The 72,089-nt window shown below is 38.4% G+C and overlaps 1 pseudogene; it reads left to right on the top strand.

The window, feature by feature from the left end:
• The first annotated feature begins 22,918 nt into the window (after positions 1-22,918).
• On the top strand, positions 22,919-26,064 carry LOC123853245 (small ribosomal subunit protein eS7-like; annotated as a pseudogene).
• The last annotated feature ends 46,025 nt before the right edge of the window (positions 26,065-72,089 follow it).

Here is a 72,089-nt window from a genome sequence, read left to right as displayed (position 1 = left end):
ATTAAACAATATGCACCTATACTTCCAAAGTAAAGGAGGGAAATGGCATAAATATAGGATTAATCTGCAAATAGGCAGTGGTCAACTTGACCAATATGAATGATAATGATAATAATGACTCATTTCCCTGGTGTTAAAGCATTATGTTCATCAAACGACCAATACTTAAAATACTGGTAAGGCAAACATTGCTTACGTTTTACAGATTATAAAATTGAAGCTTGGAGAGAGTAAATTAAATCAGAATGGATGCATATGTTCTGATTCCTACATGGTACCTTTACATATCCTCAGTTCTCAAGTGTCTTGTTTTCTCTGAAGCTTGAGTTTATCTGGTATTTGTACTTTTCTGTCCATGTGCAGTGTGTCTGTGACACTTTTTTATGTCTCTGAAGCCAATGGGAATAGTAAATATGGTTTATTCTTCATGCTAATCTGGCTAGATTACCCTGTGGAGCATTGGGCTGATGCTGACCAACCACTGTTAATTGTTCCAAGAAACAGTATTTATAGCTCAGCCTGCATTACTAGGAAATAAAATGGCAATCACCTCTTTAGGATAGTGGTCTTCCAAACGTTCCAGAGTTTCCAAATGTCAAAAATGATGTCACATTTACACACCATATGGGCAAATCAGAGAAATGCAGAATTGCCTCTCAGTCTTTCAAAGTATTTATATACAGTCAAGGTAAACATCCAGTTTGGATCATTAGAAAGTCTGTATATACTTTTGACCTGAGTCACATAACAAGTTATTTCTTCTGAAGAGCAAAAGAAGTGAATAGTTACAAGAAGCTGACTGTTCGTTTGACGCTCTGGTGCTGCAGCTGAGCCCTTTCAAGTTTGCATATGTTGATACCCATTATCATCAAGAACAGAGAATGTATGATGTACTGTGACCAGTCCAAGGAGTTTCTATGGCTGTCTCTTGCCTTTAAAGAGTAAGACATATGGGACATTGCTTGTCAGAAAGCATTCCCCTTTCTCATCTGTCTTCCTTTTGTCCTCATGCTCCCTTCCCCCTTTAGTGCCTCAACTTCCCACTCTTTCATTACTAGTGAAAACAATGTGTTGGATTATGCAGAACCAAGAGTCTGTCTCAGTTACTCACATACACAAGCCTTCAAAGACCTAGAGAAGCAGTATCCTATCAAAAAATGTCTGGCACATTTTATGGTTTGCAGAAATAGAGGGATATATGCAAGGATGTGGACTCACTTTTGGCAATATTTGTTGGAAATCTCCCCTACCAATATGATTGCTGTGTCAAGATGAAGGTAGAACAGGAGGAAAAGCAGCTAGAATAAGTTATCATCAAATAAAGGAATGAAAGGACACGGTTTTAAGAAGCAATAAGGGACAGACACCAGAGGAATTTATGTTAGAGCCTTTGCAGAGAGAGTAATTAATACATTGCATATGGAATCAACCCATTGAGGGATGCAATGGAAGTAATTAGTATGAAGTTTTAATAAAGGAGTTAGACATGTATTTAGAGGAAAGAGAATGCTGTGATGTACAATTAATAACTCTGAGGCTGGGACGAAGCATATAGGACATGGGCTTTCTGGCTGCTTTTCCCTATTCCCCCATCAGCCAGTCAGCTAAGAATGTGCCTTAGTGAACACTTTCTACAGCAGGCTCCCAGGAGTGTCTTGTCTGTGGAAATCAGGGAAATCTAAAAACAGCTCTGTTCTGTTTCAGAAAGGTAAATGAACCTTTTATGGAAAGCAGAGGTGTGAAAGGCTTTAGACAAACTCATTACAAGCTCCAGCACACACTTAGTGAACGGAATTGTGACTTAGAACCTCATACTGTCCAGTGTCCCTAGGGGCCAGGAATAACAGATAAAGTACAAAGACAGTGCATTCAATTAAATACTGTAAATGAATGGCAGCATGGCTCTTCCTGCACTCTCTTCCTTATTCTACCCCTGCCCAAAGGAATACAGGAAGCCAAGAGCAAAAATTGGGGCCCTCATCCAAAAACATTTGTATACATGGCCTCCTGTTTTTGGACAAACAACCTCTATCATCCCAGCAAGAATTTCCAATGAATGAATGAGACAAATACAATCTGTGACTGGCAGTCAACTCTAGTTCATCCATGTACCCAACATGTGACTTCTTAAGTAAAAATGTAGCCCATTAACTACATTTTATCTATGAATTACCCATTGAGCAAAACAAACTCTGCTTTGGGCCTAATCGCTTGCATGAAGTTAGGTTGAAGACATGTATAGAGAAAAGGCATTGAGAAAAAAACTAAGAAAGTCTTGAAAGGGTTAGAGAAAAAGAGAACCACATAAAGAATCTCATCCCTTACCCCAGAGACATTCCATGATGGTACCTGATACCCCAAGGTTTGCCATCTGTTATTTTGGCAATTAAAGGCTCTTACGGTGGTTGGATCCCACACTGAAATGTGGTTACCAATAAAAATAGGTAAACATTAATTGATGTTTACCACATTTACAGCTCTATGCTCTTACTGCTCATTCAGTATCTCATTTAATTGCCATGACAGTCCAAGAAGATAGGTATTGATAAGAGCATTTTATAAATGACAAAACTGTCTGAAACCACTCAACCGGAAAGTGGCACAACCAGTGTTTTAACTCAGCTCTTCCTGATGCCAAGGCCATGGCAATTTACCCCAGCGCTCTCTGAGAGCAAGAGCCCATGGAATCAAATTATAAAATGAGGACTTAGCAGAAGCAAAAATGCAAGAAGGGGCTATAGTGGCTGAATGGCAAAAAGGAAGACAAGACTTACTTTCACTTTTTTTTTCTTTACTTTTTTTATTTCACAATGGGAGTGAGCGGCCCTATCTATGTCTGCTTTGTTAATGGCACTGGAAAGCCAGACAAGTTGTGATTTGGCCAAATACAGTATATAGCATTTCTTTTCCTTTGGGGTGAAAGGTTATAATATTGGTTGCATCTTTTATGAAACAAACAAAAAGTCTAGTGTTCTAGTGTTCCAAAAAATATTGGAAAGACAATTCATTGTCCTTTTCCCCGCCTTTCTGTGTCCTTTCTCTGTGAGTGTCATTTTAAGTAATGTGTCACCTGAGAGAAAGAGGGGACTCTAAGTCCCCTTAACTAATTATGTATAGGAAAAAGGGTACTTTACCCATTTGCAAGCCAAATATATAGGTATTCAGAAATGAAAAACAATGTTAAAAGAGTTGAAAACCATTAGATTCAGTAAGAAAGATGTTTTACTTGGATTAATAGAGGAGTGTATGGATTCTTCCAGAATCAGATTATGATAATGAATTATGTAGTTTTGGGAGACTAAAGATTAATTAGTGCAGAATGAAGGAAACCTGCATGAATATCCACCAAAGAAAGCTAGATTTTTATTTTATTCATTTATGCATTCATATCTTCATTCAACAAATGTTTATTGGACACCAGCTGTGCTGGTCACAATGTTTTGTGTTGTTGGTATAAATGCTGAACAATCAAACATTGTTTTGTCTTCATGGAGCATACATTTCATTGAGGTAGACAGATAATAGGAAAGTAAAATAAGTACAGTTAGTGATAAATGCTGTGATGAAAGTGACAGAAAATAAATAAAGGAGGTGGAGGAGTAGATGTGGTTACAGGAAAAGTTTGGGCAGGTAAAGCAATAGATCTGAAAGGAGAAAGGTATCAGATAAAGAAACAGGAAACTAAGGTTCCCGTTTTATAGGTGAATATATACAAAGGCCTTAGAATGGGAAAGAGCTGTTTCGCTCTAAGAAATGTTGAAAGCCATGGTGCCTGAGGGAGTGGGAGGCTAATGGTGCTGGAGAGACAGATGGCACCAGCATGGCTCTGTAGGAGACGAGTGATGTAGGGATCTCTTGATTGGAGACCATTCACCGACTGAGAATCAGAGAAAATGCAGAGAAGACAGTGAAGATTTACCACAGAATTCATCCAAGCTAGGTTGGTGGCTTGGCCTACAGGTATGGAATGAGATGAGAGAAATGGAGAGATTCAAAATAGATAATGGTGGGTGCCTGGGTGGCTCAGTTGGTTAAGTGACTGCCTTTGGCTCAGGTCATGATCCTGGAGTCCCGGAATCGAGTCTCGCATCGGGCTCCCTGCTCAGCGGGGAGTCTGCTTCTCCCTCTGACCCTCCCCCCTCTCATATGCTCTCTCTCTCTCTCATTCTCTCTTTCAAATAAATAAATAAAATCTTTAAAAAAAAAAGAAATGTACATATATAATAAAACTATGTTTTAAAGGGGATGACAAGGGTGCCTAGGTGGCTCAGTTGGTTAAGTGACTGCCTTTGGCTCAGGTCATGATCCTGGAGTCCCGGGATCGAGTCCCGCATCGGGCTCCCTGCTCGGCAGGGATTTTGCTTCTCCCTCTGACCCTCCCCCTTCTCATGTGCTCTCTCTCTCTCTCAAATAAATAAATAAATAATCTTTTAAAAAATAAAAAAAAAAAACAAAATAGGTGATGGTTTTGGAATTGAGGGATTACTCTAATGAACTGGATATTTTTTGAGGAACCAATAGACTGGAGTGTTTGGAGATTTTTTTTTCTTAACTTTGCTATTGTTTGTTTTGTTTTTGTTTTTGTTTTGTGCAGAAACACCATCCTCAGGACTAGGAATTTAAGAGGCAAACAAGGAAGGGGTAGCTGGGGTTAAGGAGTAGAGTGGTTTGTACGAGATCGGTGATTTTCTCTAGGACATCTGGATATGCTTTACTGCAGAAAAGTCAGAGGAGCAATCAGCGCTCAGTCATCATCTTCTCAGTTTTTACCAGTTTTAATATATTACCTGACTCTGACAGGATTGCTCTGACCTGCCTAAGTATAGCGCTTACAGGCCAGTAATATTTGAGACCCAGCTGTGGGGAGATGGGAAAGCGCAGAGAAATAACGACGTGAGAAGAAACAAAGTGACTTCCATTCCCAGTACGTGTCTGAGACTGATCTTAGAGCTCTGTTAAGTGAACAGACTTTGATAATAGATGAGAAGAAACAGGTAAAGCTGTTAAATACCTGAAAGAAGTCTCACAGCAATTAGGCGGAGGGGCATCAGAAACAGGAATCGGGAGGATAATTTCCCCCAAGTCAAGGAACTCATAATGTTGCCGAGGACCATCCCCTTCGTTGACTGGGAGAGAGAGGGCTTAGTCTGGGGATTGTTTAATCTGCCATCTGTAAAAAGTGCCATTTTTACTCCTATATCTGTTCATTCAATAAATATGATTTTACTGAGCCCCTTCCATGCTCCAGGCTGCTCTCCCTAAGAAGCAGTAAATTAGGTTGGCTTCTTTTTGGTTTGGAAACAAGCAAACAAGGCAGACAGTTCCTCACCACGCAACTCCATGGGCCTGAGATTGCTGCATTGCCCACCTGCCCCCGACTGGTCTCAGCCTAATGCCCTCGTCTTTTCTGGTTGCTGTCTCATACGTTCAGTTCTGGGTCACATGAAGTGAACAAAGCAGGCACTGCCCTTGCCCTTATGGAACACTTATTCTGAGGGCACAGGGAGAGCATGGATTAGGAAACACGCTGCTATTAGTCAACTAAACACAAAACTAAAGGTAGAATTTCAAATACGATGGGTGTTGTTTTTAGAATTCGAAACTGCATTTAAATAACTTGTTTTTTTTCTCTAAAATTTTTGTAACACCTCCTTTTCTTGCCTGGCATGCTATAAAGTTAAGGTCAATAATTGCAGATATATTAACTCAAACATTTCAGAATGTTCTTCCTATTCCTACTTAGCCAAATGTAAGAGAATGCACTTCAACAAAACTTTGGATCTTCTGCTGTTTTTTTCTTTACCACAACATACTAGTCTCTCATTACTGTAATAGCAACGTCTGCAGAGGCTGAAAACTTCAAACGTGTGGTATTGACTCCCTGGGCCATGAAGTCTCAGCTCCTTGCTAACACCTCCAGCCATATCGTTGGTGTCATCTCGGGCTTCTGTCATCTTCCCAGGGACCCACAGAATGCAGAGCTCACCCTAGGACCTCCATGGAAGTCTGGTCTCCACCTCAAAAGTCAGGAGGCAGCAGTTTTGCGCCTCTGCTGAGCTGCAGGGAAACATGCTGATTGCTGCCAAGAAATAAAGGCAAATCAGTCACAGAGCTCTGCTGAGTGAGAGGAAAACCTCATGAAAGGCAGGTTACAAAGGCACATGAGGTGCTAACATTCACTTCGTTCTGCACTCTTGAAGAAGTAAGAAGGTGGTTTGGATTCTTTGGAAGGAAAGAGGGAAGCTGCGGATGAGTAGAGCCTGCAGTCATCCGCTCAGGGCAATGCCAGGGCCATCAGGAAGCCCCCCTGCCCATCACCCCCTCAAAAATCCTACCTAGGCTCCCCCTCGCACCTGGCCAGTGCCTCAGAGCCTAGAACTGTACCTGAACACTAACTGGTTCAAGAAAGAGAGGCTGGGGGGCTAGAGGCCTGACTTCCATGTTTTCCCTGCCACCTCTGTTGTAAGTTACAGCTCCCGGCCTGCTTCAGGTTGTAGAGTCAGCATGTTGCCTGTACCAACCACCCCCCCAACAGCTATTTCTTTCTCCAGTCATGGCTATTGGTTCCTGGAAAAATGGCCAGGCTCTTTTGTCTGAAGTGGGGAAAGGAGGCCACAAAGCTGAAGGAGCATGTTCACCTATCAAGCAGGGGAAATACTCTGAAGTGGGGTTAGTGGTTTGGAGTTGTATTGAAGTAGAATCACTCTGTTGAGCTTAAAGAGCACTTGATTGCCGTTAGTCTACAAATGCTTGAGGAGACCTCGATGATGATGAAGAAGAGGATCAATAGAATCGATTCCGTATATTTCAAGAAATATCTCGCCCCACCACAACTAAATCTCCTCTCTGTATTATGCTCAACAATTTAAAAGCTTAGTCATATTCAGAATGACTTTGTTATCACAAAAGAGTAATGTAGTTAGGCATGAAATGCCATACTTTTTTTTTTTAATGTCAGAAAGTAATAGATCCGATAATAATAGTCTTGAGAACTTTTTAAATTGCTCTCTCCAGATTTGTTGATAATTTCTGTCTCCCAAGATACTTTCTCCTTAAAGAGTTGCTATACATAGATTTGCATGAAAAGGGCCCCTTGACATATTCTTGGGACAGCAAAAAAGACGAGAGGTAAGAAGAGAGCATTATCCTTTCCAGCTGGAATGGGTAGCAAGGAGCACGTATGCAGTGAATGAATGGTAGCAGCTATGCAGAGTGGAGAAATAACACCACTACAAGAATCTGCCTTTTGCCCCTCATCAGGCTCTTTTGTGCTAAGCGCATTTCATCTTCAGAGCGTTTCTGTTTTAAAGTATCTATGCATGTTCCCTGGCTAGTAAGCAGCAGAAACAGGAAATGAATTCAGTCTTTGGACCTTTGGGAAAGAATAAGGCGTTGATGAGTGTGGGCTCTGCAACAGAAAGCTGCCCCTGGGATCTTGGACAGGAGGCGACCTGTGGATTTCCTCGTGGGGATTCTCCAGAACCAAAGTTCAGCTTTAAAAGGAACTTCCACTTTATTTAATATGAGTGTACGATTCTGCAGTGTACAAGGTTGAATTAACCTTTTCTTTCTGCACACAGAGCAGAGGTACTATGTGAGTAGTTTGAGCAAAGAAGGTAGAGATTTTGAGATTAACTCTGCAAAGGAGCCTAAAGTAGCCAGGGTTGGGCTCTTCTAGAAATCTTCCTTCTGATTTTCCTGCCTGATGCACATCCACAGTTTGCACTGAATGAAGCTAGAATCACTGCTTCACGCCAGGTAGTATTTGTTCATTTTTACTTGAGTCCTTTGCATCCAATGTTGTGTCTCTTACTTACTTTGCTACCCATTCCGCCCAAGCATTCCCTACATGGTCTTTGGAGACTCTGATCAGACTGGGAAAAGGTAAATTAATGCACTTTTCATCCAGAAATATCCTAATTGGGATGGAAGAAAAGGACCTTGAAGAATAACCCAACAGGACAGATTAAAGGATTGAAACTTAGACAGTTGTATACAGGTCTATCCCAAACCAGCAGCCTGATTTTTTCACATCTAGTTAGTTGGAATTAGTATAATGCAACAATTAAGAAACCTGCCCTCGAAGAAACATTAAAGGCTAAACAGATTTCTGTAATATGCATATAAATAAAAGAATTAAGCATAGTGCTTTATTCTTCTGTATTGGTCAGAAAATACACACATGCATACAAATTAACACACCAGAGATGTGTGCCATATTGAAAATAGGATTTCACTAATCAGTTTGTTCACCTTACATCTAGAACAGAAGCAAAAGTAAGTATCCCCTCCTTCCTTCTAGAATCTTTATTATCCAGATGTCTGTTCTACTTCTTGATCCCTCAGGAATCTATTTGTTAAGTCAGTTGCCATAATTGAAAACATCTGCAAACTTATTTTACATTAAAAATTTTAAAGAATAACAATGCAAAGTGCTCCTTTTTAAGTGGGCACCTGAGGTCTTAACACTTCTAAAGTAAAAAGTAGAAATCTCTATTAGGTACAAGAAAAAGAATGCTGGCCTGGGAACCAAGAGATATACTCCATTTCAAATTCTGCCTGGAGCCAGATCCATGAACTCGGGCAGGTAACTTAGTTTTCCCTGGGTGAAGAAAGAGGAAACTAAAGGAAATGATCTTTCAGATCTCTTCCAGGGGTGGAATTCTATCAATACATCTTTCCAAATCATAAACATTCTAGGCATCATGGTAAGACAGTAGAGATGATAATTTTCACTAATTAATATTCCTCAGAAATAACCCTACATGGAAAGTTATAAAGCCTTTAACATGTTTCTTTGCTCTGCTGTTTGTGCCTCTCTCCCTCCTGGTGTTCTCAATAAATAGATATATGACTTTCAATATTCTAATCACAAACACTTAGCTGCCAGATAAAGCTAGGTGTCCAGTAAATGCAGATTAATTTCTGTGTTATATGGAGATACGTGTGCCTTCTCCCTCTGAATGAGCTCAGTCTGAGAAATTCATTTAACCTTTAGCTTCAAGTTGATGAACCTGTGGTGACACTGTACTTTTCCCTTTCCACCGAATGGTTTATAATAACAATAAAATAAGGGGAAACATTGAAATTGACAAAGATTAATTTATTTTTACTCTCCCTGGTGAGAATCGAAAATGACAGTTGTCACTTTATAAAGCTGTAACTTCACTGCAATATAGAGACAGCCCGAGTCATCAATTGTGTCTTTTCTAGTGAGCAACTGAGTTGCAATGGAAGTTGAACATACACTATGGAACATAAACTGAGAATTCATTCTTGTATTTCACCTCGCAGAGCTCGGACTGAAAAATTTTGATACCAAAGCCAGATTCCTATTTTATAGGCAAAACACTGCACATCTTATCTCTATTCTGATACATATAATAGTTTCTTTGATTTGCCTCACATCATCTCCATCTTTTCGGATGAGGGTGAGAAAAGATGCTTTTACTTTAATTCTCCAGATCTATGCTGTTTATTAGCATTAGATATAGAAATAAACTGCTGAATTATTTTAGAATACCTGAACCTATTTCAGTGACTTCATTTATAGTAAACATATATGAACATTTTAAGAATACTACTTACCAAAAAAAGGAATGAAAAAAAAATTATTTGTCTTATCAATTTCATACATACATTGATATTTCAGAATCAATTAATAATTCAGAATAATGGACTTCCCCCCCCCCCCTTCTCAAAACTGATTGCTTGGTGATGTTTAAATACCTGCAAACTGGTTCCCGTGTAAGTCTGACGTTTTAAAGAGAATAGTTCCGGACTTATTTTCCAGCTAGGGACTTCAGGAAATTTATATACAACCCCATGTTTGACTGAAATCATGATTTCAATTCAGTGAAATAGTGTGAGAGTTTGCTTTGGCCTAATTGATATCAAATCATCTTTCATAGGCCTTCTCCTTACAAACCAATTGTTTTGACTTCATAAATGCACAGAGATATACTAAGAATGTTTGATGATTTATAATTTCTGTGGCAGTTCAGAAAAGTGATAACCACTACACAGGTAAAGAAAAATATTACAGAGCAATTATTCTACACAGAATATTCTTACAGAGACTTAAGAAAACTCTCTTCCTTGTGGTAATTTTCAACCTAATTCAAATGATCAGATCATTTGGAGGTGCTATAGGAGTTTCGAAGGCATATGGAACACTTTCTAAACTTAAGAAACTTCTCTAGTGTTCATGTTAATGTGCACACATAAGCATATGACACAGAAAACAATGAATTTGAGAATTTAACTTGGGGAATAGGAAGACTCCCTTCTAAAGCAGAGAATTAATCCCACCAATTAGTTAAAGTAAGAAATGATCATCCAGCAAACCATCCAGATAATACATAGACCACATAGCAAAGAGACGGGAGGAAAAAAATTTACTGGGATTTTTGAGCCCCATGTCTCAAATGTAAAATATACCAGCCATCTTAAGTTTTTATTATTATTATTATTATTACAAATGCAAAGGTGTTTAAATATGAAGATGCAAACTGAATTGGATGTCCAAACTGTTATAAATGAACATGAGATCTGCCATCCCAGAAGAGAGGAATGATCTACATTGTTATTATCCTGAAGAAGAAGGCAATTCATATAGCAGTGACAGTGCACTTAGCTCTGTACGGTGGGCAGACGATACCTGTCTCGGTTCAGTGGGCTTCCTGTCTAAATAAGACTGAAAGCAAAAGAGGACAAAGACAAAAACTAAATTCATCATCAGAGATATAGAGGTGATCTCATCCATTCCACTAATCCAGCTCTATATACCCAAAGGTATTACCAAGAAACCCTTATAGAAAGAAGGGATATCTTTTGTCCTCCCTCCCACAATCCAAAATATTCCCAGATTTAGTACTCCTTTCTATATTCCCTGGGATCTCATCCCAGTAATTGTGGCTCTTCAATTCCCTCCCTCTTCTCAACCTCATCTGTCACCAAACTCTGAAGATTGTTCCCAAATGCATACAACTTGCATGATCATCCAGCGTCTTTTCTAATTGGCAGATGTTCCTTCTGGGCTCATAGTGATTGGGGAATAGAATGAGCAGCCATCCTTAATGGGGGAAGGATGACACAGCCAAACAAGCCAGGTGAAACCACTTGTGTGATTAACGAGTGACAGATGTTCTGGCCCTATCAGTATCACATTCAGGAACCATTCTTCTTTACTTTGCTCCATGAGGTTTCTCTGCAGACTGTGAAATCTTTAAGTATGTAGAGGAGGGAAATGAGAGATCAACTCAGAGGAGATCATTGTTATTCATTCAACAAATCCTTTCGATAAATATTTACTGATCTCTGAGCTGGGTCTCTGAGGACAGAGAGGCATTTTATCAATGGAGTTAAGTATGTGGGAGGGCAGTGTAGAATAAAGGATCAAAGTGAACACAGGCATTAAGACAGAAGGTGCATATTTGAAGGAAAACTGGTGAACCAATTTAATTGGAGCAAACAGTTGCTATCTGGCCTCTATCTTAAAGTCCTATTTAAAGCCCTTTCAATGTTATACATGTGTATATGCATGTGTGTTCATATTACTATCAGTAAACATGCTTTCGTTAGGAAAACTGATTGTCCCTGGTAAATTTTTTTGTTTTTTTTAAGCTTACTCCCTTTTTCTTGATGGGCAACTCAGTCTATGAAGGGTATTAAATGAACAGGGGTAGTTAGGGTAGGGGGAGCAAGAGAAGTAAAATGATAAACATAAAGAGAGAGAGATTTCTGGAAAAGTACAGAAAGAGAATGGGGGAGTACAGGAACAGAAAGGGAGACATAATCCTCCACACAACACTTATTGAAGAATCCTCTTTTGTCGCTGACTTTGCTTGGCCTTCCTTTTTTCTCACTCAGTCATGGGTCAGTAGTAACTCCTCCAAGGCCAAAGGCCTTCTCTTTACCTCCTCATATAAAGTAGTTACCATGTCACTAACCAAGGCACCCATGCATGAAGAAATAACAACCACAAGGCAGGAAACAAAGGACCCCGATCCTGCTTTCGAAACTCTTGAAAATTATTTTCCTGCCGGTTGATCTAGAGTTCATTTTCCAGTGGCACTGCCCCAAAAGAAGGTTTAGGAAGCTGGGTCTTTATCATTTACACTTTATCCCTTATTCTCCATGTACTCCTACATTAATCCTGAGCCTACAACTTGAATGCTGACTCTGATTCTCAAGCTGCCTGAGCATTCGTCTAATAGGAAGTCTCCTGTAGGAGTCAATCTGCATCATTCCTGGCACATATTAGACATTCAAGAAGTGTCTGTTGAATATATGAGTGGGTTGGAGAAGAGATGACTCACCAACTATAGTCTGAGGGAGATCCAAAGGTAGAGAGCAAAGGAAATGAGAAGAGGCCATTTTATCATAATGACTCTGGTCAAAATTAGGGAGCTGGCAAAACTTATGTATAAGCCACTTATTTTCATAGTGACCCTTCTCCTCTCCTACTACAATTCCCAAACATCAAGTGGCCTCAGCCATACTGAGTAAGTAGCAAAACCAGTGTAAAGGAATAAATCTCAATTGCCTTGTGCAAAGAAGGTGTCATTGTTGTCTGTTGTTTATTTGTGTGACATGAGAGGTGTCCTCCTGCACTAAGAAGCCAGGGTTAAAATCCTGACTGTCAATTCTAGTCATGTAACCTCTCTGGCATTCAATTTCACCTTCTTCTTATGGTGATAATAATAACTATTTAATGGAGTTATTTTTATTAAATGACCTAATGATTTAGAAGCACGAAGAGTCATGTGTTGCACAAAGTAGCTTATTAAAAATATTAGCAAAAGCAGTAATGTAGATTCATTCAGTAGTTGTTAATTCACATCCTATGTTTTTCCTTTTCTTTCTTCTATTTTCCTTATGTTCTTCTCTTTCTTCGTCCTTGAAAAATTGGGAGTCCCCCTAGTACTTAGTAAAATGTCTTCTACTCTGAGTTCTCAGGATATATTTAAACAAAACTGAATGTGTAAGGGTGTGAATGAATGAGTGAGAAAGTGAATTAGTGCCTGATGGTAATGTCCTGTCTTCCTTTCCCCATCTACTCGGGAATCTGAAATCTTTTGAAGTATCACCAGTCTGACATATCCATCCAGGGCCACAAACTTTCCTGACTGTCGTTTCTTAAATGAATTATTCTATTTGGAAAGTAATGCATTACTTTTAATTCTGTATTTTGTTACATCACAGATAACACATTGCTCAATCCTCTATGGTCTTTAAAAAAAATAAAATAAACAGGTGATTCTGGTTCTGCTTTTTTGGGGATATAAAATTTCACCATTGAAGAACAGTTAGGTTTTTAATCAGATAGCTTCTTTGGTCACACAGATAGAAGGCCACTGAAAACCAAAAGACAATGTGGGCAATAAGCATTTAAACAAAGCTAACTACACAATGACTATTGTCAATGGAATTCAGCAAGCTTTGATGGTTAATATTAATTCCAATAGCATAGCTTTGTGAACAGGTAAGAGGCCCAAAGACCTTGAATGTTGGAAGAAGTATAGATCTTCAAAGTCATACACAGAAACCAAAAAAATAAAATAAAATAAAAAGAGTGGTATGCAAAGGAAACTAAATAATGTAAAAGCTTTGGTCTGAAAGAGGTTGGGGGGAACAACTGCAATCATTCTATTTGTAGAACTGCCATGGAGAGTATGTTTTGGATTTACTTAATGAGCAATGGGTTGCCTGCTCCAGTCTCCAGTTTTATTTTGGTTTGTTTTTGGTTTTTTGTTTGTTTTGTTTTGTTTTTAAGCTGAAGATAGCATCATAGTGTCAGATGTTAAGGACAAAGACAAAGTAGAATGATGGAGAGTTAAGATTTTGAGGGACATAACCCGAACAGTCCTGCATAAGTCCTTCATGGGAGGGTTTCTGGAAAAGGCAAAGGCTGGGTGCAGAGTTGAAAATGCAGACTGAAAGGAATAATTATGTGGATGTTCTATCTCAAAGGGAAGGATCAGTGATGCAAAGCAGTTGGCAATGGAAGTCTCTTTGCTTAATGTTTTGCTTGTTAGTCTTCCTAAAGAGCAGAGGACTCCAGCATTGGAGCAACTCCAGCACTGGAAGCAGCATCAGGACAATAATTAGAAACAAATGCAAATTTCTTATTATACTCAACCCAACTATCCCAGGAGAGTAAAAGGCCTATACTGTGGGGGATGGAATGGAGTCAGAAATACTTTCTGAGGAATATAATTTTTTTACTAAGATGTGTTTTTTTAAGTAGCATGTCATATATTTTTCTTTATGAATCAAACTGCGATCGGCTTCACATGAACCCTAAGAGAATTTCTGTTTTAACCAAGGAGGAAGAGAAACATACACCCCTAAACACACACACCCACAGCTAAATGCACAGCATTCTCAAACTCATCTACCTTCACACACCCAGGGACAACTCTGTTGTCTTGATAAGGAATCCCTGGGACAGTCCGTTCTGGAATATAGACCCTTGTGAGAAAATATTATTTTGTGATGTGACTTTTTTTCCTAACTGCACTCTCACCTAGATTAAAGCTTATGAAATTTGATTTTAATCTGGCTAAACAGCTCTACATGAGCTTAGGTACCAATGCTACATGTGAAAAAATGAGTGCTATGGGTTTTTAAAGAATTGGTGAGTTTTACTGTTTTAGTTTTTATCCAGGGAAGCACTGACCACATCTGATTTGCTTAGGCAGTTCTGTACTAAATACCTACTCACCCCTGATGAAAGAAGGTGTCAGGTTGGACACTGGGAAATCCAGATTAACACACTAGTTCCCTCAGGACCTCAGAGGATTCACAGTGGTCAAACAGAGACACTGGGTTGGGGAGAAGAGACTTAAAATCAGGACTCCACATGCTGGAATGAAGACCCACAGGAATATGAGAACTATTATTACCTGGGATATTAAAAAATAGGGTTATGGGTATTACACATTTGTAAATCTGAAACTGAGAACATTAAGAAAATTGCCAAGAGTTAAACAACCATGGATTTGCTCGTTCATATATACACTGAAAAATAGATGACAAATAATAACAATATATGGTAGTTACTATAGAAAGTTGTTAAAAGATAAAAGATGTGCAGTACCTGCCTTTGAGATGCAATTATCAGAACCAGCTCAAAGATAACAGAGCTGCAAGGGAGGTCCATCCACCAGAGTGCAAAAGGAAGACAGTCTTCTTGCGGTAGATAAAGCAGAAGACTTCAGAAGGGAAACACACTAGTGCTGGCATTTTCCAGATTAAAAAAAAAAAAAAAAGATGGAAACAGCTTTATAGTCAATGAAGATCTGTTTTTTGGACGCTCAGTCTCCCAATATGTATGAGGGAATCTTGGTGAAAATGCCTCCCATCGTGCAGCTCTCACCACACATCTGCATACTCCCATCGGACCCCTGGTCTAGATGCTGGCTGGCTGCTGACCTATCAAGGGGCTTCTGGGTCATTCTGATCCCGCTTGGGTTTTAGGAAGGCCCTACGCACCCACTTTGGGATAGGACTTTTACAGCCTACCTGCCTCACCTCCCTGGCAGCCAAACTGCTTTGAACCTGGTGAGTCTTGCGTGCTGTTGCCCCTCTTCTCCCTACCCCTGCACCAGCGACCGCACACCAGCCATAATAACAGGAGCAGCATCTTACCTGTGCCTCTGGGATGGAGAGTTTTCTATGACCTACCAGTGGCACTCCTGTGTGTGCTCCCGGAACTAGGGACTTTTGCGTCCCTTGCTTATGGGTGGGCCTGAAGCTTCCCCTCCCGGGAAAGCAAGGTCTGGAAGCCCGCAGATATTTCATGTGCCTCTCCTCAACACCACCACTAGTTCCTGCACTGCTGTTGGGACTTAACTCAATACTGGGCTCTGCACCAGGCTTGCTCCTGAGCCTATGGTGGAAACCCCTGGGAAAGATCTTGCAAGCGATTGTGGATTTTCCTTTGTTCAGGCACCCCCAGCAATACTTAACACTGACTTGCTAAGCCATACTTGGCCACTAAAAGTTCTTTAACTTTTTAGCTGATTCTTATCTGCTTGTTTTGTAGCCTGCAAGGAGCCCTCCTTCCCTCATAATGTGCCGTTAAGTGGGATAGATCACACATCCCACCTATATGTGGAGAGACTTCTTTCTCTTAATATTTTATATGATTAGGTTACGTGCCACCTCATGACTCTGATGAGCTTCAGAAAAAATATAATTTTGTAGTTTATCTGGATTTTATTCATTATTAGGATAGGAGTGATTTTTTTTTAAAGCTTCCCATATCTTGAGGAGAAGCAGAAGCCCACTTCAGAATATCAAAAGCAGAAAATTTACAGAACTAAAAGGAGAACAGACAAATGCAACACAAACATAAGGATTTTATCACACCTAACCAGTACCTGAGAAGACAAGCAGGTATCTATCTATCTATCTATCATCTATCTATCTATCCTACAGATAAACTATTAGATGTAATGAGTAAATTGAGCAATTAGGAAAGAACATATTTTTGAGATAGTATTTACAATACACCAAAATCATCAAGTACCTAGGAATAAAAATAAACTATTACTAAGAAAATAAGTGAAGAACTGAATGATAGGAAGGATATACCATATTGGACTGGTAGACTCAATATATATTGTGTCTCATAATTGAGCTTTAATTAAAGCTATGCTGTTCATGTTTCCAGCAGGTTGTTTTCAGGAAAATCAACAAACAATTTCTAAATTTCATGTGAAAATGCAAAATATCAAGAATACAAAAGACAATCTTGAGGGAAAAAAGCTGGAGAATGTTCGCTAACCAGATATCAAGAATTATTAAGGTAGCCTGGTATTAGTTCAAAGAGAATCACATAGCCTAATGGAACACAGTAAAGACTCCAGAAGCACATGCATAGAGTCACTTAATTTATTTTATAGATGCTACTGGAATGCAGAGAATTGGATGACATTTTAAAAAATATAAGAGATTGAATATGCAAACTGAACAATGATCAAACTATATATAAAAATAGAACTCTAACCCACAACCTAAAAAGCACCCAGCCTGGAAATCAAACCACCCTCTGCAGCAAAATGTCCAGGAAGTCAAACCACAACCCTGCGGTAATGGGCCCAAAATGGCCAGAACTTGATCAATAACTGACAGCTTCCCAAAGTTGGCCTCTGCTTCCAACTTAGGAACAACTGGAAAAAGCCAGATATGCTCTTCTAACTGATCACCATTTCTTGTTTTCTTGTCTCCAGCTTCTCCATACTGATAGCTTCTAATCAAGGCTTCAGTCCTTCCCCTTTTTCCACTATAAAGCTTTGCCTCTCTTCTGCCTGCCTTTGAGTCCCTGCCAAATGTAAGTGAGGTGGCTGACTCACTCACTTGCTATAGCAACCTCTGAATAGTCTTTGCTTGTTTATTTCTACAAATATTACAGGATCAACTGGATATCTGCATATGAAAACAATCAACCTAGATCCCCTTGCTTACAGCCTTTACAAAACTAAATTCCAAATAGATCACTGATAGCAAGCTAAAAGATAATAAAAACAATACAGTAATATTGGATAATAATCTTCCTGACCTTGTGGTAAGCAAATTCATTTTTTTAAGCTTTACACCAAAGAACCTAACACAAGAATAAAGTTGATAAGTTGAACCACACTAAATTTAAAAATGTCTAGTGATTAAAAAAATTCTTAAGAGATTAAAAATGCACAATAGGAGAAGACACTTGTACTGCCTATATCTGTCAAAAGACTACTATACAAAATGTGTTTTAAAACTCCTGTGAATCAAAAGAAGAAAGACAATGCAATGAAATTAGGCAACAGACACAAATAAAAATTTTACAAAAATATATGAAAAAGTGTTACACATCATAACCCATCAGAGAAATGCAAATTAAAACTAAAACGAGATACTAGTACACACTTAACACAATGGTTATAAAAAAAAAAACAATCTGACAATATCAAGTTTTGAAAAGGATCTAGAGCACCTGGAGCACTCATACAGACTGATAGGTACAAATCGGTACAATAATTTTCGAAAACTATTGGTAGTTATCAATAGCACTAAACATCTGTATAACCTGTGATCCAGAAATTTACTTCAAGCTATATACTCAACAGAAATAAGTGTAAATGCATGCCAAAAGACATGTAAATAAAGTCCATAGCAGTTCCATTCAGAATAATTAAAAACAGAAACTGGGGTAGCAGAACAAAGGGGCATCAATAGAAGAATGAATATCGTGGGATGTATTAATATAATGAAATAATATAAAGCAAGGAAAAATGACTAACAAATGATACATACAACATGTTTAAATCTCAAAAATAATATTAGTAAAAATAAGCCAAACACAGAAGAGTGCATACATATGATCTCATTTATATGAAGTTCAAGAACAGGAAAAACAAAAGCTAATCTAGAGCAATAAAAATGGAAAGCAAAATCATAATGAAGAAAGAGTGAGTATTGAAGGAGGTTTCTAGTGTGCTGAGAATCTTCATCTTGATATGAGTCCTAGTTACAAGGCAAATATATTTGAAAAAATTCATTGAGCTACACACTTAGGGTTTATTCTCTTTGCACATGCACCAATAAATCCCAAGAGAAAAGGCTTTGACAACTGGAAAATTTTTACAATGATGGCTTCAGGAGTCTGGTGACAACAGCAGAGTTGAGAGTTTAGCACAAGTCCCGTTATTAGTGGGCTTGTCACTACATTGGCGGCATGGGGAGTCCAACAGGATCAAGATCAAAAACTCTTCCTGTGCCATTACATGCCTACAGGGTTACTGTCTAGACTACTTTAGTTTTTGCCAACTTTTGTGAACATGGTTTTCCAGCATTCCCTTTGATTCTATAAGTTACTCGTATCTTTTCTGCATGAACTTGTTAGAGTTGATTTCTGTTCCTTGAAACCAGGAATCTCAATAAAAAAAAAAAAAAGTAACAATCTGAGGGGTGCCTGGGTGTCTCAGTTGGTTAAGTGTCTGACTCTTGATTTCAGCTCAGGTCGTGATCTCAGGGTCATGGGATCAAGCCCCCCCTTTTCCACCCCCCATCAGCTCTGCACTCAGCGGGAGTCTGCTTGTCCCTCTCCCTCTGCTCCTCCCCCGTTCTCTCTCTCTCTCTCTCACTCTTTCTCTCTCTCTGTCTCTCTAAAATAAAGAAATAAAGTCTTTAAAAAAATTTTTTTAAACGTAAAATATAAAATATTGCAAATTTCCAGCCCCAAAACATCAAACCGGCTAACCACAGAATATATGGTATAGGAGAGAGAAGGCCTCAATATTCCAGGCTGGAGAATTTGAAATACTTATTATTTGATAGTAAAATGGTATTTGAACCTCAACTTTTGTATATTGAAAGTTAGACCATGTATTTATCAAGCACAGCCCTAGCCTAGGAAAAAGAAGCAGTATATTGGAATACTTGCTAGCTTCAGAAAGAAACAAAGGTACAAGCTTAGCCGGATACTGGCCCTGTTGAAAGCAGTAAAAAAGGAAAATACATCATTGTTAACAGGAAACCTCTTGTATTGTAAGATCTAAAATTTCAAAAGCTGCCTTGACATCTTTGATCCTCACAGGGTCCCTAAGGCCTAAATATGAGCTCCCCTGCCCTAGTCAGATATGCCCCCCACTCAGTGGGAAAGGCTTCCCACTAAGCTACTTGCACTATCAGTTGGGCCAGCTGCACCCCACACAGTCCTCAATCTAATGGGTTTCACCTCCCTGCCAGCCCTCAAAATTATCCAGTGAAGCCAATCATATCCTCCCAGGGCTAGGGTACCAGGGGGCACCTCACCCTCTTGTTATTACAAAGCCTGCCTTCCACAGACCCTTATGATTCTCTCTGCTCTCAATTGCAACCCCTGTGTGGCCTTGCGTGGCAGGCAGTGTCCTCTTCTCCCAAACTGTGGGCATATGTGACTAATAAACTACCATCAATTTCATCTGTCTAGTGTCATGTGTTTTGCCATCTTACTATTTAGGGAGGGGAATGCCCTCCATCATCAATGTGGTGAGTAGGAATTGATCAGCAAACTTCTCTGCCTGCAGACTGAACCAAGTGGCTCAAAGTCTAGACATCTAATGTCCAGAAGGACTAGAAAAGCCCAGTTCTCTTCTTCCAGCTAAGGTCTGCGTAAAGAAGTCAGGCCGTAAATGACCTAACATAATATGGCACCATCCAAGCTTAATACAAAGACCTTTCCAAGCATTTCCTATTGGTATTCTATGACTACAAAGATGACAGGTGAACTCCTTAGAAGATGCAGCCTACCAGCATCTCTCCGTTGAATCTGTCATTGTGAATCACCTAACAGCAAAGGCCGTGCATGATACAGATGCTTTTAAAGTAAGGGCCTCAGAGATGGGCAGGACTTTGAAACCTTTTGCTTGGGAGACAAAGATCTTTGGACTCAAGTACTCTGATGAGACAAGATCTATGGCTCTAGCAAAAGACCAATTGTTTTTCAAAGCTAGTCATTCCCTCTGCTAGACAGTTTGGTGTAGAGATACAAAAGTTTGAAATGACTACAGCCAGTCCGCCATTATGGAAATAAACCTGACATTACAGAAGACAGAGCAACAGGACTAGAAGAAACTGGCTCCTAGGCATCTTTAGCTACTGAATCAAACAAATTCTGAAGCCAGCCTTATGGCCTTCATATATGTAGGGGACCATAAATCCTCTTTATTGTTTAAGTCAATTTGAGTTGTTGTTGTTGTTTTCTATAACCTGTTCTTAGTGATATAAGCATTCCAGTCAGGAAATCATAAAGCAATACTTTTCTAAACCACTAAAAAAGATGAGATTATAATTATTGGGATATTTCCAGACACCTTAAGATTTAAATTAGATGCCTGTACCTCTGAAATGATTAACTCTTAATGGCTTTCAAGGAAAGAAGGATTCACACTATGGGGTAGATAGAAAGGAAGAGACTCAGAGGCGGAAATGAACAATAATGGTGGGATAGCAGGGAAGATAGGGTGACAGTTAAGACCAGGTAGAAGTCAGAGGAATGGTACGTATGAGTGGCAAAAATAAGATAGAAACATTCAAAGTTGAGTTCACATAGACAGGAAAGACTTGTAGACACAAGCCAGGAGATGGACAAGAAATCTTTTTAAGAGCACCAAATGGATTCAGAATGGCATAGCTGTAAGTTATCCTTTAAGAATTCTGGTCAATGTTTCTAAATATTTATAGACTTTTATTAAAATATATTAACTAAGAGAGGGACTCTGATTCAGGAAGAACACAAAAATCAGAAAAGTTATTATCTATAATTATGTTTTTCAAAACTACGAAATAACCAGGCTTAAATTTGGTGCATTTCCATTCTCTTCTTTGTGACTGTTTTCCTATTTAGAAAAATTATTTTTGCTCCATTTCTTAAATATCCATAAGAACTCTTTTTGTATCTATAAAGTTCTATCATGAACTCAAGGAATCCTGTGTGTTCCACACAATCATACTGGTGGGCTTATTCAAATACAAAATGAATACATTTGTATACATTCCAAGGACTTCCTTGATAAATTTTGAGATGAGCCCAGAAAGGACACAGAAAGGCTAAAGGAAGGGAAACCCTATAAGTACTCATTATATAGAGCAAGGATTACCTGAAAGGGATGGGGGTGAGTACCCGGGCCACATTTCTGCTCATGGTCCCCACGGCTTCCCGTTACCTACAAATTAAAATTCAATTATGTGTACAGCATATTAGTCATATATTCCACCTACCTGACTAACCCAGTTTATGGCCTTCTTTTTTTAACTTTGCACGTCTACAAAGATGAAATGTGTACTTCCTATAATATATTGCTCCTCATTGTCTTAAAACAGAATGTTATTTTTGTTTGGAATGCATTTCTACCTACCTATTACTTATACACACTTATATGTAACAACTTTAGTAAAGCTTTTCTTGGCATATCCAGGCTGGTCTAAATATCCCAGTATTCCTCAATTATCTTTGTACACCACCACATTACAACACCATATTTTTTAATTTCAATACCTTGCTTGTGCCCCTGACCTATGGACAGGGAACATGTCTTATTTATCTTTATTCTCATGGTGCTTTGCACAAACTAGGCTCATAATACCTGTCGTGTGAATGAATGAATGATCCAGAAAGTCCAGCTTTATCAACCGATAGTAAAAATGTATTGATTATTTTTATGTTCACTATAAAATCCTTCTAAAACACAAATAATGTTCCTATTTAAATGCAGAAATTTAAATATCAGAATTCTTTTCTTAGTTTAATTTATGGCTTTAATTCCTGTTAAATATAAATGGTTTTTGAAAAGGTAACTCATATATCAGTTTCTAGGCTATCTTTCATTTATTGCAATAACAACTAAATTCACTCCCCTGGATGTACTTAGTCTTTCCTGATTCCCTTTGGTCCAAATATGTTGCTTGCGGGTGGGGGCGAGGATAGATATTTTGATTAGTTATAGTTTTTAATTTTCTGATAAACTGCTCTAAGTCTCTTAGTGATGATAGGAACAAGGGCACATATACTCCTGAAAGAAAAGGGGGGACTCCTACAAACGAGATTGAAGAAATTTTGGAAATAGAAATTTCAAAATTTCTTGTATACTGAAGGTCAATGTACCTGTGTGGAAAGGCTTCCTGATGGTAGGTTTCCCTACCCACAATAAATCATGGTATTTTAACTGACTCCCTAACTGATGGAAATAAGGAAATTCCATACAGAGAGACTTGCATGTGAGATATAATAAATATTCCAAATGAAATAATATCAGACTTTAAAAAACGACCCAAGTAACTCTCATTGAACCTTTGCACTTTGACTTCTGTTAATTTCTTTTGTTTACTTTCTAAGTGGAATAGACATAAAGTAAGACCCTTTGATAGGTTTCTATGCAGAGAATGGATGGTGATAGTATCACAAAGCCCTTACCAACAAGGCCACATTGCTTATCACAGCCAGATGAATTATTCACCATTTCAGCCTTCTTTCAACATTGGGATATGGAAAGAAGGTGAACTTTATAGTCAGCTTTGCACTCTGGGGTCAGCCAAGCACTTATCTTCAGAGCAGCAGAAGAACGTTAATTTTACAAGGTCCTCTACTCCATTCTTCTGGAATGGAAATCCAACCAAGACCTTATCAGCCCGAGATCAGCCTTGGAGCTATATGAGAATAAACTCAGGCAGGGAAAGGGATGGATTTTACTGCAGTGAATTTGCAGTTTCAGGTATGAAGCTGCCTTCAATTTGTGCATAAGTATCTTTTTTTTTTTTTAACCTTTTCATTGGGGCTTCCTATCTTTCTGCCACACCTCAGAAATACTGAATTCAAGGTTTCCTGTTTCTCTGACTCCATTACCCTAAAGTGCTAATAATCCCTTAGCCATTATACTTCCCCCAACTACAGGGTGTGCTTAAGGCCCAAGTATAACATTTGCTATATCTTTCATCTTCCTCTTTGCACGGTTTCCCCCATATAGGTCCCATTGTCTTCTTTGTCTTTGTTTTAAGCTCACCAGCTGCTCTCAGCAAGTAAAGAAGTAACTAATTTATAATGAAGTTAGACAATTAATAAGATTTTTTTATCCAGAAGGAATTTTTATTTAAGGAAGGCACAAAGCAGGAAGTAAACCAAGTAGGTTAGTTTCTTGGTAATTTTTTTTATTCACTCTTTCATTAATTACATTCATCCTACAAACATTAATTAAACACTTCCTATGTGCCATACTTGGCAAAGTGAAGCGAAAAACTCGGGCACTTTCCTTAAGGAATGTAACTTTTGGTGAAGACGCAAACATAATTATGATAAATGATTGTTTATCATAATAGAGTGACAAAGGGAACTATGGAGGCAGACTAGGGTATATGGACAACAACAGTCTTTCTACTAGGATTCTCCCACTTCTCTGGGTTGATGTTCTTCCTAAGGGTATAATGGTTCAGAGAGTGTTTGAGATAACAACTTCTAGACTCTCAGCAGCTTGTATGTCATCTGCTCTGAAACTGATCTTCCTCCCTGGTTTTCCTCTTCTGCCTACCTCCTCTCAGCAGCCAGTCTCTAAAAAAGGCTTACTAGGGCATATCACCTTCAGGTAGCAGAACCTACGTCTAGGACATCAAAGGAACAATTCAAAAATGATGGTTTCTGGCCCAAGAAAGTGAAAGATTCTGTTGACTAAGAAATCCTTTTACAAATCAGATGTTTTCAATGAGTTGCTTTCAACAAAATTGAAGGAGGGCTAACTGAATCCGTGGCATATAGAATATTAAAGATAATTTTTTTGTATAAAACTGTATCTTCGGGCGCCTGGGTGGCTCAGTTGGTTAAGCAACTGCCTTTGGCTCAGGTCATGATCCTGGAGTCCCGGGATCGAGTCCCGCATCGGGCTCCCTGCTCGGCGGGGAGTCTGCTTCTCCCTCTGACCCTCCTCCCTCTCATGCTCTCTGTCTCTCATTCTCTCTGTCTCAAATAATAAATAAAATCTGTAAAAAAAAAAAAAAACTATCTTCTTTATTTTGGTTACCTTAATATCAGAACAAAATAAACAACAACAACAAAAAAAAACCCAATACACATCCAAACCTTCGTCAAATATGGGAAAGGATAGGGCTTGAGGCCCTTGTATCCTGCGTCAGACATGCCAGGTCAATGTGTGTGTGTGTGTGTGCGTGTGTGTGTGTGTTGTTGTTGTTGTTTGTTTGCGTATAATTCATAAGGAAGTCAAAGAGCTGAAAGACACTTGTTTAACAAAAGTCTTTCCATTCAAATCTCCGTATGTACAAGAACAAGATTTATCATGCTTAATCTTTAAAACCAGAAAGAGAATTTTTGGTGAATTCTGCCTCATTCTAGACATGATTAATATTCATAACTAGCTGCATGAATTTAAAGTTAAAAGCAAGAGCCCTTTTATGTCGTTAAGAAATTAGTTCCAATAAATTTTACTTTTTCCATTTGAAATATTTATCAAAATGTAACAGTATTTATATCATTTTGACCAGTTGTATACTATAATGGATAATTATAATGATAACTCGGTCCAGAAAAACTTTTTAACACTTATAACCTGTGGTCACTTAGAACCTATGAAATTATTTTTTAAGGTACATTAAAATACTATTTATTTATTTACTTATTTACTTACTGTTTGCAAATAAGTATGAGAGAGTGATCAATAAAAGTTTTTTGAACATAAAACATTAAATTTAGATAATTTGCCTGTTGGACATGAAATGGAAATGTGAGTTCAGGGGAAAAAGAGCTTGTTACTTTACATAAAAATAGGATTCATCAGGAGAAAGGCTCAGAAGAGAGGAAATGAAAGTAGAAGAAAAGAGCAGTTTAGGGAGAGGACATGGCAAATACCAAAGTATGAATTCAAGACAAAGCTTTGCAAGTTGAGGGGACTGCAGGATATTCCCGAGTGATTCTTCCCTCTATCAGTGAGAGAGACTGAGTTCTCCTAAGACTTTGACCTCTTCCCAGAGTGCTCAGCCAGAAGTTCACGTTTAATTCAAGTCCAGTGATTTTGAAGGCTTGGCAAAAAGCCAGATGAGTTGTGTCTGGAATTTCTCAGATTCTCCTGGACTTGGAAGTAAATTCCAGAGTTCAGCTAAGAGAGCTAACTATCCCAGCAGCCAAGAAAATTAAAGTTAGTAGTGGTCAGAGAGATGTTACAATCCTGTTTCCATTCCTCATGTGAAATCTTTCCAGAAGATCCAAATGCAGCTAGTACATGAATTGGAGAAGCGTTAAGTGGGAAGCACATTGTCACTATTGCTCAGGGAAGAATTCTACCTCATATTTAAAAGACATAAAAAGAAAAGACAAAATGTTCCATGATGCAATTCTTCAAGACTTGGGTCTTCCAAGTAAAATTGTGGGTGAGCGAATTTGTGTAAATCAGGACAGCAGCTGGTTCCTAAAGATACATTTGGATAAAGCACAGCAGAACAATGTGGAAGTGAAGGCCAAAACTTTTTCTGGTTATATATAAAAAGCTCACGGGCAAGCTTGTGAATTTTTAACTGCCACAGTTTCAATTGTAAGCATAGATACCTACATAAAATCTGTATTTAAAAAGAAATGAAGAGGAGGAAAAGAAAGGACAGAAATCACTTGAAGAGATTTTAAATATCTGAAATGGAGAGGGTTCTAGCTTAGGTTAGAGATACTGAATTCATAGTGGCATCAGTCATCACAGGTACAGCTTTTTCTCCAAGAGCTCTAAGGTCCTGACAAGGAGGGTGGAAGCGTCGCATTAAGCAGCACTGAGGTTTTACAGCATTGGTTGGGAGGGAAAGGTGAGAGGAGAAGGACGTGGAGGTGACTGGCAAGAGAATGACCCAAATAGTAGACTTTGGGACCCAGGCTGCCTAGAGGCGGGACTAGAGGCAGAAGCTGTGGCTACAGCTGGGATGCACAGACTCGTGGGCCCTTGGTGGGTGGAGGGCACAGGCAGGTGTGACGGTGACGGTGATTACAGGCCAAGGAGCAGAAGTGGTGGAGAGACAGCTGGAGTAAGATGAGTGCAGCCAGCGAGTGATGTTTGGGAACCTGGACACTAGAGAGGGATTTAAAGCATCAGATAAAACCCAAGGCAGTTTGGGGGGGCGGGGAGCCTGGGTGGCTCAGTCATTAAGCGTCTGCCTTCAGCTCAGGTCATGGTCCCAGGGTCCTGGGATGGAGCTCCGCATAGGGCTCCCTGCTCAGCGGGAATCCTGCTTCTCCCACTCCCCCTGCTTGTGTTCCCTCTCTCGCTGTCTCTGTCTGTCAAATAAATAAATAAAATCTGTCAAATAAATAAATAAAATCTTTTAAGAAAAATAAGATAAAAACCAAGGGGGGAAATATTTTGGAAGCCTGTTGGGATGATGAGTCTGTTAATTTCTATTGTAAAGAAAGTGCAATTCTCTGCCTTGCCCTGACCACCCCCTCTAGAAAGCTGACATGTTGTCTCAGGATTTTATAAATGCCTCTTAGCTCTTTCTACATAATGTGAAGTCAAAAGCAAGAATCCCAGATTTGGGTTGTATCCACACAATAAAAAGTATGAAAAGGAAGAGAGTGAGAGTGAGAGCTAGGGAGGGGGCGGGGAAGGAGGGAGGGCAGGACAAGGAGAGAGGGTGAGGGGAAGGACAGAAGGAGGAAGGGGAGGGGGGCGAATGAATCTGAATCTAATTCTGTGGATTCCTTTATAGAAACTAAACTAGAGTTAAATAATTCTTTTTCAAGTCACCTTGACCTTATTATGGTCTTAAAATTAAATAGAAAGGAGTAATTTCAGTCCTCCTTTTAAAATGGGAGGCAATCACATTGACGAAAGGGCTGTCACTGAACCAACCAGCTTAGGTCTTTCTCCACCTTCCCATCCCTTGCAGTACACCCGTAAAGACAACCCTGGCATGTTTTATTGAGCATGTACTATGTGCCAGGCTCCAACAGTACCTAAGTACTTGGAGTTCTGAGGGTGACACTCTCTCATACCTATGTGATCTTTGTACCTGCATCTTCCTGTCCCTGGAATATACTTTCCCCGCTTTTCCTCCTGAAATATTCCTCGCCTTTTATCAAAACCCAACACATATCACATACTTGATGAGGCTTACTCTCTTAGGCAGATGAAGATGCATTTTCCTCTATTAAGTTCATTATTACTGCTATTGTAATATAGCTGTTAATATCATTTTTCTAGCCACAATATCATGTTTATCCCCAAAACCAAACATACTCTTAGGTGAATGGAAAATATTAAATGAATATTTGTTGAATTAGTGGTCTGATGCATAAATCAATTAATGAATGCATCTGCACCAATATATTCCAAACTCTTCTACACCAATAAATTACTGCACACAAAGGGAAAACTTTGGGCTCCAGTCATAATTTCCAGGCAAGTAATATCCTCTGTGTTTTAAGAAGCCCTTCCAAAGACACCCTGCATTATTTGTCTTATTATCTAGTATTGATAGTGACAATGGTTGTATTTGTACTGAGAATTTCAGGAGCCTTGATACCAGTGACACTGAGTATCAAATATAAGAAAAGGAACCACATGAAGAAGGTGGTTGGAATAAGCATATTAAATTGAGGCCACATAGCTCTGCTACGTACTGCAGAAGCTCTTATTCCTCCTTTCCTGCTGACTCCCACCTCTCTCACTTGTTAGGGCATTGTCTTCACAGTGTTCATAGAACCAACCAGATATTGTTGGAAATTACACTGTAAGTAAATTAGGTACAGGATAGTATAGGCTGATGAAGTACTATAATTTAATTTTATTGCATCCGTGGAAACAGTAAATAAATGCACAGCATAATATGCTGAGATAGTCTATTGATCTTTTCAGTCAATATTGGATGAAAATTCCTAACAAAACATAAAATTACAATACTGTTAGAAAAGATATTAGTTTCGGGCGCCTGGGTGGCTCAGTCATTAAGCGTCTGCCTTCGGCTCAGGTCATGATCCCAGGGTCCTGGGATCGAGTCCCACATTGGCCTCCCTGCTCTGCAGGAAGCCTGCTTCTCCCTCTCCCACTCCCCCTGCTTGTGTTCCTGCTCTCGCTATGTCTCTCTCTGTCAAAAAAATAAATAAAATCTTTAAAAAAAAAAAAAAGAAAGAAAAGATATTAGTTTCAGCTTTTAATACTACAAGGTAATTGTTTCATTTTACACACATCTACTATATATGTAGATGACCAAGAACTGAATTCATAGTTGATTCTATCACATGTAGTAATAATACATTTATCCCGAGGTTACTTATTGTTAGCTCCTAGAACTAGTGAGCCTAAGGGTAGGATAGGCTTGAATGTTTATGTTTAACCAAAAAGATGTCACAAAATCTGGGGACCCAAGGAAACCTCTAAGGTTTCCCTCAGAGTTAAAGTATTTCCTTCTAAGAGCCCACCTCCAATTTATAATCTTGATTATCTATTTAACACATTATACAAATATATGTGTGTGTGTGTATAGAAACACACACACATATGAATGAGTTGTGTGTTAGAGAGGATTTACATAATGATAAATTGATGGTTGCTTTCTTGAAGTAGAAGGCATGCTTCAGAAAATATGGTTAAAAACAAGCTGAAAAACAAGCAAATAACTACGGAGACTTTCAATACAGGGAACGTTGTTTCACCTACCTAAGCAGATGCTTTGGATGTTTTGGATTTTAGTCTGCCTGGGAAATAACTGATAATAATCCTCTTTTCATTGAGAATCAGAACTGTTTTTAAGTGAATAAAAATTTCACTGAAAATGTGTCATATCTAGAAATTGATATTAGTTTTCCTGTCTTGGTGAGTCTTTGACTATATTGAGATGATCTTTATGATTCAAAAACTTTTCAGTGAAATTCAACCAATACATATTATATGCCTACTATGTGCCAACGAGCATGATAGTCTCTTGAAGAAATGGAGGGATGATTGGCATGCAACTCCTATTATTATGGATTGAAAATGTTAGTGGGCCACTTCAATTTAACTGGGAGTGGCTGCTATGCCACTTTGGAGAACTTAAGTTATTACAGGTTTTAAACAGGGGGAGTCAGAAATACATCACAAGAATAAGTTGTGTCATTTCTGAAGTGTTAGGACTCTTTTTTTAATATCTCAAATAGAGGTTTTTGTTTTCTTTTTAATTGTAATTCCCTCTAAATGCTAATATTTCCCCCTAAGGATGTTATTATACATGGCACATCATTTAAAAATCTCAAACTTTTTTCAAGAAGAAATTTTATTAAAATAAGGCATTTAGCTAGGTAATTTTGAAAAGAATTATTGCTGTGGTTAAAAATTAAATGATCTCGAGACATTTTTCCCCCTCATTCTCCAATATTTCTTCTTCCTTTTTGACATCATTGCTTTAATGCTTCAGATATTAGAGAAAAAGGATGAGTCCTTCTATACATGAGGTGGGATTCTGAATCAAAAGTGAATATCAGAGGTATATTGGAAGCCTACACACTTTGTCTAATAGAATAAAATTTCCGTGTGGAATACCATATATATTCATTCTGGAACTTTCAGGCTCCTTAAATTCTATCATTGCAATAGAATTAAGCTCTCCTTGGTAACTCTCACTATCAAGGATGATAAAACGAGTGGATTAATCCTGGAGGAAGCAGGTCCATCAAATAGTAGCTAACTTTTTATTAGGGAAAAAAAAAAGGATGTCTATGACTATGAATAGTAAAATAAAGCTGATCTTTTTCTGTTTATTTTTCACACAAGTTTATTAGATACAGAGAGGATCAGAGATCTTAGAAATGCACTCCATGATGAGAAAGTGAGTACAAAATCAGGGAAAGGGAACCCTCTGAAATTGAAGTACATCAGAATCAATGTAATGCACCAGAAAATGAATGAATACAGTCATATCTGGAAACAACCTATGTGTCTACCCTCAGGAAATTTTTTAAATAAAATTTTAAGGAAATAGGAATTAGTTCTCTCCCCAATCCAATGAGGCTAACTGGGGTCAGGCTGAGGAAAACTATAATCTCTGTTTTTAGGTCTTAACTGATCTTGAAAAGGCAAATAAGTTTTGTTGATTGAAAATGCATTTAATTTAATAACAGAAACTTGTCAAGGCTTATTTAGCACCACCCAAGAAAGAGAAATATTTCTGAAATTCATCCAATTCTCTTTGCTCTATTTTTATGCCAATCAAACAGCATTCTGGTTATCAGTTTCGATGCCAAGATACCTTGAAAAGGTGTTCTGGTTAAATGACACGAAGTTACAGAACAAAATAGCTGTCTAGTGAGTGATTGCACCAGAACTAGTATAAATATGGCACTTGGGACTGGGCCGAGGTCTGTCATCACTCCGGGACCTCTTGGGTACAGGACCTCATGCCTATTTGTGTTTTCTTCCCTCTTCAACATGTTCTAGAGTTGTTATGAGAATAAAGTGTCTCAGGAAGAAAACCTCATTGCTAGCTACCTAATTATTGCTTCTGAAACTCAGATAAAATTTTTGGGTCAGAATTGAGAATGCCAAGGCCTACCCCTGATAATCAGTAAATCTAAGAGAATAAAGATAAACAGAAGACCATGGAAAAGCATTTGATAAATATTTGGGGAGACTTCCTATGTTGAGTGAACCACTATCCACATATGGAGACCAAAAAAAAATTTTTAAGCCGTTTGATTATAGCTTAAAGTATAGAAAAAAACAATCATCATCACTGAAACATAAACTCAATAGGCAGATTTGTAGTTGGCCTGGAAAATAGTTATGAAAACCTCTACTTTCCCCTGCCCAGGAGAGTGAGAAGTGGTTTTCTGTTGCCATTCCCCTCCTGGGAGGACCAAGCAGGAGACAAACAAAAGGTCCGCTTTGCCTGGCATAGACTGGGCTCCACACAACACCCCAAAGGAGTTTGTCAGGCATTGTGCTTAACTAAGAACCTTGAACTCCACCTGCCACTGCCTTGAGACCTCAGAACTGCACTGATTTAAAGAGGCATTCATTTTCATGCCTGATTTTCCTGATGCTCAGTTGTACTGTTTTATAGGTGAACGTGACTCCGGCTACTACTAACACTTGTACATTAATGACAATGTTAATAACTACACCGATACCAGTGACATTTGAAACATGCGTATCCTTTATACATTTCAAAGTATTTTTATTCTATATCACATGAATCCTCATGGTGAGTCTGGGCAAAGAAGATAATGATAGGCACCCCATTCGACAGATGAGAACACTGCAAATCAAAGGGCTTATTTGGGTTTTCAACAGCAGGTTAGAAGAGCCTGGAATAAGATCAGAGGACTCCAGTTTCTCCTTCAGAGGCATTTCCTGCTATTAGTCACAACCAGGCACTCTGAGTCACAGGAAATGCTTTCTTTGGGGCAAATGGAAGACAACTCTGGAGGCCTAGAAACAAGGCCTGAAGGGAACACACAAGTTTAGCTTTATGTCTGCCATCCTCCTCATTATTCTCCTTTGCCCTATAAGGCCCACGTATCCAGAGGAAAAAATAACAAATCAACATTATTTTTTTTAATAATTGGCATAAATCTTAATTCATCCCACGGATGTGGCTCTTCCACTGCTGCCTATCTGCAAGGGCCTGCCCCTCCACTGAGGCAGGCAGTTTAGCCATACCACACAGGCGGCTGAGCTGGGATGGGGGAAGGAAAACACAGGTAGTAACCATAGATCCCTACGAAAAAATCAAATCAAATAAAAAAGAAAGGTTAAGGTAGAAACGGAGATAGCACATGAATATACTTTTATTTCTCTCGATCTTCTAAGAGGAGACAATGAGAAGCTTTTAAGTGTTTTGGTAGAAAAATGCAGGGAAAATTTAAAAGACAAGAAAGAGGGGATGATGTTTAAACAGTACATTTTAAGTGCTTTCCTTTTGAAAATGTCTGAGAGAATTATTCCGTATGTGCAACCAAATATACAATTCCCTTGGACAGTCATTTTTTTTAATTACCTTAGCAGCCAATCATGAAAAAGAAACAGACTGTGGCTTTTTCATTCTAAACAGAAGAAAGCAAGCTTGGAGGACTTGAGAATGCAATGTAATTGGAGAGAAAAAATAACCACAATTAAAGAGGATGAAGGATTGAAGGGAAAGAGAAGGGCCTAGAAGAAGGGAGCTTAGCAAATAAAAATGTGGCAAAAATGACTGTGCCTAGCAAGAGGAGCATTGGTGGCTTCACCAGAAGCCCCTGAGAAGAGGACATTTTCTTAGTCGCTTTTGGATTCCCTCCTACTGCTACCGAAACACTTTGAATTTAATAGACAAAGGTTAAACGTATGGTTGGATGCTGACCTGAGGGTATCTTTCCTTCCGATGAATGAGATACTACCATTGCTCCTTGTCTGCTGAATTCCTAAAAATACAGGAATGTAAGACTTCAGAAGTAATTTAATTCCACTACACACCTTGTTTAATCAATTTTTTTCTGGCTGGGGCTTTTAGCAGAATGAAGGGGAGAGAGCCCAAGACTACAGAAAGGTGGTAAAGAGCTAAGTCTCAGCTCAGTCTGACTAGCTGTAGAACCTCTGTCAGGTGACTGACTCTGTCCGGGGTTCACTTCATTTAAATGTACAGGGAAGGAGCTACATTCTGTGTACATTTGTATTAGAGTCCCTGTCCTAATCACTCAAATGTTAGTGGAAAATAACCAAATACACGTTTTCAACTGCCTTGATAGCTGATTCAATGTGAAATATGTAGTTTTCGTAGTGATGGCTTTATTTTGAGTGCAGTGGAGATTACTACACAAGACAAACCACCCTCTTCATTCCTACCATTCATGAACTCATAGAGCAAAGTTGCAGTGGTTGAGGAAATACTGCTTCAGCCTTCATTACAAGCATGTATGAAGGATTTGATATAACTAATGATTAAATGGCAAGAGAGAGTTTCCCTTTTCTTTCTGACCTTATTCTCTGGAATACTGAAGATAAAATATATATAATCAGCCGAGAATATACTTGGTTTCCCTGATTACAAATAGGTTTGCCACTATTATTGTAGTTTTACAACTGAAAAATCTAAAACGATTGTCTGCCCTAGTGTTTAGGCTCTAGGCTCTTCAAACTAAGATGCGTTGTACTGATTTCTGCATCCACAGCATGTAGCCCTGTCTCTGGCACAGGAAATGGTACTCAAAATGTGTCTATGAAATTGCATGGTATGGGGTGATTAAGAAACAGTTGTTCAAGTAAAACATCTAAATACTCAAATTGTAAATATATTGACTAATGAATTACTGGGAAGTGAACACACACATATATCTGCCACCCAGGGTGAGAAATTATATATATTGTAGAAACCTTTCCCATCCCCCCTTCTTTCCTGTAGAGATTCATCACCTGACTTCTAACATGATAAAGTATTTCTACCTGCTTTTGAACTTTATATAAGTGCCATGTTACAAAATATACTTTTTCTTGTCTAGTTTTTTTCATTCATTGGCGTGTTTGCAATATTCACCCATGTTATTGCTTGGAGCTCTAATACAGTCATTTTCACTGTAGTATATTATACCACTTGTGAATGAAACACACTCTTTCTTCTAATCACTGCTGCTATTGATGGACATTTGAGTAGCTTCCAGGCTCTGGTTCCCATGAAAACTATTTCTGTGAATATCCTGATAACTTTCCTGTGGCGTATAATGGGAATTCATTCTGGCATGCGAATGCATTTCTGTTGGGTAGATACCTAGACATAGAAATGTGGCTTCATTTGGTAGGCATTTATTCAGGTTGGTAGATAATTATAGGTTGATTCCCAAACATAGTTGTTCAAGTCTGCACTCTCTAGAAGTATATTACAGTTCTAGCTGCCCCACATCCTCACCAACAGTGCATTGTTGTCTTTTCAACTGTAGCCATGGTGGCCAGTGTGTGATGGCATATCATTACGGCTTAATTTACTTTTCCTTCATTTCTAGTCATTGCAAATGCCTTTTGTTATCTTTGTTGGCCATTAAGATATGCTTTTTTGTGTGTGTGAGTTGCGTGTTTGAGTCTTTCACTGGTGTTTTGAATAGGTTGTCAGTCTTTTCCTTATTCATTATAAATTTATGTGTAAATAATTTATGTATTATGAATACCAGTTCTTTATTGAATATATGTATTATAGGGATCTTTGCCTACTCTGTGGCTTGCATTTCCACTTTATTAACTGTGTCTTTTAATAAAGAGAAGTTCTAAATTTTAATGTATGCAATCATTTTACTCATTTCTTGAAAAGGTTGTCTTTTCCTGTCTGTCCTGTGTTACTACCTTTTCATAAATCAGGTGTGAATTTGAATCTGAACTCTCTATCCCCATTCCAGTGGTCGACTTCTCTGATTTTATGCTGAGATCACATTATACTAAATAATGATTGCAGCTTTCTGAGAAGGCTTGATTATCTCATAGTGTAGAATCTTCATCTTAGTTCTATATTTCATCGTTAGAAATCTTGAGTCTTCTTGGCCCTTTGTATTTCTATACATACTTTTAAAAAAGTTTATCATTTTCCACACAAACTGCTAAAATTTTGTATTGTGATGGCCTAACTACAAATAGCATGGTTTGAAGATATTTTTTAATTGCTGTTCAGTGCTATTTAGAAAAACAATTGATTTTTGTAACTCTACTATGTATCCAACCTTTCTAATTTTACTTATTAATTGAAATAGTTGATCTGAAAATATGTGTGTATGTGTGTGTACAGTCAATTCTCATTATTCACAGAGTCCATATTTAGGAATTCACCTACTCACTGAAGTTTATTTGTAACACTGAAATGAATACTTGTGTCACATTCATGGTCACTTGTGAACAAGTGGAGAAAAATTTGAAACACCAGCACATACATTCCCAGATAAGATGGAACAAGACGATACTCTGCCTTCTTGTCTCATCTCTCGTACTATAAACAAGTGTCCTTTCTGCATCTATTAGGTGCCATGCTTTTTGCATTTTTGTGCTTTTTGGGGTGATTTTATTGTTTAAAATGGCCCTCAAGCTTACTGATAATAGGTGCTGAGTGTTACTAAGTATAATTAGACTGTGATGTGCCTTACAGAAAAGATACATGTCTTAAATAAGCTTTGTTAGGCATGAGTTATAGTGTTGTTGGGCATGAATTCAAAGTAATGAATCATGAATATGTCTTTATATTTGAGATATTTCTTTTCTACAAAGTATATGTATATATATTTTTAAATATTGTCTGACAATATTTGTGATTTAGTTAGCGTTTAAGTCCATTTATATTTAATGATTATGATTTATGATTAAATCATGATTTAATGATTGCTCATATTATGTGATTTAACTACAGGTTACTATTTATTTTCTATTTATATCACAGATGATTCTTTTTCCATTGGGTTAATCAGTTATTTTTATTACACCATTTTAACCTGTATTCATTTATTAATTGTAAGTACTTTTATTATTATCTTAGTGTCCTAGAGATTGCAGCATACATAATTGACTTCTACAAATCTACCTTAAACCAGAACTTTTACCACTTATCAGAAAATATAAGAATATTAAATGATCTTAACTCCATTTTTCCTTCTGCATTTTGTAGATTTTTTCATATATTTTAATCCTGCTTAAATTTTGTATCCTACACTACATTGTTGTTGCTTTAATCAGGGTTCAGTAAACTACAGCATATGAGCCAGAGCTAGGCTCCAGTTTGTTTTTCTATAGCATGGGAACAAAGAATATTTTTATATATTTTTTTTAATGTTTAATGAAAAGAAGGAAAAATATGCAACAGAGGCCATAAGTGGCCTGCAAAGCCTAAAATATTTGCCAGCTAACCCATGATGGAAAATTTTGCTGATCCATGCTCCAAACTACCAATACTAATTTGGAATAACCAGCAGGTTTACCTTTTCAGAGATTTTCTGTCCTTTTTACATTATCAGGTTCTGCCTTTGATCATCTCTTTCTGCCTGAAGAAGTCCCTTTAGCATATTCTTAGCACAGGTCTGTTGGCAATACATTTTCTCCTTTCTGGTAGATATTTTTGCTTCATAAAAATCCTAGCTTGTCAGTTACTTTCTTTCAGCTCTTGTCATCATTTCTTCTTTAAAGTCAGCTATATGTCTTATTATTGCTCTTTTGAGGGTAGTGGATTTATTTTCCTTCTGGCTGCTTTCACAATTTTTCTCTTTGTCTTTGGTTTTCTGATATTGTAATATGCTGTAGCTAGTATTTTCTTTTCTTTCTTTTTATTTATTCTGTTTGATATTCTGTTTGTAGCATTTCTTGAATCATCAATTTGATTTCTTGAAATAGTTTTGGAAAAATCTCAGCCAGATTTTCTATAAATATTGCTCCTAGCCTATTCTCTTTTTTTCTGGGACTCCAATTATTTATATGTTAGAGTATTTCACCAAGTTTCATATTCTTCTTATGATCTTTTAAATTTTCTATTCATCTTTTAAACTTCAGTATTTTCTAAAGATCAATCCTATAATTCTTTTTCTCCTATATCTAATCTGCTGCTAGGCTTATTTATTAAACTTTTAAGTTTTTATTTATTTTTTTTCATTCCTAGGATTTCCATATACATACATGTATGTATGTATGTATGTATGTATGTATGTATAGTCGAGTTCTCTGATAAAATTGTCTGTTTTTCAGATATAGAATTTTCCTTTTGGATCAAATGTGTAGCTTTTTTGTTTTCTGCAATACTTTTCTCTTTTTTTCTTGAATATTTTAAGCCTGCTTATTTTATAGTTCACGACCATTAACTCTATTGTGGATATCCTGTTAGTTTGTTTACAAAGGCTAGCTTCTCTTGGTTTTTAAATCATGTTATCTTATCTTTCATTTTCCTGACTATTTTTGATTGAATACTAGCCATGTATAGAGATACTTTGAGGTGAAGGTGTTATTTTCCACCAGAAAATATTTACATTTAATTCACATAAAAGGGAACTAGCAATTCTAAACAACTTCACTTTTATCAGAGACGAAGGTGATTTTAATCTGAGATTAAATTTTTGTGAGGCCAGTCTATTTCTGGCTGAAAAGTGGTCTCATCTCTCTGGGTTTCCTTTTCACAGATTTTGGGCTCAAAAATATATATATAAGTTCTCTGAAGGCTCCTAAACATTTTTAGTTTTATATTTGGTACAATTTTCTAGTTGTTTTCAGTGGGAAGGTCTTAATTATTATTATTATTATTATTATTATTATTATTATTATTAATCATCTATTCTGTCATTTTAGAAACAGAACTCCTATAAAGGCATTTTTAAAAATATGATCATCTAGGGGAACCTGGTTGGCTCAGTCAGTTAAGTGTCTGCCTTCAGCTCAGGTCATGATCCCAGGGTCCCGGGATCAAGCCCCGCATCGGGCTCCCTGCTCAGCAGGGTGTCTGCTTCTCCCTCCCTCTGCTGCTCCCCCTGCTCATGCTCTCTCCCTCTCTTGCTCCATCTCAACTAAATAAAAATAATAAAAATCTTCAAAAAATAAAATAAATAAAATAAAGAAATAAAAATAAAATATGATCATCTAATATTCCCAAAATGAATATCATAGAAAATGACTATCATAAAAAATAAAAAAAATTAGAATGCATATATAGTCTGGATTTTTTTTTAATATTTTATTTATTTATTTGACAGAGAGAGAGAGAACACAAGCAGGAGGAGTGACAGGCAGAGGGAGAAGCAGGCTTCCCATTGAGCAGGGAGCCCAACACGGGACTTGATTCCAGGGCCCTAGGATGATGACCTGAGTCGAAGGCAGTCATTTAACCAACTGAGCCACCCAGGCACCCCTAGTCTGGATTTTTAAAAGAGGGTACAAGCATATGGATACTTATCAGCCTATACTTTTGTCTCTTTGGTTATTATTCATATATATATATTACTGTACTTGCAAGATAAAGCATATGAACCAGTAAACCAGCCCCCTCTCCTGAAAAGTTATTCTATGAAAGGGATATTATTTTGATTTAACAATTTTAGGGAAGAAGGCTCAATTATGAGCTGATGCCAACTTCTTATAACATTAGAATTAATAAATAAGAGGAAAAAGAAAAGAAAAAAAGACTATTTTTGAATTTGGGACCCTAGCAAGAACTGATGTAAAGAGCTGTATAGCCCAGGTCATGAGATGTTTTGAGATTTAACTCAGCTCTGACACTTCACTGAAACAAGGCATTAAAGATGGCAGTCCAGTAGTGATCAAGATTTATCTAAGAGAGTTATTGTTCTCATAGCCAATAACATCCTCCTTAAGGAGGACATTTAGGAGATCAGAGGACCTCTACTGGTACTGTTACTTCCCTTTTTATACACTGCCTTCCCAGGAAATAAGCCACCTGAAAAAACTGCTTGTTATGAATATATGTAGTGTGCTAATTTGTGAGAGCAGTTCTTTATATTATTGAAGTAGAACTTCCTATGAGCTATGCATTAGTCCTGGCATTTACACTATGGTAAAGTAATACAGGGAGGTCAAGGGTTGTGAGTTCTGACTAAAGCAAATATCCCTAGTGGAACCCAGAGATACACAGGAAATCAGGATATTTACATGATATCAGATATGGAGACTGAGATTAGATCATAAGGGGAAAAATGAATGTAGAAGGATGTTTTAAATGTCTCTCACACCTTTTCCGTACCTGTTGGGTGTGATTCCCCAGATCTCATTTGTTTCATTCGTTCTATACCAGGTCATCCTTTTCTTCTTTCTCCGATCAATTCTCAGTCATCTGGAATAAGAATAAAAGCATAAATAGATGAAGAAACATTCACCAGATTCACTCAACTTCCCACATGTGATTCTAGCAAGTTTAAACACTCGTGTCTATTATGTTGATTTATTGATTTACAATATAGTTAAACAGATGATGCAGCATACCAACTATATCATCATGAAAGAGGAAACGACCTGTAGACTTGGTGTTTAACACTAAGATAAAGCGTGGTCAACAGCACTGTAGCTGGGTCTATAAAAGTGCAAAAAAACCAGACCACACCATGGTCAATACAAACAGAATAATACCATATTAAGGATAGTATTGGTTGTTAACTGCTATCACTAATGCTAATAGCAACAATTGGGATGAGCATTTTGCTAAAGTTCTAGACAAAGGATGAAGGTAGTGTGTTGTGTGGTTCAAGTATCTTCCATTTAGTAAGAAAGTACCATATTTAGCATGACAAACCATTCACACAAAAAATGTGTATGTTATAGAGTGGTAAGTGTTAAGTAATAAAAACTACTCAAACTGAGTATATAACCATTGAAAGACACTGAGTAGAAGGGTGGGAATAAAAATGGAATGGCTTCTTAAAACTGTTGAGTCAAGTTTTAGAAAACTATGATAGAGGACTTGGTACAATGGAGAGCAAAACTGATCAAGAAAAAATAAGCAATGGCTCAGTTTGAAGAGATATCAATAATGTTAAAGAATGACCAAAATTGTTTAGACAAAGAAAGGGAATGGAAATGTGTGATTGCTAATTTGTATGAGTTTGGTGGCAGGGGTGAGATTTGGATGACCAGCTGTGATTACTGTTATATAATATGAATATATGCATATATGCAGATAATGTGATATGTCTGTCAGAATTCTAATACACTTAATTCAATTTGGCAGATCATTTAAAATAGATATATAGATAGATCTAGATATAGATATATGTAGTAATCTTACTTGAATTTATAAGAAAGCCCTATTTTTATTAAAGCAATGCATCTGGTAGGCTGGTAGTCCCAGATTTCAAATCTATAGAAATTCTAGTGAAAATTGTTACACAGCGATATGGAGAGGATTCCTTACATTCGTAACTAATGGTGGCATAGCAGTCCATGTGGACTGTACCTTTTTTTTTCCTTACCTCCATGGTGAAATAAATTTACATAAAGATTTATAATAAATGGCATGGTTTTGTTTTTGTTTCTGTTTCATTACTTAATAATACATTTCAGTGAGTTCCTCTGCCTATCTCGTCGCGAGTCTTTTATATGTCCCATGAAATGTTCATGCCATTCCAATAACGGCAAAGCAGCTGTTGGAGGCACTTGATATTGCTCAAACAATGCTCCAGCGCGCTCTGTAATTTCATAAAAGTCAGTCAAGGGAGGGTGGAGCTCTTAGACGTGCATAATGGGAACTTCTCCTGTAAAGAAAAATGGGCACCATTGCTTTGCCATTTGCATATAGATTCCCCCCTACTGCTACCTGAGAAAATTAAGAGCTTCCACCCTATCAGTTTCTTAAACATGTTCTCGAGAATGTCCACATTTATGTCAGCACTTTTTCCACACCCTAATGATGCTTTTGCGAGGACTATGGCATCTATATGGCTTGTTACCAGCTTAATGAAAAGTTGCTTTAGGTGTCAAAATAAATCTGAGAATGTTCTACACTTTAGCTGACTGTAATATATCATCGTGGTCTGCTTAAGTAGTATAAACTGCAACATGATAAAGCAGCTAACAAAAACCTATGAGAACCAGTAGCTGGGATAATGGGCATTCAGTGTAAGGATAATATAGCAGCAACAAAAATTTCAATAACCAAAGGTTATATACCATACTTTTTAATGGAGTTCTTGGCTAACTGAGCTTTCTTCAACAGTAGACACCTGGGTAGGGTGATTCATTACATTCCTCTCACTTTCTTCCCACTTGGAATAGTATTAGTGAACAACTTCCTCCGGTCTTGAGATTTTTTTGTTTAAATTGTACTTTTTGGAAATTAGATTGAGTCTTAGCTGTACTTACAGGTAAAGATGCAAATTGGTTTATCCTAAAAACAGTAGACTCAATGATTTTGTGATTTTTTTAAGTGAAAATACTATTTCCTGTAAACTGAAAGACAGAGCTCTAAGACTGACAGGTGGACGCATCCCATGTCCACCCACATTCATTTGTTTGATGATTACTTGGTGACTTCTTTCTCTCAGACTGGGGTCTCACCATTTCTGAAACTCGCACTTGACATCATGGTACATGCTCTTTGTTAGGACTCTCCTTCATCATCACAACCTGCTGAAGTCCTACCCGTTTGTTTTCCCCATCCACTGCCTGTATTAAATGTCTTCATTTCTGTGAAAAATTCTCTGATAGCTTCAGCCAGAGTTTTTCCCTTCTCCACATGAATAACTGTGGAAGGAATATTACAGTGATTCTAGTCCTACTGTCACTAATCGGGTCAGAGTCTTCTCTCTGCTGTAGAGATCTTTTTAATCAGCACAATACTTGCAGTTGATTTGCTAATGGAAAGTTAAAGTACGGGATGAATTTTTTTTAAGGATATAGTCTTTACATTCTTTATTCTAACTTAAAACTGAGATACATAAAATAATTATTCAATCTTTTGGTATTTCCCAAGCCTTTAATTTGAATATAAATCTGGTTTTTGTAATCTAGTTATTTTTCTTGTATGAACTGTTCCCTAAAAAAATCATCTATGATTTTCATATTGAGGCTCTTTAAGGATTCATTTATTTAGTTTAGAGAGAGAAAGAGAGCACCGAGGGGAAGGGGCAGAGGGAGAGGGAGAGAATCCCTAGCGGATCCCCCACAGTCAGTGTGGAGCTGGACGCGGGGCTCAAACCCACGGCCCTGAGATCATAACCTGAGCCAAAACCAAGAGTCAGACGCTCAACTGACTGGGCCACCCAGGCTCCCCCATGTGGAGGCTCTTTAAAATGGAGCAACATCTTTTTTTTGTTTTTAAGATTTATTTATTTATTTGACAGGGAGAGACACAGCGAGAGAGGGAACACAAGCAGCGGGAGGGGGAGAGGGAGAAGCAGGCTCTCCACTGAGCAGGGAGCCCGATGCGGGACTCGATCCCAGGACCCTGGGATCATGACCTGACCCGAAGGCAGACGCTTAACAACTGAGCCACCCAGGCGCCCCTAAAATGGAGCAACATCTCATATACACTTGTGTAAAAATCTGAAGGAAAAGTATATATAGACTCTTACATTTTTTTCCTCAGATACTTATCATCGTCCTGCCTTGACTGAATTTGAAAGCAGCACTTATGTGGTGGCTCTTTTTGTGACCAACGAATTGACTTAATGATCCTTTCTAAGGCTTTGTATTAATGTCCTTTGCTGCATAACAAATGACCCCAAACTTAGCAGCTTAATACAACACACATTTATTACCTCACAGGTTTTGAAGGTCAGGACTCCTGGTATAACTTAGTTGGCTCCTCTGCTCAGAGGCTCACAAAGCTGCCTCAAGCCGTCAGCCAGACTAAATTCTCATCTGAGGCCAACTAGGGAAGAATCCTCACTGAAGCTTCTTCAGGTTGTTAGCTACATTTTTTCCTTGTGGCTTTGTGACTGAAGGTCCTGGCTTCTTACCAGCTGTTTGCTGGAGGAGCCTCCAAGTTACAGAGACTGCCTACAGCTCCCTGCCACATGGCTCTGTCCATAGGTTGTTTACAACATACCTCTTTGCTTCTTTAAGGCCAGCATAAGAATCTCTATCTCTAGCCTGCTAAGATGTAGTTTTGTATAATGTAATATAATCAAAGGAGAAACATGCCATCACCTTTGCCATATAACATAACATAATCAAAGGAGTGGCATCTCCTCATCCTTGTCATATTCTGTTAGTTAGAAGCAAGTCACACGTTCTACATTCGCTTAAGATGAGGGATTATATAAGAGTATGACTCATTGGGAGTCACCTTAGGGTTTGTCCATCACAAGCATTAAAACTAAATTACTTCTCTTAGAAATAATAACACTCTTTTTGTATTCATCTTTAGTCAGCTTATCTAATACATAATTAAATTATATAATTAGAATACCACATTAAATGACATAAGCTGATTTGGGAATAAACACAGCTGAGTCTTGGGAAGTACACAACTCAATTGATATAAGAGGAAGTTTTCAGTCTTTGTAGGACTCCATCAGTGTGTTTTACAGAAAGAATGGACATTGTCTATAAAGCCAGTGAATCCATGTAAATGGAGTAGTTCAGAGAATTTCAGTGAACTGGTTTGTAACCCACTTGAGGTTATGGCTCATGATTTTATGTGCACACACGTGAACACACACACACACACTGTACACCCTGTGCTTTGTATATAGCAAGTTCTCAATAAATAGGAACGAGGTAAAGGAAGCCGGTCATGCATTGCAATACAAGTGCCATACAAACGATTTAGAGGAGGTAATTGCAAATGCAAAATGATGAAAATTTTCTATTCTACAAATAAATCATAGCATATTGGAGCTAATAGAAGTATTATGTGATATCTATGCTAGTTCTCTCTTTTTATAAATCTGGAAACTTAGACCAAAAGAGATAACCGATGAATTGCTATTGCATGCCTATTTTATTTATAAATTCTCCATAATAAGGGGAGAGAGAGATATAAGCAAAGTGCTGGGAGATCATGATGAAACACATGCATGGTCAGGTTGAAAGCAGAGGTCTGCGGGAGTTTAAATGTACTGGAGATGGACCAAAAGAATTGGGATAGAGAAAGGGAGAAACATAAAGGAAAGCTTAGTCCTGTTGGAAGACACGGAATTTGCTAAGGCATGAAGACATGAAACTCTCATAGTTTATCAGAGAACATAAAGTGAACAATCTCAGTTCTAGAGAAAAGAATATTTTGAAGGAAATTGATATGTAAGGTCCAAGTGAAATTTTGAAGGGACTTAGACTCCATGCTAAATGGTAAAAATGATATTTTCTAATATATAGTCAGGATTCATAAGAAGTTTGTAGGTAAAAATAAGATCATGGGTGTTAAGAATACATTTACTGATATAGTATATGAAATGAATTGCAGAAGTATTATATGGCTGAAATATACTCCAAGCCTGGATATAGCCCTCATCTTGGATGACCAAAGTAGAAGTGTATGGGAAATCCAACTGGAATAAAACTCAGTGCCCAGAGTTCTTAAAGGAACATAACTGTGAATCCTCACAGGATAAAGACAATAATAGAAATGGGCAAAAAAAAAAAAAAAAAAAAAAAACACAAACAAAAGCACCTTCATTGACATTGTGGGCATGATTTGGACATCAGTCAGTGATGGTGACAGGTGATGAGAGTAGTATAATGGGAGATGGGCTTTCAAGAAAAGGTGTCAGGGAGAGGAGCCACTGGGTGAGTAACATCCAGGGAACAGTCATGTGGACCCAGGAGAATTTCTAGCTCACTTCTGGCTCTAGAAGAATGCCTGTAGGAGAATGAAAAGTTGCCACTTAAAGCTCAGAAAAAATGGTGTTCTCAAAAGAAAAGTTAATATTGTAGTGCAGTTGAAAAGTAGAAGCAATCCTAAAAATAGTTGAGAGATATAGGACATTTTCTGGGTAATGAAAGAGGAGATCCTGAGTGTATAGCACAGGGTTAAAAGTTGGGGCAGACAGATAAGATTAAAAAAATAACTATCAATTTCCAAGCTCATAACAGAATCAAAGTCCTCTCACTATATACAAACACCGTATCAAATAGTTATACGGTCTGTAGCTAAAGGTAAATGTCCATTGTCTCCTCACCACAAGACATACAGCTTGTTTAAACTTCAACTGGATGACATCATTAAACCAGCATTAGTTCATCATTATCATGTGTCTGAAAATGTGTTTTCTTGTTGTGGAATAAGCAAAGATACTAAGATATTTCATGTGGAAGTTCTACATACATGCTGCTCACTCAAACCGTCTCTACTTCATAAGCCCACCATATCTATGTGTAAATCCACACAATACCTGCTCAACAAAGATGGTATGAATTTCTTTCATGAGATATTGAAGCCATCTGATGACAGGGAGAACTCAATCCTACTGCCCTCTCCTCCACTTTAACTCTTTCCCCCTCCCAATTCAATGTACCCTTTCTGTACTTCCATTAAGCCTTCCTGTTCACCTTCACCTTTATCTGATGACCCCCCTTTAGTACTATGTTTCATCAATAATGCCCTGTTACTTGTTTCATTTTTCTTCCAAGTTGACTTCTCTCTGTCAAAGAACACACCAGATCAGTTCTCTCCCGTTCTAAAAAATTCCATCTTTAAACATATGATTTCTTTTGGCTCTACTTTACCTATTTTAATATTCAGTCATTCTTCCTAAAAGAGCTGTCCACACTTTATCATCATAAATTTACTTTGGTTTTCATCTAAAGTTGTTTCTCTCAGTGAGGTGGTCAGAAGCATTGTATTTGGAAAAATCTAAGCCTTCTCTCGAGAGTTCTCCATAATGCTTCATCATAAGGAAATGTTTTAATGATTTTCATCTACTTTCTGTAGATTGTTTTCTGTCCCATTGATAATCCCTTTGATTATAAATTTACATCACACAAATCTCCTTCTATCATCTCCAGAACATAGCAAGGCTGTGACCAAAGCTGTCTCAGGAAGCATTTTAAACTTAGAATGGATTAATATTGAATTTTAAAACTTTCATATGCTTTCCATATCTCATTGGTTGACCCCTTTATTCTCTAATAGACCTAAACGTAAGGCAACTCACATTTGTTTTATACAATTAGACAATTATTTGCCCATATCATGCCTTGACACCAGTGCATGGGAAGCTCCCACAAGAACAAAAGAGAACATTCTGTTAGACTTCTGAGGAAGTGAGAATGAGATTCTCAAACTATAGTCAAGGTCTTGCCATCTTCCAGTGCACCTCAGTAAATCACATTATAATAGTCTCTTCATTCATTTACTTGAATTAATTCTTCATAACCTTTGTTTTTTTGTTTACTGCTAGATCTCCAGTCTTCTAGACTAGCACCTAGAATATGTTAGGCACCTGATAAATATCTGTTGAATAATGGAATAAACAACAGATTTCTTGTCCTACACTCTATTTTCCCTCTTAACTTAATGGAGAGCCTTCAAAACTAAAATAATAACTCTCACTCATTCTGTTATACAGGTATTCCCACTTTTGAAAGCTCACATTTTGCTACTTCACTTTTATGAAAGACCTACATTAGAGCCTTTTCTTGCTAACCGAAAGAAATCTGAAAAGGATTTTCACTTTTACCCAAAAAAGGCAAAAAGCAAAAATAGCATTCAGCCTTTGTTTTGCAGGGAGCAGTTATTAGAGGCGGTATACACCTCAAGGAGCAATAGTGGCCCCACCAAGCTCCTTCCCCGGGAATTACGCTCAGCATCTCAACATCAACTGCCAGAGCTTTGAACTGTGTCTGTGAGCATCTGTGCTTTATCTCGACTGATTTTGTGCATCTGTTAGCAAGATGTGACCTAAGGTATCAGAAAAGCCTAAGAGAGGTTATTTTGGGGGCCTGGGAACCTCAACAACTTTTCCTATAAATTACTCTTAATTGCTTCTTCATTTGATGCTATTTTGGCTTATGAAAGTTTTCATAGGAATGCTCTACATCCGGATAGCAGGGGAAACCTGCAGTTTCATTTTCAGATTCTCCTTTTAATCAGGTTGGTTTGACACTTATTCTCTTTATGTTTCTGGTTGCTTTGTCATTTTCCAGGAGGGTACTTTCACAGAAACGGGGTCAACTTTCAGCCTCCCTGAAGCTACTTCTCAGGTTATGATACCCCTCGATCCTCACAACCATTGACTATCTTCTCTTTCATTGAAGAAAGTTAGGTATGGAGGTGCTAAAAGCTGTATAAATAATTAATGGCATGGAGACACTTGGATGCATAATTCAATTGTATTAGACAAATAGATCAGATACGTTAGAGCCACAGCACTGGCAATAGATGGGAGACTTCTTCAGCACTACTAAAATACAGGGCCCAGAGAGATACTGGTGTTACAAGTAGGATGAATTACTGCGACCAGCCGCGATATAATAACGGTATGAATTATTGAATTGGCATCTTCCTGAGACAGCTTTAGTCGCAGCCTTGTTATGTTCTGGAGATGATAGAAGGAGATTTGTGTGATGTAAATTTATAATCAAAGGGTGTTCAGGATGAAAGATGACCTCCAAGGTTATGAACCTGAGCAGGAGACTGCATCATCACATGAAAAAGGCACTGTAAAATATGAAGCATTCTTCAGTTAGTAGTTGAAAGCCAAAGAAGCTCTACTCCCTTGCAAATTTAACTCTAGGAAAGTTTCAGATAGGCAGAGATAGAATGTAGGATACCAAGATAATCATGTTTTCAGCAGCTGAGGTGAAAAAAGTAGATCTGGGCAAAATCAGCCTAAACATGTTTCCTGAAATTATGCCTGAGAAAGGCTTAGCAACTAATTAAAACATTTGGGCTCTGAATAGCACAGAGACCTATGGTTGTGCGTGCGCACACACACACACACACACACACAGACACACACACACACTCCACTTCCCTGGCAATTGGGTAATTGGGGTCCCATATATAGTTAGAATATTTTGTTAATGTCCAGGTTGTTTCATTATAGCTAGATCAGAGGGACGCCTTTATTTTGGAAAGTGATCTGAAAAATACGCTTCTGACCTGCTGACTGGCAGAATCTTTTTTCTTCTTCTGAGCTCAGCTAGCCGTGTAAGAGAAACCCAGACACACTGGGAGCACTTGCCTTTGCCACCACTGCTTGACATGCTGAGTGATGGAGATGGATCTGGGAGACAGAAGCTCCTTCCTGAAAACAAAGTAGCCTTTAAAAAGGGCTGTTAAACCGCTGTCTCATGTTTGATTATTCTGTCCTCAGTAAAGTCCTTTATTTTTTACTACTAAATGGTCATTTTTATGGATGACATTATTTTAGTCCAATGACTGTTTCAAGAAACAATAGGTCAAAAGCAGCAAAGTATAGACCAGAGCCAGGACTGTGGAGAAAATTACCCCAAATAATAGACCTTAGTCAGTTCAATCCACGAGAGCATCCTCCAGGATATTGTGTCAGATATTCAGGGAAAATTTAGGGAAAATCTCTTATAGACATGGTTTTAATTTAATGCAATGAAAAAGTAATGCATAGATTTATACCATGCAATAAGACATTTTTATGTCTATACATAATTTCAAATTACATATGAAAAATACAGTAACTCAAATTAATGCATTTCTAACATATGATCAATTGCATTGCATTTCCTGGCTGTTAAAATTGTGTTTTATAGCATCAATAACAAATGTAATAAAATGTATTTCCTTATTAGGTCCCTCATCTTTTTTTTTTTTTTTTTAAGAAAGGCAATAACCTAAAATTGTTATCTCCAAAGTTACTTTTTTTAAAAAAAAATGACTTAATTGTTCTTATATTGTGTATTAAAGAGAACAGACGGTATTGACAAAATTAATTCCCAAAAAACCCCACACAATTTTGCTCTTTTATTTTTTTCCAAGACAACAAAGATACATCAAAGACAACTGAAAAATAGTCTTGGGGAAGGGAATTACTATTACTTATAGAGTATCAGAATCAATAAAATAGTACCTCTTGGTTTATTGACCTGAAGATATTTAAATCACTGCTCTTTTATTTTTAAATAATTAATTATTTTCAGAATTTTATTTACTTAAATAGAAATTGTTTAAAACTTATACTCAAGGGCGCCTGGGTGGCTCAGTTGGTTAAGCGACTGCCTTCAGCTCAGGTCATGATCCCAGGGTCCTGGGATCGAGTCCCGCATCGGGCTCCCTGCTCTGCGGGGAGCCTGCTTCTCCCTCTCCCACTCCCCCTGCTTGTGTTCCCTCTCTCGCTGTGTCTCTCTCTGTCAAATAAATAAATAAAATCTTTAAAAAAAAAGAAAAAAAAAAACTTATACTCAAAAGAATGAGTATTTAGCTTGTCCGTATTGTGCCATCTCCAGTGTAGGTAAGGCGTTCCTTTCTGTAACTGTCAAGGAGGCTACCAGCTGTCCTTTCTTTCTCCCCCTTAGCTATTCTCCAGGCTAGTAACAAAGTATACTTTCTTACTTAGGAAGAGGGGAGATAATTCAATAAAATAACTCACAGAAGAGGCTACAGATTTCTCTCTCCTAACCAGTTGGGGAATTGATTTTGATTTAGATTGAGAGTCACACTAATTTTTTAATTTTGTTTTTGAGACACCGAATGCTTATTCTCTGCAACCCATAACTTGCTTTGTCATGTCATCTACTGGAATACACGATTGTGACGATCATGAAGTAGGTAAGCATCCACAAAAGCTTCTTTGTGCAAAAAATGCAAAACAAAAACATATATGGCAAGAGACACGGGATTAAGTATTGTATACTACAGTTCCCTAAACTTTAATTTTATAAATTTTTTAAAAGAAAATAAACCTGCCATTAAAGTGTGCCAAGATTGACTTGAAATGACCTTTCCTGGCCTGTACATGTATGGGGTTTTAGGGATGGCTGTCATCATAAGTATCAGTGTCCTGCACCCACCACAGGCAATGTCTTAATACCAAATACTGAAATCCCTGCCTTGTGGGGTATCAAATCCAATTAGCGGGGAAAAAATCTTACACATGAAAAGACAAATAACAATGCATGGTACTAGATGTTAAAAGTCATAATGAAGACCCAGGATAGGATTCATAATATAAAATTTGTTTTAAACTCTATTCACTGAAAAGCAATTTTCCTTTTCACTCTTATTTTTTGTTCCCAAATGTAGATTCATGTTTGGAGTATTTCCTTTTATTGGTGCATCGTTTTGAATTGCAGAGTTGTGTAAGGACACGTTTTCTCCATGCACTTATTAAGGGTGGATAACGTGCTCACCTCCTAGGAGCAAACATTTTCTAGATTCACTGGTTTCTGAGAAACCCATGGATGAGCCTGGCAATTGACATCTTTAAATTACTGATGACCTGTAGTATTAATCCTTTCACCTTGCTAAGGCATGCCTGGTCGGCCATGGTAATCAGGCTTTTTTTGCTCATCATAATCCCATTAACAAATTGAAAGATAGAACAAGAATTTTTTTACCAATCCCTCTGACAGGAAGCAGTGCAAAGGGGTTATAATTATGGATTATGTCTTTTATTATACATTGGAGCAAGCACACATTAGCCTAATTAAAAACACAGTGTGAATATTCAACTGCATCGAGCTGCAAATGTTTAAGGGCTGTCTGTAACAGCTGAAAATATATTTTGGTCTCATAGCAAACCTCGTCAAGTTGTATGGAAAACTGAGTTCAAGAACGGAGGATTGCACATTTTTGTGTTGGCAGATTTCCTGAGACCTCACCATGTAAAACACTTGCTAATCTGGGTCTCAGAGAGAAAAAGCACACCTGAATGAACCATAGGATTAGAAAGTGAGGCTATGCTGAGGTTTACTAATGTAAAGTTAGATATTCAGCTTCACTAAATATCACAATCTGGTTTGGACTACTATTAGAAGAACCCATGAGTGAGCAGAAATCTGTCCTGGATTGATTCAGCATCTTAAGAAGCTACCTTGTTGTCAACTTCAGAAATGTTGGCTTGGAATCATAGAATTGTAGATCTAGATTAGCATGTATAGGCAATACAGCCCAATTCTTTGAGATCAGGAGATCCGGTAGGTGAAATGACCTATGTAAGGCATAGAGCAGACAAGGGGCAGAGCTGGACCAGGCTAGCTACCAACATTTGGTCAAGTTGCTCATTGCATAACTGCAAGGAAGTGCCAATCATGAAAACTATGATGGACAATCTTCAGAGCCCCATGCAGTAGCCTTAGATGTTTCCATGGTCTGTTGTCCATTTCATAACTGAATGCCTTCTTTACCTCCCTACTTTAAGTATTGAATTTTTTTTTCAACTTCTCATCAGGATACTCTTCTATCCCTGGCCTAAATTATTTTTATTATGACTAAAACTATATTTTTCCTTGTCTTATGGACGGGGCTTACCATCAGATACAAAACTTTTTTAAAATATGTTACTGTGTTACTGACCTCTACTGATAAAAATTCTTTCCTATTTCAGATAAGCAGTGAGCCCTGATCCAGAAAATGCACCATTATGACTTAATTTCAGTGCATGGATATAAATATGTCCATCACATATGGACACTCACATCTGGACCAAAACTAAACATAAGATCACTGAGCAATGGTCAGTAGAAATATATCCCCCTTCGAGCATGATACATGACAAGGAGAGCTCCAAGAGTATGATACATGCTGTCATCTGCTTATATTGGCAACAGGGTAACTGGGCCTAGGTCATGGCATTAAAACAGGTTGGATTTTCCCTAAATATGCTTCCTAAACATATATCAAACTTCACTCCTGCTCTACATCTCTATTCTGAGCTACCATCATCTTTCATCTGGATAACTTCAGCAGCATCTGCATTAATCACCTGTTTCCATAGGTGCCTACTTTTAATCCATTCTCCACAAAGCTGTCATAAAATATTCCTAAAACACAAATCTCATTAGATCTTCTTCCCATTAAACTACTTCAGATGCTTCCGAATCGCGCCAAAATGGATACCAAGCCCTTTACCATTGCTCTCAAAGTCAGGCCAGTTCTCCTGACCTCCTCTTTGTCTGCTTTGCTCCAACTCCTTGGCTGTCTTTCAGTTCCACTTATGCACTAGGTTACTTCCTGTCTCAACAACTTTGAATCAATAATTTTTTCTTCCTGGAAAGCTTTTCCCGTTGCTTCTGGAATAATCCACACTTATCTTTATCTTGCGAGCTTCAGCTTAAATGTCATTTCATCAAGGAATTCCTGTTTCCATCTCACAGCTGTGCTCCACCCTCAAGGCAAGGCATCATGTCATCTGCTTTCTGGGAGTTCTCATGATCATAATTTATACAGTTTTCTGCCTGATTATTAATTGAATATGCATCTCTCCCGCTAGATTAAAAGTTCCATGAGGTCCCAGATCCGGTCTTTTCTTTTTTTTCTATCACCCTGTTGCCAGCATAGAGCATAGTGCCTCTGCATAGCACAGAGCATAATAATGAGTAGTGTGGAATGAGTGAATGAATGGGCACTGGGTAGCATTTCATATCAGGCACACACATTGGGTAGAAAGTTAATTAAATCACATTTCTGGGACTGTAGGGTGCTTGCACATCCTGTTCCATCTGCTTAGAATTACCTTCTTTCCACTTCACATTAGCTTGTTTAGTCTTCAGAGTTATCACTTCATAATGATTCACATCCCCAGGCTAGTTCCCTCTGTTGAACTCAGGTGGTTTCTTTCCATTTCCATTTAGAGCATTTTTTAAATAATTAATTTACATTTAATTGTGCAAAAGTTGTATCATTCTCTTGCCTGCACTTAAGCTTACCAATATGCTCAGTTCTCAGGACAGTGCCTACTACATCGTAGGCTCTAAGAAAATGTTTGTGAAATGGACAAAAAGATGCATGTTCAGGAATTTTCTTCATGATATTGAGATGTCCACTATGAGAAGAGCTGTTACTCCTATAAGAGTGGTCATGTGTGTGCATGAGTGTTCAAGTGTTAACACTAGCTAAAGAGGTCCAGATCTCAGGCAGATAGGTCACTCTTTTACTGAATAAAGATTCTTTGATGTATATATTTAAAAGCAAACCTATATTTCTTATGTTGACTTGAGGTCTGTTTATTGGCCCAGGCTCCTCAGGGGTCTGTGGGGAGGGTTATTTCCTTTTGTTCAGTCAGAACCCTCACATTCAGTTATTCACTAACTTACCCCACTTGTCACTCAGATCCAGGGGAGGATAGAGTTCACAGGCAAGTATATCCCACAAACATTCTGATAGCCTCTGTAAGGCCAATAGACAGAAAGGAAGCTGCCACCAGGTCATATTAATGACTTCATTTACACATGGCCTAAACAAAAAAAAACTGAGAAAAGCCATCTGGCTTAGATGCCAAGAAAATGCCTCAGGAGATCGTAATAAACCCTCCCTCAGTATTCTCTTCTCCAGGCTAAATGACCCAGTTCTTCCAGGATTTCTTAATAGAGTTTATTCTAGGGTACTACATTTCCTGGCCACACTGTTCTGAATTGTAGGAATAAGTAGTTCCTTCTAAGCCATGTAATTTTTACCTTTCATCAAAAAGGAAGGTACCTAAACACACAAAATCATGAACTATCAGAGCTTTAATGATATGTAGAGAACATGTAAGTGCTTCTTCCCTTTAATAATGAGGAAACCGAGGCCTAGAAGGGCTGTCTAACTTAGATGAGGTCTCCCCAATAGATATAATGATTACCTCCCAGGTACTCATGCACATGAATATAACATCTCATAAATCTATGCTCCTATGAAGAAAAGGAGAGATGTTTTTGAAATCCACCAGGATCTCTAGTTTCCTGACTGTCGTTGACTTGGCAATGGTATTTTAAATGGTATCTGTATCATTCCTTAATGACCAATTGGCTAAACAGTTATTTAAACTGGTGGTGTCAAAATCTGTCTGTGATTCTATTAGATAGTAATCACACTTACTTATCTTTCCTTACATATGCATGCTGATAAACCCTGGCTGTTGGTAAAAAATACATGTTGCAAAATGCAGAGATACAGTTTTTAAATGAAAAGGCTTATGATTTTCAGTTTTGGATATTTTAACACTCAATAAGCAACCCTTTATGGTATAAGTATATATTAACTACTGCTGTCATTGCTTTGACTCAACTATTATTTTATGACCTTTTTACCATTCTAAATGATGTTTCAATATGGGGTTTATGTTTTTAATATGGCTTTTCATGTGGCACTGAAGCTAGTCCTTCAGGAGAATGGGAATGTTTGTAGAGATTCTTGTTGAGAGAATTTCCGAGGTTAGCTACCCAGGCATGGATACAGATAACCAGATTCACAACTGGTGATCTAGGGTTCCTCTCACAATCCCCAGTTCTTCCTTTTTGATGTTCCATCATAAACAAGATAGATGTTTCACTGATAATATTAAGCAAGTACAACAATTGCATAAGCCACTTAACTGATGATTGCTGCCACAGTGCTAAGTTTTAATAGCATTATCATATTTAAATGCATGATGTGAGATCAGCTGAGGTAAATAGTATTATTGTCCCCATTAGAAATGATATAAATTATCATCTTAAACTACCATGTAATAATTACATACTTATAAAAATAAAGCATCCTAACAGTAGGAATTTTTAATTCTCTTTAATAATTATTATTTCAAAAGGAAATCACAGACTATCTAGGATACACCAAAACATGTAGAATTTCATACAAACTGAAACCACACTAAGATACCACTATGCACCTATTAAAATGGCAGAAGTTAAAAAAACTGCATGTACAAAATGGTGGTGACTATGTGGCGGAACTGGAACTCTTATACACTACTGAGAGGAGTTTAAACAATTCAGTTCCTTTGGAAATGACTTTGGCAGTTTCTTAAAAAGTTAAACATAGGAGGGCGGAGCAAGATGGCGGAGGAGTAGGAGACCTGGATTTCGTCTCCTCTCAGGAATTCAGCTGGATAGGGATCAAACCATTCTGAACACCTACGAACTCAACAGGAGATCGAAGAAAGGAATAGCAACAACTCTCTCATCAGAAAAGCGACCACTTTCTGGAAGGTAGGACGTGCGGAGAAGTGAATCTGAGGCGATATTCGGGAGGATAGATGGCCGGGGAGGGGCCTCCGCCGGCCAATTCTGGCAAGTGATAGAGCCGCGGAGCACAAAATCGGAACTTTTAAAAGTCTGCTCCGCTGAGGGACGTCACTCTGAGCGGGGGTGGAACCCGGGACAGTGTGGTCTCAGGACCCTCGGGGTCACAGAAAGACCGGGGGTGCCTGAGTGTGGCAGAGCTCCCAGGTAACGGAGCAGGGAAGCCGGCTGCAGAGACGGAGCCGAAGCGCGGGCTCTCAGCTCGGGGTGGCCATAAACCGTGATCCGCGGCACAGTCGGGCCCCTGCTCCTCCAGCAGGGACCCAACAAGCGGCAGATCCGGGGAGACTCACCTTCTTCCCCAGGAGGAGCGGCGCGGGAGCGCACCGCGGGGATCTGCTGGGTTTGGAGACTCCACCCGGGGTTGGGTGCCAGGGATAGAAACGAACGGTCACAGGCCGGGTGAGCACGGAGTGCGGCCGGAGACCAGGGAGACAGGGGTGACTGACGGCTTTTCTCTGGGGGCTCACTGAGAAGCAGGGCCCCAAGTTCTCAGCTCCCCCGGGGCGGAGATTGGGAGGCTGCCATTTTCACTCTCCGCCTCCAAAGCTGTACGGAAAGCTCGCAGGGAACAAAAGCCGCGGAGAGCAAACCCGAGCAGATTACTTAGCCGGGAGGGGGCAAGGGCGGGGCAATTCCGCCCCCGGCAGAGACATTTGGAAACCACGGCAACAGGCCCCTCCCCAGAAGATCAGCGAGAACAGCCAGCCAAGACCAAGTTTACGATCAATGAGAACGGCAGAACTCCAGCGCTAGGGGAATACTGCACATAGAATTCATGGCTTTTTTACCATGATTCTTTAGTCTTTCAAAGTTAATTTTTTTTAACTGTCTTTTTTTCTTTTTTTTGAATTTTTCTTTTTCCCTTTTTCAACCAACATCTTATCAATCCCTTTTTTTTAAAAAAAATATTTTTATTTTTCTTTTTTAGAGTCATATTCTATCCCTTCATAGTAGTTACCCGTATTTTTGGCTTATATATATAAGTTGTTCTCTCTTTAAAATTTTGAGATAGTTTCTTCTAACAGATTAAAATATACCCTAAATCTCTAGTATATGGTGTTTACTATTCCCCTACCTGATCACATTCTCTCCCTTTTTTTTTTCTTTTTTCTTTTTTTAAATCCTCTTCTTTCTTTTTTCAAACAACTTCTTATCAATTCCTTTTTTTTTTAAAGATTTTATTTATTTATTTGAGAGAGAGAATGAGAGACAGAGAGCATGAGAGGGAGGAAGGTCAGAGGGAGAAGCAGACTCCCTGCCGAGCAGGGAGCCCGATGCGGGACTCGATCCCGGGACTCCAGGATCATGACCTGAGCCAAAGGCAGTTGCTTAACCAACTGAGCCACCCAGGCGCCCCCTTATCAATTACTTTTATAAAATTTTTTATACTTTCCATCTTTACAGTCATATTCCATCCCTTCATCATATCAACCCTTATTTTTGTACATATATAAGTTTTTCTTTCTTTAAAATTTTGGGAGGCACTTTCTTCTAAAAGACCAAAATACACCCCAAATCTAGTGTGTGGCACTGATCTATATACCAGCCTGATCATATTTGATCACATTCTGGTTTTTTGTTGTTGTTGTTGTTGTTTTGTTTTGTTTGTTTTTGTTTTTGTTTTTATCTTTATCTTTTTCTTTTCCTTTTTTCTCTCTTTCCATTTCTTGCTCCACTGCTTCAGGTCTTTTCTGATTTGTTTAGAGTATATTTTCTGGGGACGTTTTTACTCTGCTAGCATTTTGTTCTCTCATTAATCTATTCTCCTCTACACAAAATGACAAGATGGAAAAAATCACCTCAACAAAAAGAACAAGAGGTAGTACCGACTGCCAGGGACCTACTGAATACGGACATTAGTACGATGTCAGATCTAGAGTTCAGAATCATCACTTTAAAGATACTAGCTGGGCTTGAAAAAAATATGGAAGTTATTAGAGAAACCCTTTCTGGAGAAGTAAAAGAACTAAAATCCAACCAAGTAGAAATCAAAAAGGCTATTAATGAGGTGCAATCAAAAATGGGGGCGCTAACTGCTAGAATAAATGAGGCAGAAGAGAGAATCAGTAATATAGAAGATGAAATAATGGAAAATAAAGAAGCTGAGAAAAAGAGAGATAAACAATTACTGGATCACGAGGGCAGAATTCGAGAGATAAGCGATACCATAAGACAAAACAACATTAGAATAATTGGGATCCCAGAAGAAGAAGAAAGAGAGAGAGGGGCAGAAGGTATAATGGAGCAAATTATAGCAGAGAATTTCCCTAATCTGGGGAAGGAAACAGGCATCAAAATCCAGGAAGCACAGAGAACCCCTCTCAAAATCAATAAAAATAGGTCAACACCCCAACATCTAATAGTAAAACTTATGAGTCTCATAGACAAAGAGAAAATCCTGAAAGCAGCTCGGGAGAAGAGATATGTAACCTACAAGGGTAGAAACATTAGATTGGCAACAGACCTAGCCACAGAGACCTGGCAGGCCAGAAAGCACTGGCAGGATATATTCAGAGCACTAAATGAGAAAAATATGCAGCCAAGAATACTCTATCCAGCTAGGCTGTCATTGAAAATTGAAGGAGAGATAAAAAGCTTCCAGGACAAACAAAAACTAAAGGAATTTGCAAACACAAAACCAGCCCTACAGGAAATCTTGAAAGGGGTCCTCTAAGAAAAGAGAGAGCCTAAAAGCAACATAGACCAGAAAGGAACACAGACAATATATGGTTAACAGTCACCTTACAGGCAATACAATGGCACTAAATTCCTATCTTTCAATAGTTACCCTGAATGTAAATGGACTCAATGCCCCAATCAAAAGACACAGGCTATCAGACTGCATTAAAAAACAAGACCCATCAATATGCTGTCTGCAAGAGACTCATTTTAGACCCAAAGACACCCCCAGATTGAAAGTGAGGGGTGGAAAACCATTTACCATGCTAATGGACACCAAAAGAAAGCTGGGGTGGCAATCTTTATATCAGACAAATTAGATTTTAAACCAAAGACTGTAATAAGAGATGAGGAAGGACATTATATCCTACTTAAAGGATCTATCCAACAAGAAGATCTAACCATTGTAAATATCTATGCCCCTAACATGGGAGCAGCCAATTATATAAGGCAATTAATAACAAAAGCCAAGAAACACATCGACAACAATACAATAATAGTGGGGGACTTTAACACCCCCCTCACTGAAATGGACAGATCGTCTAAGCAAAAGATCAACAAGGAAATAAAGACTTTAAATGACACACTGGACCAAATGGACTTCACAGACATATTCAGAACATTCCACCCCAAAGCAATGGAATACACATTCTTCACTAGTGCCCATGGAACATTCTCCAGAATCGATCACACCCTAGGTCATAAATCAGGTCTCAACTGGTACCAAAAGATTGGGATCATTCCCTGCCTATTTTCAGACCACAATGCTTTGAAACTAGAACTCAATCACGAGAGGAAAGTCGGAAAGAACTCAAATACATGGAGGCTAAAGAGCATCCTACTGAAGAATGAATGGGTCAACCAGGAAATTAAAGAAGAATTAAAAAAATACATGGAAACCAATGAAAATGAAAACACAACTGTTCAAAATCTTTGGGATGCAGCAAAGGCAGTCCTAAGAGGCAAGTATATAGCAATACAAGCCTTTCTCAAGAAACAAGAAAGGTCTCAAGTACACAACCTAACCCTACACCTAAAGCAGCTGGAGAAAGAACAGCAAATAAAGCCTAAACCCAGCAGGAGAAGAGAAATCATAAAGATCAGAGCAGAAATCAATGAAATAGAAACTAAAAGAACAGTAGAACAGATCAACGAAACTAGGAGCTGGTTCTTTGAAAGAATTAACAAGATTGATAAACCCCTGGCCAGACTTATCAAAAAGAGAAGAGAAATGACCCAAATCAACAAAATCATGAATGAAAGAGGACAGATCACAACCAACACCAAAGAAATACAAACAATTATAAGAACATATTATGAGCAACTCTATGCCAGCAAATTAGATAACCTGGAAGAAATGGAGGCATTCCTAGAGATGTATCAACTACCAAAACTGAACCAGGAGGAAATAGAAAACCTGAACAGACCTATAACCACTAAGGAAATTGAAGGAGTCATCAAAAATCTCCCAAAACACAAAAGCCCAGGGCCAGATGGCTTCCCAGGGGAATTCTACCAAACATTTCAAGAAGAATTAATACCTATTCTTCTGAAACTGTTCCAAAAAATAGAAATGGAAGGAAAACTTCCAAACTCATTTTATGAGGCCAGCATTACCTGATCCCAAAACCAGACAAAGACCCCATCAAAAAGGAGAATTACAGACCAATATCCCTGATGAACATGGATGCAAAAATTCTCACCAAAATACTAGCCAATAGGATCCAACAGTACATTAAAAGGATTATTCACCACGACCAAGTGGGATTTATCCCTGGGCTGCAAGGTTGGTTCAACATCCACAAATCAATCAACATGATACAATACATTAACAAAAGAAATAACAAGAATCATATGATCCTCTCAATAGATGCAGAAAAAGCTTTTGACAAAGTACAGCATCCTTTCTTGATCAAAACTCTTCAGAGTATAGGCATAGAGGGTACATACCTCAATATCATAAAAGCCATCTATGAAAAACCTACAGCGAATATCATTCTCAATGCGGAAAAACTGAGAGCTTTCCCCCTAAGGTCAGGAACGCGGCAGGGATGTCCACTATCACCCCTGCTATTCAACATAGTATTGGAAGTCCTAGCCACAGCAATCAGACAACAAAAAGAAATCAAAGGCATCCAAATTGGCAAAGAAGAAGTCAAACTCTCACTCTTTGCAGATGATATGATACTTTATGTGGAAAACCCAAAAGACTCCACCCCAAAACTGCTAGAACTCATACAGGAATTCAGTAAAGTGGCAGGATATAAAATCAATGCACAGAAGTCAGTGGCATTCCTATACACCAACAACAAGACAGAAGAAAGAGAAATTAAGCAGTCGATCCCATTTACAATTGCACCCAAAACCATAAGATACCTAGGAATAAATCTAACCAAAGAGGCAAAGGATCTGTACTCAGAAAACTATAAAATACTCATGAAAGAAATTGAGGAAGACACAAAGAAATGGAAAAACGTTCCATGCTCATGGATTGGAAGAATAAATATTGTGAAGATGTCAATGCTACCTAGAGCAATCTACACATTCAATGTAATCCCCATCAAAATACCATCCACTTTTTTCAAAGAAATGGAACAAATAATCCTAAAATTTGTATGGAACCAGAAAAGACCCCGCATAGCCAGAGGAACGTTGAAAAAGAAAAGCAAAGCCGGCGGCATCACAATTCCAGACTTCAAGATCTATTACAAAGCTGTCATCATCAAGACAGCATGGTACTGGCACAAAAACAGACACATAGATCAATGGAACAGAATAGAGAGCCCAGAAATGGACCCTCAACTCTATGGTCAACTCATCTTTGACAAAGCAGGAAAGAATGTCCAATGGAACAAAGACAGTTTCTTCAACAAATGGTGTTGGGAAAATTGGATAGCCACATGCAGAAGAATGAAACTGGACCATTTCCTTACACCACACACAAAAATAGACTCCAAATGGTTGAAAGACCTCCATGTGAGACAGGAGTCCATCAAAATCCTAAAGGAGAACACAGGCAGCAACCTCTTTGACCTCAGCCACAGCAACTTCTTCCTAGAAACATTGCCAAAGGCAAGGGAAGCAAGGGCAAAAATGAACTATTGGGACTTCATCAAGATAAAAAGCTTTTGCAAAGCAAAAGAAACAGTCAACAAAACCAAAAGACAACCGACAGAATGGGAGAAGATATTTGCAAATGACATATCAGATAAAGGGCTAGTATCCAAAATCTATAAAGAACTCATCAAACTCAACACCCAAAGAACAAAGAATCCAATCAAGAAATGGGCAGAAGACACGAACAGACATTTTTCCAAAGAAGACATCCAAATGGCCAACAGACACATGAAAAAGTGCTCAATATCGCTCAGCATCAGGGAAATCCAAATCAAAACCTCAATGAGATACCACCTCACATCAGTCAGAATGGCTAAAATTAACAAGTCAGGAAACGACAGATGTTGGCGGGGATGCAGAGAAAGGGGAACCCTCCTACACTGTTGGTGGGAATGCAAACTGGTGCAGCCACTCTGGAAAACAGTATGGAGGTTCCTCAAAAAAGTTGAAAATGGAGCTACCATATGATCCAGCAATTGCACTACTGGGTATTTACCCCAAAGATACAAATGTAGGGATCCGAAGGGGTACGTGCACCCTGATGTTTATAGCAGCAATGTCTACAATAGCCAAACTGTGGAAAGAGCCAAGATGCCCATCAACAGATGAATGGATAAAGATGTGGTATATATATACAATGGAATATTATGCAGCCATCAAAAGGAATGAGATCTTGCCATTTGCAACGACGTGGATGGAACTGGAGGGTTATGTTGAGTGAGATAAGTCAAACAGAGAAAGACATGTATCATATGATCTCACTGATATGAGGAATTCTTAATTGCAGGAAACTGAGGGTTGCTGGAGTGGGGGGTGGGGTGGGAGGGATGGGGTGACTGGGTGATAGACACTGGGGAGGGTAGGTGCTCTGGTAAGCGCTGTGAATTGTGCAAGACTGTTGAATCTCAGATCTGTACCTCTGAAATAAATAATGCAATATATGTTAAGAAAAAAAAAAAGTAGAAGAAGAAGATAGTGGGAGGGGAAGAATGAAGCGGGGGAAATCAGAGGGGTAGACAAACCATGAGAGACGATGGACTCTGAAAAACAAACTGAGGGTTCTAGAGGGGAGGGGCGTGGGAGGATGGGTTAGCCTGGTGGTGGGTATTGAGGAGGGCACATTCTGCATGGAGCACTGGGTGTTATGCACAAACAATGAATCATGGAACACTTCATCTAAAACTAATGATGTAATGTATGGGGATTAACATAAGAATAAAAAAAAAAAGTTAAACATACACCTGTCAGAGGAGCCAGCCATTTCACTCCTAGGTATTTTTCAAGGAAGAATGAAAGCTTAGGTCTACAAAAATGGATACACGGGTGCTCGTAGATCTTTTGTTTGTGATAGCCCCATACTAGAAACAACATAAATGTCCCCCAACAGATAAATGGATAAACAAACTGTAATCTATCAGTACATTGGAGTATTATTCAGCAACAATAAGGAATGAACAACTGACACATGCAACAACATGGATGAAGGTCAAAATAATTGCACTGAATGAGATACTGGACACACAAAGAAAGTACATCGTGTGTGATTCGATTTATAGAAAATTTTAGGAACTACAAACTAAATACACTACAGTGGCAGAAGGTGTATCAGTGGTTTTCTGGGAATGGAGGGGAGGGCATGGGGTGGGGCAGAAAGGATGTGATACAATGGGTTATAGAGGCCTAAAGAAACTTTTGGGAGTGATGGAGATGTCTATTATTTTCATTGTGGCAATTGTTCACAGAATATCCACTTATATTTAAATATCTATTTCCTGTCAGTTGTGCCTCAATAAAGCTGTTAAAATAAACGAAATAATTTTATAAAACTGCAATTCTTATTAAACAAAAAATATTTGAATTAATCAGCTCAACAGGTTAGAAAGTGAGGCAGTAACTTAGTGCTATCAATGTAAACGAAAGAAAGAAGTGTGAGAGCTGAAATGAAAGAATTATAAATTTTTGAAAATTGAAGTAGATAAATAAACCAGAAAGCGATTCTTTGTATTAAGGAAAAATACTTCCAATGTGCATAACAAAGAAAATGTTAAAAAGTAGCAAAACATACATTTAAGAATTAACAAAAAGGAAGAAGGCTTCGCTTTAATAAATTAGTCATAAGAGAGAAATTTGTCAAACACTGTAAAAATAATATTGGAAATATAAATCACTAGAATAATATTCTAGGAAAATTAAAAATAACAAAATTGATTCCAAAAATGATTTTTAAATTGAAAAAACAAAATTCAACCATGGGGGAAACAAATATAATAAAGAGTAATTTTTTTTAAAAATGGGGCTAGTTTGTTTTATTGGTGATTTTTTTCAAAACTTTACATGCATTTCCTGTGAAATTTTTACTTTTTATGAATATATGACAAAACCATTATCATTTAAAAACTGTAAGATTGGCCAGGAGTAAATAACACATCAGTGGAAACAAATATTGAAGGACCTCCTATAGACAGAGACAAAGAAAATAAATCAGTTGCAAAAGGAGAGAGTTATATGGACAAAATATAATTAAAAGATTAAATAAGTATTTCCACTCTTTGAGGAAACTATATACTATTATTTCATATTCACTGAATTAATAAATAATAAAAAGATTGACCAAGTTTTGTGCTGTGTGTGAAAATACAGGGAGGAACATCACCTACAGTCTTACTTTCTTCTACTCTTTATGGAACAGTGAATTGGTACAACATTGCTAGAGGAAAATTTGGCAAAATAAATGTATTAAAATCTATGGATATCTTTGATCTTAAATTTCATTATTAGGAATTAATCTTAAAAATATTGTTAAGAAGGAGTAGATATAAGTGTACACATTTGTTAACAGCATCATAGTGTATATTTGCAAAAGTTTAGCAAAAGACTAAATATCTTCTAATGGGCACTGGTTATAAATTACAGGAATCCACAAACGTTGGTATTCTAGTAGCCATTAAATCATGATACAGATACGTATTTTATTGGTATGGAAAGATGTCTTTCAATATTAGTGAGTGAGGGTACCTGGGTGGCTCAGTCGGTTAAACATCTGCCTTCGGCTCAGGTCATGATTTTGGGGTCCTGGGATCAATCACGTGTCAGGTTCCCTGCTCAGCAGGGAGTCTGCTTCTCCCTCTCTGCCCCACCCTGCCCACGTGTGCTCTCTCTCTATCTCAAATAAATAAAAATCTTTAAATAAAAAAAAATATTTTAGTGAGTGAGAAAGGGTATATTCATATTTTTAAATGTTATTTGATATATGTATACACAGACACTCATACACATACTGATTTTTTTAAATTTCTAATATGTTTTAGAGCAGTAGCAGGATGGTTGTAAAATATTTTCAAAAAAGTTAACAGCATTATAATAGGTGATAAGATTCAGGTAATACTTCTTATTTTCTTTTTTTATACTTTTTAGTCTTTTAAAAAAATAATGGCTTAAAATACTCCATATTATCATGGGAAAACTATTTTATTTGGGGAACCATTAAATGAAATATTTGAGTAACCTCTTACTCTGAATAAACTGGAGTAGTCATCTCTGAGTTCTGCCCACAGGGGTAAATGATTCTGATTTGATTTTGTGCACCTTGTTAACCCATCCATGGAATTAGCAAGTGGGCACTGAGGAAAGGGAGCTGCTGGGTGGGGAGGCAGCATGCAGGGCAGGGGTTTGGTGGAGATTGCTACTTGCTGAAAGGTGCTGATGCTACCCTGCAGAATTCTCCAAATGCATTTGTGAGAAAATGAGAAAAAAACTCAGTTGTTGTTTTTTTTAAATTTCTCTCCAAACCATGAATTTAGCTAGGTTTGTGAGTATACAGTGTTTATAGAAATTAAAGTTTCCAAGCCACTATTGGTTGTAACTTATTTCTCCTTCCTTTGAAATCCAGTGAACCTAAGAGTATGGGAAGTGGTAGAAACATGTAAAAAGTCAGAGTGACATGCGGAAAAGAGTCCACTTGGAGGTCCATTAGGAAAGCCTTTGAGAGCTACTAGCAGATTCTGATCCCATAGTTAAAAGGGTGCCTTTCTATTAACCAACAATACCACATTCTAAACCCAAACCCTAAGTTGGAATCAGAGAGTCATTGAACATGATTATGAATATGAATATGATTATGTGCTTCTGTTATAGAAACAGCCATGCAAGTGAGCACAGGTAGAGGATTTTTCTTTGTTATCCTAGAGATACGGAAACATGACCGACTTACCTAAAACAATTAGAAAATAATGCAAAATAGTGTGGTGAGTGTTCAGTGGTATGATTTAGTTAAGACATGAATTCAAAGAGTTAATGACATTAAGCACAAAAGACTTCATCCAAAACTTGGATCCTCTAGAAGGCCTGTAGCCTCATATTTCCAAGAGAATAGCACCAACGTTCACCCAGAGAATGGACTGATTAGGAATCCAGGGTTTCATTGCTGACCCTTATGTCCCAGAGTTCACCGGTAACAACCAAAAACTCCATGTGTCTCAACATCACCACTGCTGTTATTTGGGTTCGGTTCTCTATGAACTTCTGCTTGAACTATTGACACCATTGCCTAACTGGTATGCCTGCCTCTTATTTTGTCCTGTCTAAATCAGTGGACTCAGTGTGACCTTTCTAAAATGTATCTCTGACCCAACCAATCTCCTCCCTAAAATATTTCAATGACTCCCCATTTCCAGCAGCATGAAATCTAAACCCCTTAGGATGACACACAAATTTCTTTGTAATCGGTCCTCTGCTTGTCTCTCCAGGCTCATCTCTGCTGGTCCCCTGACACTTCATCTCTTCATCCTGAATGATTTGTTATTCCTGGCATGTACCAAGGCCTTGTCACCTTGAGGCACTTCACACATCAACTCACTCCCACCCCACTCCCATCAGCAATCCCCATACTACCTTTATTACCTGGCTAACTTCAATTCATCCTTTAGGATTCAGCCCAGATGCCACCTCTCCCCAGAAGATGTTTTGTCTGACCTCATGTGTCAGAAATTGATAGCCTTCCATCTCTCCTGTAACATCCCATGTGTATTTCTATTTTAGGATTTGTCTGTGTAACAGTTTACCTGTTGCCCCACACGCACCGTCAACTCCCTGAGGTTAGGAATTACATCTTATTCATCACTGTATCCTACGGAGATTGTCACCCTATGTCCAGTATTTGGTGAGTACCCAAACTATCTGTTGCGTTCCAAACTGAATGAATGAATGACTGAATGAGTAGTGAAGAGATTACTGTATGAACAAAATCATTGAAATGTGTATGCCGTCATGAATATGAAATGACTATGAAAGGGAATAGTAAGTGATAAGAAGAAAAATACCAGACTGTGAGACCAAACTTTTTCAAAATTGTGTTTTATGTAGTGTTCAATCCACACAAATTAATAGTCCTATATTGTTTATATGAATACATAGATGCATTTGTATGTACATATACAAACATATATATGCGTGTGTATATACACATACATTTCCCATCTTCTTAATGGACACTAGACTGGGTTCCCATTGGTATGCTCACTCAGGATATACCAAGCAAACCTGAGGCTTATAAAGCAGTCCATATTGTTCATTACATGTTCTCCTATGTTTAAGTCATTGCATGATTCTTGAGTTTAGAATCTGTTATTATTCTACATAGTGCCAAGCATTGTGCTAAACCCTCAGTAGTTACATTTATTTCAGGAAATGGGCCTGATCTCATGGGTAAAGGAGTGATTCGTTTTTGAGAAGCAGAAGTGTGGCTACCAGGTATGCAGAGCAGGTCCAAAGTACAGAACCTGGTATTTCATGAATTTAGGAAAGTTTTTCAAAAGAAGCTTAAAGCACAGGAGTTGACGTTTTATTAATAATTCCTTTCTTGAGAGACTCATGTGGCTTGGGCTGTTTTCAGCTCTTTCAAGTCCTCTCTTCTGCTGATGAAGCAAGAAGCAGCAAATTCAAAGTAAAGCTAAAAGAAGCCTGGAAGCTCAGCCTCTGGGCAGTCATTTTCAGTATTTAGGAGTGCCTGTAAATGGCTAGTGAGCTGGTGGTAGCACCATTGATTCTATTTTTAACAGTTGACTTCCTCACAATCAATGGGATTGACCAAACCAACTGTCAAGTCAGCAGCAACCAGACGATGGCCACACCGTGGTCCATTAATGTGGCCTGTGGTTCCAGGTGGGTGTATACCTCTAATAAAGCCTGAGCCAGGGAACACATCCCCTGGCACCAGCATGCCCAATCCCTTTTCTCAGTGCCAGCGGACCCCATTACCATAGAAACTTGATGGGGAAAGACCCAGAAGTAAATTATGCAGCTCTTTAGCACCCTCTGGTGTCCAGTCTTCCAAAAACCCAAAATTCTCCTGGGTTTTTAAAAATCTGACAATGATCATTCCTCCCCAAAACTGTGTACTTCCTTGTGATGTTCAGCAATCCAGAGTGAGAAATTCTTTTATCACCTGATATTACCATTCTTGTTGGCTAAAGAATATTCCTAATGGGAAAAATGTCCCCTCCAACTATCATCTAATTAAGGGGAACCAGGATCACTTAGGCAGGGCATTTTTGGAATAGGTAATACGAAAACTGCCTGCTTTAAAATCTGGAATTTATTTTGGGTTATACAAAGTAAAATTTTCTGGAAAATAATAATGTCTTTATGTAGAAGTCATTAACAATTTGTTGCAGATAAGGAGATACTAACCAAAATAACATTGATTTTCCTCTTAGGACTTCTTCTCCCACCCTTATCCATGGGCAAATGCCATAAAGGAGAAATATTTTGGGGTGGGCATCAGATCTGGGCCCTAAGTTTGACTCCTCTTTCAGGTTGAAATGTGACTTGGGAAATCACAATCTCTCTGCAGCTTTCTCAAATATAAAATAAGAATATAAGTGCAGGACAGTTTTCTCATCTTGAGGAGGAAATATGGAAATCTAAGATCCTATAAGGCTGTCAGGGCTCGGGTGTCTGTACTACCTGGAGATGGCTGATGGATGCCTAGATTTCATTATCTACTCGTGCGTAAGTTTGAATCTTTTCATAATAAAAGAGTTAAACGACTTGCAGTTGGAATCAATTTTCCGTGTTCTCCTGAATATCAAGTTAATGAGACTCTGTGCCAATCCTGAAAACATAGGAAGAATGGTTGATTCTCATTTGATACCCTCTCGTGATTATATATTTTAAAATAAGCATTGGTGGTTCAATAAAATCTCCCCTTTTTTAGAGTGGCCTTAAGCAATGTATGAGAAGAAGTGAATTAGAAAGGATTTCTGCAGGAAAGTGCCAAGTGTTCTTCATGTGTTTTTATCATAACCGTGCTCACTTATTAAGATCCTACTAGGTACCAACAGTTTTAGATACCTCATTTTATTTAATCCTCCTAATGTTCTTGGAAGGTAGATTTTATTATTCTCATTTTGTAGAAAAGGAAACTAAGCCTCAGAGATGCAAAGCAATTTGTCCCAGTTACCATGCAACCTGTAGAGCTAAGATTCAGACCGAGGTTTTTTTGTTGTTGTTTTGTTTTGTTTTGTTTTTTTCTGAAGCCAAGCCAGGTTTATTTTTTGTTTGGGGGGGTTTATGTTGTTGTTGTTGTTATTGTTGTTTTTTACCCATAGAAGTAGTCTCTTTTCATTTAGAGAGAGAAGTGGGGAAGGGAAAGAATTCCTGAGCTCATTTTCTGGCAGAGCTCTTCAAAGTGTCTTTTCCTAACAATGGATGGTTGTAAAAAGTCCCAGAGGCAGGTAATCCAATGGTCCTGCTTTGTCTCCTTGGTAGTGAGAGGCCTGCAGGCTGACGAGGGGTCGTCCCTATTCAGCAAGGCACCGTCTACAGAGGAGCAACTCCACTCATTCACCTTTCCTCAGGTTTTAATGGAGCATCTACTGTATGCCAGGTACTTCCAGGGCGGTAAATGAAACTAGAGTTGTTTCTTTAAAAGTCTTCACACGGGCGCCTGGGTGGCTCAGATGGTTGAGCGTCTGCCTTCTGCTCAGGTCATGATCTCAGGGTCCTGGGATCGAGTCCCGCATCGGGCTCCCTGCTCCTTGGGAGCCTGCTTCTCCCTCTGCCTCTCTCTCTCTCTCTCTCTGTCTCTCATGAATAAATAAATAAAATCTTTAAAAGTCTTCACACGTCAGAAGAAATAGCGCAGGTGCCTCTAAGGAAACAAGGGAGGCCTTGCTAATCCCCACCCCCACTCCCTAGAAGGATTCACCGCATTATGGCATCCAGGGGAGGTCAGCAGAGCCCCAGGAATTTGTGCTCACCTCCATCTGCCCTTCCTCCACTACAGCCAAGTTAGCTCTTTGGTCCCAGACTGCCAACAAGTGAGCTCCGCTTAGGGTACGAAAAGAGCTGGAGAATTAGGGAAACCTTGTGACCAAAGTGTATATAATTACTGTTCAGTCATAGTGAGGCCTTACTGAGAAGGTTAAGCACCAGCTTGGGTTTCAGATCGTCTCTCTGTTCTACCTCCTGTACCAGCACACTTCACTCTAACTCACCTGAGGGGCCTGAATAGCAGGACTGATGGTCTCAGACCCAAGAGGGCTTACTCTACATATCATGTCTGTGGGTTTGCTTGAGGAAGAGAAAATTAAATAGATACCTGTTACCTAAGATTTCGTTTTCCTTTAGTGTACATTGCCCTTTCTGCCTGTTGAAAAGATTTGTCCCAACATCCCAGACAACAGGAAGTCAAAGGCATTCTCCACATTGTCCTGGAGCCAGGGCTCCTAATGTGCCTTACTGGTTCTTTGGAAAAGAAGCCACTTTGTTGTCAGGACTGCTGATGACCACAAGCGGAGGTAGACCCTGGAAAGACAGAGCCACTTTCCCTGGGCGATAGGTTAGAAATTCTTGGCACTGTGGGTCCTTAGCATTTCCGGAGCTGGAAATTCTCTCATGACTTACAGACCTAGAATTCGGAGACAAGAACAGAAAGAAGGAAACAAAGACAACGGAAAAAAGAGAAATGGACGCTCTGGCAGGAAAAACACAACTAGGAAGTTGCGAATGGAAGGCACGAATGCAGATGCACAGACATTCTTCCTGTGAAGCTCCAGAGTCCCTGAGAATTCAGGCTTTTCGAAAAGCAAACAGTGTTATCAGATTTAAAAATTTTTTTCCTTTCCATTTTTTCTTAGCTTATACTGTCTCTCCTTCTCCCTTCTAGTTCTTTATTTCAGGATCACTGGATTCTACTGTGTTTGAGGGGGAAAAAAAGGAACTATAAACCTAAATTATAGCCAATCAGATTGTACTCACAGCTCAACTACTAGACAAATTGCAGCTCATGAAATTTGCTATGGGTCAGGAGACTGAGTAATTTTATTTTAATCAGTCTTATTTGAAGCTGGAATACCGTTGCTGCAAATCCTCTGAACAGGATTTCAGAGGGGATATAGACTGGTCTTTTTTCCTCTCATCCCCTTTTTTTTCTTTCTTCTTAGTAAACTGTTTCAGGTCTCTGGGAGATAATGAGAAATAAAAGTTGAAGATAGTCAAATTTTATTCCAGTTCTGAATGAAAGCGTGTCTGGAACTTACATCGGCTCTAGCCTTTCTTATAATGCAGGATTAAGCTGTCCAAATCCTGTCCCCAGCATTCATGTACATGGAGATGTCCCAGGCGGACCTCAGGTCCAGCCCCAAGAACCACAAATGCTGTGCTGATCTGTGCGCCTCGCTGGCAGTTTGGATTTCTGGGACATTATTCCATGTCACAGGAGGCCTTGCAGGCTGCTGTAAAGTCGGATGGGCCGATATCACTACAACACAGCTGCCTCCTCAGCAAGGGGGAGCAAATAAGACCCTTTCAGAGTCACCGGAGTATGGGATAGAGACAGCATTAGCACTTCTCAGCAATCCCTGGGATTTGTAATGCCATCTTTGCTGCAGCTTAGATCATGGAGTCAGACCTCCAGAGAGGGGCAGGCAAATAGTGCCCATGTTAAGTCAAGAGGCAGGGTAAGGATATCGCCCACTCTTCTCTGAGTCTTTGCAGCCCAGTTTGTGGAAGCATCCATACAATGGCGAAACCTGTGAACGGATGGGCTGCTTTCCAAGGAAGAAAATTTAGCAAGAGTTTTACCTGCTGCCAGACATCATTTAGCCCTACGTGAAGTCCTACGAAGGCTAGTTTTGAAGACCCGGTACCTTTAAATGTCCGTGCACACCCCATATGCATAAAGATACTTCTGTGTGAGTCACTAAAGATCTATGCCATTCCTCTTCTTGGTAATGTTCTCCTTTATCATCTCCATTTCACATTGCTTCACTTTCCATTTTAGGTCAAAGGAATTGATAACATTGGCCAAGTAATCCATGATAACATGATAACTCTGGCAAACTAACAAACACCCAAAATACCAGGAAGCTTATCTATGTACTCATGTATTAACCTAATAAATGATTATGAGCCTTCTTTTCTGGACAAACACAAAGGACAGAAAAATGAGAAGACATTGTAAATGACCTCAAGTAGCTGAGGTCCTCAGATGGCCCATTGTCTGAGTAGCTGAGTAGGAGTAGCTGTGCCCTTCTGCTGAGATAGAAAGTGGCAAGAGATCCAGCAGGAGAGAGTCCATTCTACCATAAGATGAGAAGACAGTGTAATTCAGTAAGGTCAATCCTTCGACAATACTATCAGCTAACACTTATTTAATACTTATTCTGTTCCAGAAAATGTGTTCAGTGCTTTACACAGGTTACACATTTAGTTCTCAGAGCAATATTGTGAGGTTGTTACTAATTTGCCATTCCCTTCTTACCCAAAAGAAACTGAGTCACAGCTGTCAGAGAGACTAGTAAGTATAAAGCAGAGTGCTGGCCCCCAAAGTAACTTGGGTAGGACTCAGCAAAGCACATACTACGCAGTTAGCAGAACTGAGAGTCAGGGTTACTCCTGCCTGGTCCTGAAAACAAGTAGAATTCTTGTTTTTAAAATGACAGCACCCCGGGGCGCCTGGGTGGCTCAGTCTGTAAGTGTCTGCCTTCGGCTCAGGTCATGATCCCAGGGTCCTGGGATCGAGCCCCACATCGGGCTCCCTGCTCGGCGGGAAGCCTGCCTCTCTCTCCCATTCCCCCTGCTTGTGTTCCTGCTCTCGCTATCTCTCTCTGTCAAATAAATAAATAAAATCTTTAAAAAATAAATAAAATAAAATAAAATAAAATAACAGAGCCCCAATAAAGCTACTTTTGTAGGCAGTGAGACTTGAGCTGAGTCAAGACTTGTGCTGGATAGAGTACCTTA

This window comes from Mirounga angustirostris, unplaced genomic scaffold, assembly GCF_029215605.1.
Source record: "Mirounga angustirostris isolate CCGP_5_RB_7025 unplaced genomic scaffold, mMirAng1.0.hap1 SCAF_14, whole genome shotgun sequence".
Taxonomy (NCBI): domain Eukaryota; kingdom Metazoa; phylum Chordata; class Mammalia; order Carnivora; family Phocidae; genus Mirounga; species Mirounga angustirostris.
This window is presented reverse-complemented; position numbering and strand designations above follow the sequence as displayed.